Genomic DNA, 72089 nt, shown 5'->3' on the forward strand with positions numbered 1-72089 from the left:
TTTATTTAAATGCAAAATATTGGAGGGGGAAGTTAAATGGTGAGGGGTGATGGCGGAGGAGTGTCCATGGCAGAGTCCATTCTATTAGTCTCACAGGTGCATTGCCCATATGGGCATAGGAAGTGGAGCTGGGGCAGTTTAATTATGGACAGGGTGACAAAGTGGGACAGTGGGATGACAATCAGGATGGTCTCATTTCTTGGCGGGGGTCTTGGCATCGTGCTCTGTCTTGTTCTTGGATCTCAGGGACCGTTTGCGGGGTGGTTCTCCCTCTGCAGGGGGTGTGGTGCTGGTGTGGTGGTCCTGTGGCAGGGCGTCCTGTCCACAAGCGCCGGCGGAGGTGGTGGGCAGTTCATCGTCCATGCTAGTGTCAGGGGCCCTTTGGAGTGCCACAGTGTCCCTCCTGGTGTTAAGTAGTTCCTTCAGCACCCCTACGATGGTGCCCAGGGTGGAGCTGATGGTTCTGAGTTCCTCCCTGAAGCCCATATACTGTTCCTCCTGCAGGTGCTGGGTCTCCTGAAACTTGGCCAGTACCGTTGCCATTGTCTCCTGGGAGTGGTGGTATGCTCCCCTGATGGAGGAGAGGGTCTCGTGGAGAGTGGGTTCCCTTGGCCTGTCCGCCCCCGTCGCACAGCAGCCCTCCCAGTTACCCTGTGTTCCTGTGACTCCGTCCCCTGGACCGTGTGCCCACTGCCACTGCCCCCAGGTCCCTGTTGTTGTTGGGGTGGTGGGTTATCCTGGGTTCCCTGTAGTGGTGGATACACAGCTGATTGACGTGTCCTGGGGATGGAGGTATGGGCCCGCTGGGTGGGTGCTGTGCTGGTGTTACCAGAGGGGTGAAGGTCTGTGGTGGGCTGTGTCTGTGTGAGGGGAACCGACTGTCCCGAGGCCCCCGATGGTCCGGGCTGGTCATCTAGATCCAGTTGGACAGAGGTACTGTCATCACTGTGGGCCTCTTCTGTGGGTGGAGTGGACATGTCTGGACCCTCCTATCTGGTGACGTTGGGTAGTGGTCCTGCAGGGGTGGAAAGGCATGATTATTGCATCTGTGTGTGGCATGGTGTGCAATGGGTGGGTGACCGTGTACCCCAGTGCTGGCATTCCTGTGTGGGAGCTTGTGTGATGATGGTTTAGGGGGGTGTATGGGTATGTGCAGTGGGCATGATTTAGTGATGGGTGTCCATGCTTTGTTGTTGCATGCAGGGCTTTGTGTTGGGATGTGTGGTTTGTGATATTGGTACATTTGTGAGGAGTTGGAGTGATAGGGGTGAGGGCGAGGGTGGGGGTATGTGATAGCATGCAGGTAGGGTGGAGGATGTAATAGTTAAGATTTGACTTACCAGAGTCCATTCCTCCACCAACTCCTGCGAGGCCCTCAGGATGCAGAATCGCCAAGACCTGCTCCTCCCATGTTGTTAGTTGTGGGTGAGGACGTGGTGGTCCGCCGCCAGTCCGCTGAACCGCCTGGTGGTGTCTTGAGACCACGGAACGCACCTTCCCCCGTAGGTCATTCCACCTTTTCCTGATGTCCTCCCGATTTCTTCGGTGTTGACCCACTGCGTTGACCCTGTCCACTATTCTTCGCCATAGCTCCATCTTCCTTGCAATTGAGGTGTGCTGCATCTGTGATCCAAATAGCTGTGGCTCTACCCGGACGATTTCCTCCGCCATGACCCTGAGCTCCTCCTCCGAGAACCTGGGCTGTCCTTGCCGTGCCATGGGGTGGTGTAGGTGATGTGTGGGGTGGTGTGTTTGGTGATAAGTGTGGTGATATGTAGTGGTGTGTTGTGTGAGGTGCGTGGAAGTTGTGTGGGTGATGGTGTTATGTGCCTGGGGGTGAGTGTGTGAGTGTGTAGAGAGGTTGTGTGAGTGCGGGTATGCATGCAGTGGGTGTATTGTGTGTATGGGAAATGTGACAAATGTCTGTGTGCATGTCTGTGTGCATGTATGTGTGCATGTATCTGTGCGTGTATGTGTATGAGTGGTGTGAGCGTGCCTGTAGGGGGTGTGGGGGTGTGTATCTGTAGGGGTGTGGGGTGGTAGGGAAGTCATGGGTGTTGGGGGAGGGCTTTGGGGAGGAAGAGGGGGAGAGACCCCAATCAGTAACAGGGAACGTGTTCCCTGGAACTGATAGTGCCTACCGCCATGGATTTTTGTGGTGGTACAAAACCCCACGAAATCCATGGCGGTATGCGGGGTCCTGGTATAGTGATGGCTGCTGGGCTGGAGACCGAAGTCTCCAGCCCAGCGGTCGTTACCACCCTGGAGGTCGGAGTGTAGAAGTGGCGGTTTGCCATGGCGGTAACTGCCATGGCCATAATTCTATTTTTTATTCTGCCGGCCTGTTGGCGGAATTACCGCCACTTTTACTTCGACCGCCAGGGTTGTAATGAAGGCCATAGTCTGTATTGAAAGTAAACACACAATAGTGGGGAAAATAGAACTATGACTTACTGAACTGCGTATACAGCTCAGTGTTGTTTGCCCCCACGGCCAGATGGGCTAGCTCCCCGTCCTGATGCAGCCTGCGTTCTACTGTGTCTCACAGCACTGGCATCAAAGGCAGAGAAACTGCTGATGTTTGATCTGTCTTCTCTGTCAGCCCCTTCTCGGCGTATGAGCTCTGTAATGTGGTCCATCTGTTGCAGCCCCTTGTGGCATCTCCACTAAAGTGGCCCATCTCCACCTTTACATTCACAGTACTTCCACACAGGGTCACAGTGGCATGTGTCAGTCATCTGGTTGACCTGCTGAGGGTATCAATACAGGCTGCACTATGTCTATCCCTCCATGTTTGTCCTGAGTCATTGCTGGCAAGTTTTAGACACAGCTTTTCATTGGCAGCTGCCATGCTGTCCATTTTCTGGTCCAAGTAGCTTTGGTTGTCTGCCATTTATGTGCCAAGGTTTTGGAAACCCACTGCCATACATTCATGCATGTTGTGCAACTCTCGGTTCATCTGCTTCATCTCTTTATGTTGCAGATGTTGAATTCAAAACATTGATTTGCAAGCCTGTATATATACATGTGTGTCATGGGATTACTGTTCAAGTAGCATAAGTGGTGTTGGCAGAGGTCATGCTCTGTGTTGCTGTCGACCATGTCCTGTGACAAGTGGCTGGCATGATCTCATAATGGGAGTCAAACTCAGACTTGTCTGTGGATCTCTCTCAACATCCTCTTGTAAAGCAGGCTGGTGTGAAGTGACAGCACTGGTGGAGATGCTGTGTGATGTGGATGTGCCCCATTCTAGTTGATGGATATCATTATCCTCCTCCATGTGACATGCCACATCTGCCTCTGAGTCGCCCCCTTCTGTGTGTTGTCCTGATACACCTGTGTTGCAGAGAAAAATTTAGTTAACTGGTGTTTGATTTGTTTGTGTGCCTACTACTCACATAGTTGTGTTTGTTTACAATAAACTTTGAGTTCAATGTGTGTCTGTTAGTACATATCCCATGATGTATCAGTATGGCAGCAGATAGTGTTACCTTAATATGTCTTAATGTATGACTCATTTGCATTATCAATACTATGGACATGCAGCACTTACTTGGGTTTGGTCGGGTTTTGAGGTGTCCAGCTCTCCAGATCCAGAAACTGCCTCAGCTTTTATGGTGCCTTCCACCATTGTCTCCATAGTTGTAGAAGGGGGGTTTGTGGAGGGTCAACACTCTATAGCTCAGCTCTCTGCAAGGCATCTGGCAACCTTCTCCTTTGCCCTGGACCTGAGGTCATACAACCGCTTCCGTATTGCCTCCACAGAGCACTGAGTAATCCCCGCAGCATTAATTTTGGTTTGCATGTCTGTCCAGATCTTCTTGTTTTTTTGGGGCCCCAGGGGCGGTCATGCAGGCCTTGCTAAACAAAAAGTCATGGTGGGTGCAGCATTCTTCTGTCAGGATTTCAATCTCCTTCTTGCTGAATTTGTATTTGCGTTTTCTGACCCCTGTCTCCATCTCTCCTTCCTGACTTGCCCTTGTTTTCAATTTTGGGGTATAAGATTCACAGGAACACTGTCGTGATCACTCAGAGCAGGCTGCCACACCCTTCCCTTCTTTCTCACACTCTCTGGCAGACACTAATAAACATTTCCTGCTCCAGGTGTTTGGGCCTTGGGTGTGGCCCATATAGAAGGAAATGTTTTTTAAGATTTATTAATATAGTCGCTATTTGTGAACCCATTTGCAATTTGTCAATGCCCTCGCGAAAAAGCGAATTGCAAATTTCAGTTCCTTAAACTGCGACCCACATTCTTTGTGAGTCACAATTTCGATGTGCCACTACTAGGTACATCCCTATTTGCGATATCCTATTTGTGAGTCGCAAATTTTTGCAAATAGGGAATTGCAAAATCAAAGCTTTGTACATGTGTCCCTTAAATTGATCAGACCTAGAAATTGAACAAGGAACTGGAGTGCAATATTCACTAACAAATTAAATTACATGATCAACTAACTTAATTGGTTGTTAAGACACTCTGGGCCTCATTATGACCCTGGCGGGCGGTGGAGGCCGCCCGCCAGGATCCCGCCCTCCAAATTACCGCGCCGCGGTCAAAAGACCGCGGCGGGTATTACGAGTTTTCCCCTGGGCTGGCGGGCGGTTCCAGTTAAACCGCCCGCCAGCCCAGGGGAAAACGACCTTCCCACGAGGATGCCGGCTCGTAATCGAGCCGGCGGAGTGGGAAGGTGCGACGGGTGCTACTGCACCCGTCGCGTATTTCACTGTCTGCAAGGCAGACAGTGAAATACATTTTGGGGCCCTCTTACGGGGGCCCCTGCCGTGCCCATGCCACCGGCATGGGCACGGCAGGGGCCCCCAGGGGCCCCGCGACCCCCCCTACCGCCATCCTGTTCAGGGCGGCTTTCCCGCCATGAACTGGATGGCGGTAGGGGTGGTCAGAATCCTCATGGCTGCGGAGCGCGCTCCGCGGCCATGGAGGATTCCAATGAGCAGCGGAAAGTCAGCGGGAGACCGCTGACTTTCCGCTTCTGACCGCGGCTGAACCGCCGCGGTCAGAATGCTCATTGGAGCACCGCCAGCCTGTCGGCGGTGCTCCCGTGGTCGGTGGCCCTGGCGGCCACCGGCCGCCAGGGTCAGAATGACCCTCTCTGTTCCCTTCAAAGGGAAATTTAAGTTTGACCGCCCTGTTCATATGCTTGGGCTAGTGGTATTTCCAAGCAATTCTGAGTAGTTTTAAAATTTCATTTTTGTTTTCACTAACTTGGCAACCCAGATCCAACATGAGAAGTGTGTGCCCAAATATTTGCGTGAACCCACTGCTGACCATACAAAGGATATTATGTTGGGTAACAGCACAACCGGATGTAGGAGCCCTGGACAAGAAAGAGAAACGGAGACACTGGTTATCGATATTTTGCCTGTTGAGCTCAATCTGCACTGCAGAAGCATTGACGTCTTGTTAGTGTGTCAACAGGACACCATGATGCTTTGGTAGATTATTGTGAGTAGGTACGTAAAACTCGAGTCCGTTGTCTTTATGATTTATGAGATTATGCAATTTTCATTTTTCTGTTTCTTCAGTGAGATCGAACTCAGACGAGCTTCTTCTCAGTTTGGACGTGTGCTTTAAAGGTATTTTTTACATGGTTTTCTGCATCTAGGCCCTCATTACAACCCTGGCAGTAAATCCTGCTGACCGCCGTGCTGACGTACCATGACCACGGCAGTATGCCGTTACGGGTATTATGACCCACACAGAGAAATCTGCCACTATACAGACACTCACACAAATCTGCCAGCCCAAAGGTCAGTGATAAACTGGCTGTAGAAAAACCCACACCGTTACGCCAACAGAAATACACCCACAGCATCGTGACCCACAAATCACCGCTGCAGTCATTCAATTGCGGTAAACCATTGGCGGTACACACCGACGTGCTCAAAATACACACACACTAACAAAACTATACCACATTGGACAATTCAAAGTATACACACCTGACACACATACACACCACACTCAAACACCTAGTCCAATATAAAACACACACCCACAATACCCACAACCCCTTACAAAAACAAATAATTGCCTACTGAGAGAGAGACAATCCAGAAGCACCCACTGAATCTGAGCCACATAACACCATCACCCGTACACCATCCATGCACTTCACAGCACACACCCCAACACATCACCCAACACACCCTCTCACATACCACTCACACTACACCCATGGCACCACACAGACACCCCAGGTTCTCAGAGGAGGAGCTAAGGGTCGTGGTGGAGGAAATCATCTGGGTAGAGCCACAGCTATTCGGGTCACAGGTGAAGCAGACGTCCATTGCAAGAAAGATGGAGCTATGGCGGAGAGTCGTGGACAGGGTCAACGCCGTGGGACAACACCCCAGAACAAGGGATGACATCAGGAAGAGGCGGAACGACCTACGGGGGAAGGTGTGTTCCATTGTAGCGAGACATCAGGTAGCCGTACAGAGGACTGGCGGTGGGCCACCACCGCCTCCCCTACAACTAAGAACATGGGAGGAACAAGTCTTGGCGATCATGCATCCTGAGGGCCCCGCAGGAGTAGCAGGAACCTGGACTCTGGTGAGTCAAATCTTTACTAGTCTATCCCCCATCCTACCTGCATGTCATCACAAACTCCTACCCCTACCCTCACCCCCAACACTCCACCACCTAACATATACCCCATTATCACAACCCACCCATCCCAATACCAAGCCCTGCATGCAACACCAATGCATGGACACCCATCACAGACCTGCATGGACACCTATCACCACAGCACGCACATTGGTGACAATCGCTTAGCCAAACCAATAACATCTCACACAACCCAAACGTGCCTTGCTAATAACAACCATAGAGGGATACATATCCATGCACAAGATGGCACACGCAGATACAATAACTCTGCATTTACATCCCCACAGGACCCCCACTCAACATCACCGGAGAGGAGGTGCCACCAACATCCAGTCCCCCCACAGAAGAGGCCCACAGTGATGACAGCAGCTCTGCACGCCTGGATCACGCTGACCAGCCTGGCCCATCAGTGACCTCTGGACAGTCGGTTACCCTGCCACAGTCCCAACCCACCACAGAGTCTCCCCGCTCAGGAAACACCAGCACAGCACTCAACCAGCAGGCCCATCCCTCTTTCTCCAGGACATGTCAATCAGCAGTGTGTCCACCACTACAGGGACCCCAGGCAACCCCACAAACCCAAGACAGTCAGAGACCTGGGGTCAATGGCAGTGGGCACACAGTTCAGGGGACAGAGGCACAGGACAACATGGAAGCTGGAACGACTGCTGTGCAACGGGGGAGGACAGGCCCAGGGAACCCACTTTCCACAAGGCACTTGCAGGGATGCTGGGAGTATACCACCATTCCCAGGAGACCTTGGACCAGATACTGTACAAGTTACAGGAGACCCAGCGGCTGCAGGAGCAACAGTACCTAGGGATCAGGGAGGACCTCAAACACATCCACACCATCCTGGTCACCCTTGCAGGGGTGCTGGATGACATGGCCAACACCATGAGGGAGGCAGTGGCACACCAACGGGCCCCTGACACTAGCCACACCGAAGAACAGCCCTCCACCTTCGCCATCGGTAGTGGACAAGAGGCCCTCCACAGGACCAACAGGCCACCAGCACCCCACCCCCTGCAGAAGGAGAACCACCCCACAACCGGTCCCTGCGATCCAGGCAGAAGCCAGAGAACACTGCCAAGACTCCCACCAGGAAATAAGACTCTCCTGAATGTCACCCTTGTGTCCACTTTGTCACCCTGTCCACCTTGTACTGCCATTGCTCCCCTTCGTATGATCCCTTGGACAATGCACCTGTGATACAAATAGACTGGACTCTATCCTGGACATTCCTCCACCATCACCCCAGCCCATTGCACACCCACCTCTACTTATTAGTACTTAAATGAACACCCTTGGAACAAATATAAGTATGGAGTCTGTCAAATGATTGAAATATGTATTAGCTTAACAAGCTGTAAACATTGCAATTCAAATGTACAGTTATATGTACATAGGTATGACATGTAGTGGGCAGCAGTAAACACACCAGGAGCCAGAGTGGGGCACAGATATCTGAAAATAGAAATGCCAAAGGGTACAGTAAGTGGCCACAGACATAGGGAAATCAGGCTGCCATGTCCAATGTCTAACACAAAACTACAATGGAAAGTGAAGTTACAGTGTCTTACCTGTGTGTCACTGGAAGTACCGTTGAATGAGTGAACTTCTGTTGTCCACATCTTCTTCTTCTGCCTCCTCTTCCTCACTGTCCACAGGCTCCACCGCTGCCACAAGACCATCTCCAGGTTCATCCTCCTGCAGAAAAGGCACCTGGCATCTCAAGGCCAGGTTGTGCAACATGCAACATGCAACGATGATCTGGCACACCTTCTTAGGTGAGTAGTACAGGGATCCAACTGTCAGATGGAGGCACCGGAATCTGGCCTTCAGGAGGCCAAAGGTTCTCTCAATTATCCTCCTTGTTAGCCCATGTGCCTCATTGTAACGTTCCTCTGCCCTTGTCCTGGCATTCCTCATTGGGGTCAGTAGCCATGAGAGGTTGGGGTAACCAAAGTCTACTGCAAATATCGAGGGATACCTGTTAGACACACACTCACCCTTAGGGAAAAACCCACACCCATATACCTACATTAACTGGGTCGGGACCATGGACTCACCTATTAGCCACACCCGGTGCCTCTGGAGTTGAGACATCACATACGGAATGCTGCTATTCCTCAAGATAAAGGCATAATGCACAGAGCCAGGATACTTGGCATTCACATGGGAGATGTACTGGTCCGCCAAACAGACCATCTGCACATTCAGAGAGTGAAAGCTTTTTCTATTCCTGAACATTTGTTAATTTTTCCGGGAGGGACAAATGCTATATGTGTACCATCAATGGCACCAATGATGTTGGAGATATGTCCCAGGGCATAAAAGTCAGCTTTCACTGTGGCCAAATCCTCCACCTGGGAGAATACGATGTAGCTGCGCATGTGTTTCAGCAGGGCAGACAACACTCTGGTCAACACGTTGGAGAACATTGGCTGAGACATCCCTGATGCCATGGCCACTGTTGCTTGGAAGGAACCACTTGCCAGGAAATGGAGCACTGACAGGACCTGCACTAGAGGGGGGATACCTGTGGGCTGGCGGATAGCTGAAATCAGGTCTGGCTCCAATTGGGCACGCAGTTCTTGGATTGTGGCCCTATCAAGTCTGTAGGTCAGCATAATGTGTTTGTCCTCCATTGTCACCAGGTCCACCAGTGGTCTGTACACAGGGAGATGTTTCCATTTCCTATTCATCCTCAGCGGCTGAACTCTAGGGTGGAAAACGGTGAGCAGAGGGTCATATTCACACATATGTGAAATTAAAAATGCATTTTTCCCTTTACAGAAACAGCATGTGAATACGAAAGTCAGTTGATGTGCCAATGTCTGCTGTGACGCAGTTAGGTGCCATAACCTGTGCCCCCCTGCAATGGCGGCTGCCCGACCCGTGAGGAGAGACAAGTGAAAATGAGGTAATTCCGCTGGTGTTGTGCGCCGTTGAGGTCGGCGGTTGACGACCGCTTCACAACTTTGCATTGGTTATCATTGGGTCCCAATGGGTTCCAGGAGCCAATGGCGATGTACGCCTGCGCTGACGGTACGCACCGCCGCAGACGGGACCATTTTCTGCTACCTGACCTTCAACAGGAGAGGACCTACACTGCAAGTGCTGCTGTGACCTGTGTCTGGAAGCGACAATGGCTCGAGTGTCTGGAGAAAGGGCGCCCACCTTCACTTTGGAGGAGTTGGAGAGACTGGTGGATGGGGTCCTACTCCAGTACACTTTATTTTATGGTCCTCCGGACAAACAGGTGAGTACAATGTGAGCATGATGCGTGGGCCATGAATGTATGGATTGCTGTGTGTGTAAGCCTTGTTTGGTGGGGGCTGAGGGGTCCTGGACAGAGTGCTGCATGTCTGGTGGTCAATGTCTGTGCGTAAGGGGATGGGAGGGATATTATGGGCCATGAGTGTAACAGCCCGGACGGTATGACTTATACATATTCCTGCAGGTCAGAGCCCATCAGAAAAAGGGTATTTGGTGTGCCATCGCCAAGGAGGTGTGGACCCTGGTGGTCTTTGACAGGCGGAGCACCCACTGCCGCAAACGGTGGGAGGACCTGCGCCGCTGGGCAAGGAAGACGGAGGAGACCCAGCTGGAGCTGGCCTCCCAACGAGGAAGGTGTGCCCGTCGTACCCTGACCCCCCTGATGTTCTGCATCCTGGCGGTGGCCTATCCAGAGTTGGATGGGTGCTTAAAGGCATCACAGCAGCCACAAGGGGGTGAGTACAGATTCTGAATTATGACTTTGCACGCATTAAGGTTGTACCTGGGTGGGGGATGTGGGCTGTGGGTGCCCATAGGCCAGGGCGGACTGGCAGGGTAGGTCCCTTGTTGGGCAGGCTCCGAAGCACTCCAATCCCAATAGTGTTAGTGGGCATCTACTACTGGGCAGGGTTCTGTTGGTTTCAGGTGTGCAGCCAATGGCATTGGGCAATGTACCCCATGGGCTAGTGACTAGCTTTGTAACTGGTAGTGCATGGCCTAGTGCATAGGGCTGATCCCTGTGTGTTATGTACGCCAACGGTAGAGTTGTTGCTGGCATTGACCAAGTGTATCCTCTGTCTCTCCCCCCTTCTTGTTTTGTCACCCTGTCCCTGTGTGCATTAGCATCATCTGGCGGAGGAGCAGAGGCACCGGCGACGGAGGGAGCTGCATGCCACATGGGTGTGGAGGCCGAATCCACCGATATTGAGGGCACCAGTGGGATGGAGGGCGAGGGGAGCACCAAGACGGAGACAGGAAGGGACACTACAGACAGCGACTCCTCCTCCGATGGAAGCTTCCTGGCAGTGGAGGACACCTCTGTGCCCACCCCAACAACAGGTACAGCCGCCACCCCCGTACCAGCACCGCCCTCTCAGCAGCCCCTCAGCGTGTTTCCCATGCCCGTTCACCCAGGAAGGTGGGCATCTCCTTCGCCCCAGGCACCTCAGGCCCTGCCGCAGTCAGCCCTGCTGCCCTCAGTGAGGAGGCTATTGACCTCTTGAGATCCCTCACTGTTGGGCAGTCAACCATACTGAATGCCATCCAGGGTGTCGAAAGGCATTTGCAACAAGCATACTTGGAGGGCATTCACTCTGACATGGCGGCCCAACAGAAAGCATTTCAGGCTCTGGCCTCCGCACTGATGGCAGCCATTGTTCCTGTCTCCAGCCTCCGCCCTCCAACTTCCTCTACCCAGTCCCCATCCCCTCAACCCCAACCTACCCAAGTACACCTTCAGACCAGCATTCACCCAAATCAACACACAGAAGTGGCTGAGGAAGCACAAGCACCAGACTTCATCTCACAGGCACTGATACAAGCACCATCCCCATGCAGGCACACCAACATCCACTGCCTCCACTGTGTCCCCCTCCCCCTCGTCATCCACCTCCCTCCCAGTAGTGTCTCCACTCACACCTGCATGCACTACATCCTCATCCACTACCTCCATCACTATCACGCCTATCACTACACGCCCCTCACTGGCAGTCACCACCACCACATCCATGCACACATCCCCTGTGTCCTCTCCTACTGTGTCTGTGACCCCTCCTCCAAAAGTACACAAACGCAAGCACACACACACTCAACAGACACCCACCTCACAACAGCATCCAGCTCATGCACCTGCACCCAAACACTGCAGACTGACACCTCCTACAAGCACTCCCTCTTCCTCCAATCCCAAACCTTCACCCTCTTCCTTCCCCAATGTGCCTAAGAAGCTTTTCCTAGCCAACATTGACCTTTGTTGTGCGTCAAAAAATGTAACGCCGGCTAACGCCATTCCAAAGCGCCATGCGGGCGCCTTATTTATGGAATGACGTTAGCCGGCGGAGCTGCCTGGTGTGCGTAAAAAAAAATGACTTACACCAGGAGGCGCCGGCGTAGGGGAAAATGGAGCTTGGGCGCCAAAAAATGGGGCAAGTCAGGCTGAGGCAAAATTTTCGCCTCAACCCGATTAGCGCCATTTTTTAAGACTCCCAACCCCCATTGAAATGACTCCTGTCTTAGCAAAGACAGGAGTCATGCCCCCTTGCCCAATGGCCATGCCCAGGGGACTTATGGGCATAGTGGCATGTAGGGGGGCACAAATCAGGCCCCCCATGCCACCCTAAAAAATAACAAAATAGTTACCTGAACTTACCTTAAGTTCCCGGGGATGGGTCCCTCCATCCTTGGGTGTCCTCCTGGGGTGGGCAAGGGTGGCAGGGGGTGTCTCTGGGGGCATGGGAGGGCACCTCTGGGCTCCTTCCGAGCCCACAGGTCCCTTAACGCCTGCCCTGACCAGGCGTTAAAAAATGACGCTAAAGCGGCTGGACGGCATTTTTTTTGACCCGCCCACTCCCGGGCGTCATTTTTGCCTGGGAGTGTAAATACGGCGCACATGCCTCGGAGTCATTTTTTAGACGGGAACGCCTACCTTGCATATCATTAACGCAAGGAAGGTGTCCACGCTAAAAAATGACGCAAACTCCAAGATCTTTGGCGCTAGACGGGTCTAACGCCAAAGTATAAATATGGAGTTAGTTTTGCGTTTTGGGTAAAAAAAAACGACGCAAATCCGGCGCAAACAGAGTATAAATATGCCCCTAAGTTCTTTGCATTGTCTATTTTTACATTGCATTAAGGGCCTGCAATTGTCAGATACCTGTGGGTGTTCCGTTTCTACTCAGATTGTTGTTTGTTTAATGCCTGTGTCTGTGCTTGAGTTTGATACTTACTGATGTTGAATCCAAAGGAAATGTGTTCCCGTTGTGTTTTGAATGCTCGGGGGTTTTAAATTAAAGGATACTTACAGCAAAGTCTGCCAGTATAACATGGCTGTTGTTATACATATGGTCTGTACAAATACAAGTCTGGGTAAATAAATGACGGTCAATGGTATTAATGCGATTATAATATTTAGATAGTAGCACTTTTGATCATGAAATCTGACGATAGCAGAAGCTATTTATCTACAGGGAACTCTTTTACATACATAGAACTCTCTCTGCTGCATGGGGCAAATGAGGATAACATTCAATATCACAAAAAGGAGGTAAACTTGGATGAGGGGTAACGGGGTATTGAGTATCCCAGCGAGAGAATGAGCTTTTTTCATATCTAAATATGTTTCTCTCTAGGTTACCTACTTGAAACAGTGGATTGAGCTGTTAGTTTAAGGAACAAGAGTAGTTTTTGTTTACAGTTTAATGGTGAGTGTTTAGGTTTATCTAGAAATATGTAAACAGATTGGGAACTTGTCTATCATGGTTAAAATGTAAAGGTTTTGAATGATAAAAATGATACAGGTTACTTTTATTCATAGTGTTTGCATGTTTTAGAATCAGATAGGCTTGTTTATAAAATGGACTATCATTTGTTATATAAACTACTGTGAACTTATATTCATATTTTACACGTACATATGTGGTTGCTCTGTTCTCATGCTCATTGTTTGTATGGATTACGAAGGAGAGGATTCTGTTTATGTATGTTGGGTGCTAAATTGTTCCTGAATTGGGGCATAAGACATGTTGAGCTTGTGCCCTTAACTGGTTTTGAAACGAAATGATGCAAATATAATGTTTTTAACTGTGCAGTATTTTTATTGATTGCATTTTTAATAAATGCTTATTTTGATTTATTTATTGACAGCTTGGAGAACTCCAGTTGCTTATGGGAAGAAACACATTGCCTATTTTTCATATTTGATGTCACAAGAATGTAGTAAGGGTATACTTTTTCCCACAAATTGTTCCCGAAACTGTTGGATTGAACATATTATTGGACATACTTGAACTTGTGATTTTGGAACTTGAATTGTAGTCTATCAGCATCTTGAATTTATGAAGGGATCAGTACTTTGTCTGGTGTGCCTTTCTCATAGTGCATAGAATTTGTCTAATTACTTGGGGTGATGGAAGTGTTAACCCAGAAAGGAGGGCACCTGGAAATTGGAACAACATTGAGTGCATACCACATCTGTTTTAGTGTGTGTGTTTCTTGAGAAGTGCTGACATTTTTGTGACAATCTGTGTATTTCCAACATCCTATAGCTGGATGGAAATCTGCGACTTCAGTATTTGATAAGTACAGTGTGTGATCTCTATGATTCTCAGTGCTGCAAGCTTGTAGGCATGATGCCATACATAATTAAAAAGAAAGAGAAACATATTGTACTAAATTAGAGTCCTTTTCATTCCTCTACCATATTAAAAAGTGCACAGTTAGACCTCATAATCCTTGCAAGGATGATTGCAAACATTGTGTGTGACCCTCAATGTCTAAATCCTTGGTCCCAAACATTGTCTTAGAATACTCCTGTGTATCCAGAAAGTATGTGTTAAGTCCAGGTGATGATTCTTTGAGTTCCAGTCTCTGGCATCAAGGATCTGGCTGCAATAGCTACGTGTGTTAACAAGAAACACTCTGAATCTTGAGGAATTTATAATCTATAAATCCAAAGTAGCTGCCGAAATTGCATGTCTTGTTATAGACTGTTAGCTTTCAGGAACAAGTGGCCAGTCTTAAGATCACTTGGGTGTTTTCAATACTGTGAGCTTCACAGGCACAGAGTCTCACACCAAGTGGAACAAACATTTGCATTGTGTGGCTCCTGAATATAGAGTCCAGGACATCATGGACATTATCGGGACACAATATTGAGGGCCAAAATATCAAAAGAAAAGTATCTATAGATTTTCTAACCCTACTCACATATATGCACCTTGATGATACATATATCTTTAAAGTACATAGAAGTGGAGTTAAGAATATGAAATCTATACTTCACTCTTGTACTTACCTTTTGATATTTTGTCCACCATATTAGTGTGCCACAATATTCTTGAACTCAATGTTCAAGATTTCAATCTGCACACACTACTGACCTCTTCTGGAATTGAAGACCTGAGTGCCCATGAGCTTTGAAGGAGCGCTTCTCCATTCTTGTCTGGCATATTCAGGTAAGCATAGGCCACAGATCAAGACAGTGCAGTCAGTGCCCCTACCCAAGGGTTGACGTCTTGATGGTGGAAATCCAGTGTATCAGGATGATTTCTGTAAAACTCTTGTAGCAAGTGTGGATCAAGATCACTCCTCAGTACTCCATCTATTACATTTTGCAATTGTCTTCTAATTATTTGTGCACAAACTTTATGAACTGCATTCCCATTTTCAGAATTTATCTGGAATGGAACAGCAATTGGAGTAGTATGTGTTTTTGCAGAAAATGTTGTTAACAAGAATGCATGAAACAGAACAAATTTTCATATGCAGTGGCAATTCCAATTGCAGTTACAGGATTCACATGTTGTTCAAAGGCAAACAGACCAACAAACGTGTTTTGCAAGTTGAAAGCTTTTTCAATTGTAAATTCTTTGTGAGTATCCAGATTTTACACCGATAGTGTACTTCGGTGCTGGAATTCTTTTTCTATCAGCACATGACTAGTAGTTAGCTTTGGCAATTGGTAAAGGTTCTTGCGGCAGAATCGTAAGTGTTATTGTAGGTTAATTCTGCTAGCTGAAATGTTTTACTCCAATTCTCAGATATTGTTCAACACATTGAAGATAACTAGTAGACACACAAAGTTCCATACCTAACTATTATGCAGATTAGAATTAAGAGCCTCTGACTATTATCAAAACTTGCGGCACACCATGTAATTGAATGATAGTTCATGAAAAAATGTGCTTACTCTTTTGAAGAGGCCTTCTAGAATGACAGTACAATTTTCATGTCTGAGGTAACACTTTGATAAAGTTGGTGAACAGTAGACCTGCATAAAGTGTAATGGAACAAGAGAATGAAAGGGAGACACTATGGGCCTCATTCCAACCCTGGCGGGGACGGAGGAAGCACCGCCAACAGGCTGGCGGTGCTTCTGGGGCAATTCTGACCGCGGCTTTAAAGGGGAACCAGCGGTTTCCCGCCGGTTTTCCCCTGCCCCATGGAATCCTCCACGGCGGAGCTGCAAGCAGCGCCGCCATGGGGATTCCGACCCCCTTCCCGCCAGCCTGTTCCTGGCGGTTTACACCGCCAGGAAGAGGCTGGCGGGAACGGGTGTCGTGGGGCCCCTTAACAGGGCCCCATTCAGATTTTCAGTGTCTGCAAAGCAGACACTGAAAATCGCGACGGGTGCCACTGCACCCGTCGCACACCAGCAACTCCGCCGGCTCCATTCGGAGCCGGCTTCATCGTTGCTGGGGCTTTCCTGCTGGGCGGGCGGGCGGCCTTTTGCCGGTCGCCCACCCGTCCAGCGGGAAAGTCAGAATGACCGCCGCGGTCATTTGACCGCGGTGCGGTCTTCTGGCGGTCTCCGCCCGGCGGGCGGCGCCCGCCGCTCGCCGGGGTCGGAATGACCCCCTATATATAATTTATCTGTCTGTCTTTACAATTGGGCTCAATCTACATCGCAGAAGCATTGATATCTTGTGACAGTTTCTTAATTTCTGACTCCCTATCGCTGGATGAAGCTCTGTGACTCATGTTCAGTATACTGTCAGTGATCATGTGATTGGCAGCGGGTGCGCAGTTGAGAAAGGGCTGCACCTCAAGACAGATGTAATAAGCTGTTTTAACTGTTTGTGCTGTGAATCTGTTTTTCAATGACACTTTTTAACAAGTCTTTTTTTGTTGCATTTAGAACAGAGGGCATGGAATTACTTAATGTGGCAATATCACCGATTAAGTCATCCCCATTAGCACCAAATTGCAAATAATAGTTATTATGGAACATATGCTCTTTCATAAAGCCAGTAGACAATAACGGTTTAGACAATAGTGCAGAAAAGAAGGACCTTACATTTATTTATTACTATCAAATAATCAGTTACCAACACATAACTCCCAAAGAATTTACAATGCAATAGAGATACAATTCAGGGTGAGGGCACTTTTCTTGCTCCTTGCTTTGTGAAAGCAGAACCACAGTTGTAAAACGATAGAGCTAGCTATAGAGAAATTTTGGCCAGGTACAAAACTTTTGCAAGTTGCAAAATGGTCGCAAAGAGGTTTGCGACCACTAAAATGGCTAAGGCAATGTACAGAACCCATTCACAAACATTAAACAGTGATGCAACTACTTTGCAAGTCACAAACATTTGCAAATGAAATTGCACTTTACCACTCGAAAATAGGAAATCCCTATTTGTGAGTCACAAATGGTATGTTCAATCCATCTGCAAATAGTAAACGCCTGCGAAAAAGAGATTTTGCACATGCAATTTAGCACAAATGTGGTGCATGTGGGAAGTGGGTGGAGAGTACATAAGCTGGCCCAGACTGCATCAGGAATCACCACAATGGTTGCTCTTTACCTTATTGCATTGAGGATGCAAATACTAGTTTTTCAGAGGAGGTGGATGCAGAGACAAGTGCGAATATACAGTCAGAATTACCCTCGTTCAGCAAACTGAGGAAGAGATATAGGTATAGGCTAAGTAGCACTCTCATATTGGAAATGGTTGCACTCCTACACCCACATCCTGAAACATGACTCTACAGAGTAATGCAATCCCTACTCATGTACAGGTGTTGTGGCCATTGCACCTATTAGTTATCAGGGTGTGATCGCTGTAGCAAGACAGCTGTCACAAAGTGCGCTTTGACGGTTTGTCTGTCCATTCCTAGATGCCATGCTGATCTACATTCACCAACACATATACCTACCTAGGGACACCCAGGAACTGCATAATACCAAATTAGCGTTTTACAGGATTGCTAATTTTCCTCATGTCTTCAGGTGTATGGATGGAATGCATGTGCCCATATGTCCCCTATTCCATCTGGAGTAAATTTTCAGAAACAACAAGAGTACACATTCCCTCAACATCCAGGTGTTATGTAATGTCCCCAGTATCATAATTGATATTGTTTCAAAATATCCTGGAAGCACCCATGACTCATACATGTTCAGGCACAGTGGAATTCACAGACAGCTGGAAAGAGGTGCATTTGATGACAAGTATCTATTAGGTAAGGGGTACAAAGTAGATGTGAGATATAGGCATGCAGTAAGCTATTCATCATGTCATGTAGGCTCACAACTATGTCTGTCTTGCAAGTGACAGTGGTATGCTATACGTCCCTGGATCTTAACATCATACCTCACTTCCAAGTGAGTGCCAATATAACAATGCACATCATAGCACCAGGAGTGCCAAAAAAGCGTACCTTTGGCCTACTGAAATCAGAATTCAGGTGCCTGCACAACATTGGGGTGCCTTACAATATGGACCAGAAATATCTTGCAAAGTGGTGGCAACGTATGACATCCTACACACCTTTGCCACCAGGACTGGCATCCACATAGAGGTGTCTGAGTTAGAGTCAGAGGATGACGATCCTGCACCACCAGTACAGGAGAGAGATGAGAGCAGAGCAGTGGATAGGAGAAGGTGCAGGGACCAAATTGACACACAGTATTTTAGGAGGTTTGTTGTCAATGTGAATGCATTGTGTCTGTGAAAGAAACAGAAGACACTGTTGATGCATATTTGCCTATAACCCTTTAATATCTAGTACATAGTCTGTACTAAAAGTAAACACACAATAGTGGGCAACAATAGAACTATGACTTACTAAACTGCATATACAGCTCAGTGTTTTTTGCCCCACGGACAGATGGGCTAACTCCCTGTCCTAATGCAGCCTGTGTTCTGTGTCTCACAGCACTGCCATCAAAGGCAGAGACACTGCTGATGCTTGATCTGTCTTCACTGTCAGCCCCTTTTTGGCCTGTGAGCTCTGTAATGCGGTCCGTCTGCATTGCCTCAACAGCAGGTGTTATCTGTTGCATCCCCCTTTTGGCATCCTCACTAAAGTGGCCCATCTCCACCTTTACATTCACAGTACTTCTGCACAGAGTCACAGTGGCATGTGTCAGTCATCTGATTGACCTGCTGAGGGTGTCCATCCTGGCTGCACTATGTTTGCCCTGAGTCATTGCTGGAGAGTTCTAGACACAGATTTTCATTGGCAGATGTCATGCTGTCCATTTTCTGGTCCAAGTAACTTTGGTTGTCTACCATTTGTGTGGCAAGGTTTTGGAAACCCACTGCCATACATTCATGCATGTTGTGCAACTCTGTTAATCTGCTTCATGTCCTTATGTTGCCGGTGTTGAATTCACAACATTGATTTTGAAGCCTGCTATATACATGTGTGTCATGGGATTACTATTTGAGTAGCATAAGTGGTGTTTGCAGAGGTCATGCCCTGTGTTGCTGTCGACCATGCCTGTGTCAAGTGGCTGGCATGGTCTCATAATGGGAGTTAAAGACAGACTTGTCTGTGGATATCTCTCTCAACATCCTCTTGTGAAACAGGCTGGTGTGAAGTGACATCACTGGTGGGGATGCTGTAGGTTGTGGATGTGCCAATTGTAGTTGATGGGTATCATTATCCTCCTCTATGTGACATGCCTCACCTGCCTTAGAATCACCCCCTTCCATGTGTTGTCTCGATACACCTGTGTTGCAGAAGAAAAATGTAGTTAACTAGTGTTTGATTTGTTTGTGTGTCTACTACTTATATATTTGTGTTTGGTTACAATAAACTTTGAGTTCAATGTCTGTCTGGTACTACATATCCAATGATGTATTGGTGTGGCAGCAGATAGTGTTACCTTAACATGTCTCAGTGTATGACCCATTTGCATTAACAATACAATGGACATGCAACACTTACTTGGGTTTGGGTCAGGCTTTGAGGTGTCCAGGTCTCCAGATCTAGAAACTTCCTCAGCTTCTATGGCGCCTTCCACCATTGTCTCCATAGTTGTAGGAGGGGGTATTGTGGAGGGTCAACACCCTATAGCTCAGCTATCTGCAAGGCATCTGGCAACCTTTTCCTTTGCCCTGGACCTGAGGTCATACCATCTCTTCCGTATTTCCTCCACAGAGCATTGAGTAATCCCCATAGCATTAATTTTGGTTTGCACAGCTCTCCAGATCTTCTTGATTTTTTGGGGCCTCTGAGACGGTCATGCAGGCCTTGCCAAACAACAAGTCACAGCGAGTGAAGCAACTTTTCTGTCAGGATTTCAATCTCCTTTTCGCTAAGTTTGTATTTGTGTTTTCTGACCCCTGTCTCCTTCTCTCCTTCCTGACTTGCCCTAGTTTTCAAAGTTGGGGTATTAAATTCACAGGAACACTGTTGTGAGCACTCAGAGCAAGCTGCCACACCCTTTACCTCTCTCTCACACTCTCTGGAAGACGGTTATATGTCGAAACCACGGGTGCCTAAACCACCCGTGGCTCAACAACGAGGTAGGAACAACGACCTCGTTCTAAACACTAATGCCTTTACCACGAATGCGTTTACAACTATTTTACCGTTGTAAAAACATTCCTGGTAAAGGCATTATCAATCAGCATGCCGACCCAGCATGCTTCCACCCCAGCCCCCCGCCCCAACCCACCCCGCCCCTAAAACCTAAACCCTACCCCCAAACCCTAATCACCCTCACCCCCCACCCCCAAAACAGCCCCAGTCCCAGCCCAACTTACCTCCTCCTTCACCGCATCCACTCCGACTCCCTTCTGTACCTTAACCACGCATGTACGTTGTTCAGACATGCATGGTTAAGGTACCCGAAACCAGGGAGTAGTGGAAAACGAAAGCATTGTTTCGCTTTTGTTTTCCACAATCTTGTGATTCCAGATTTCGTTCTTGCGGGAGTTTCCCCTGGCAGACACTGATTAGCATTTCCTGCTCCAGGTGTTTGGGCCTTGGGTGTGGCCCATGTAGAAGGAAATGTTTTGTAAGATTTATTAATGTATTCACTATTTGTGAATGCATTCGCTATTTGCGAATGTACTTGCGAAATACGGAATTGCAAATTTCAATTCCTTAAACTGACACCCACATTCTTTGTGAGTCACAATTTTGATGTGCCACTACTAGGTACATCCCTATTTGCGAGTCGCTAATTTTTGCAGATAAGGAATCGCAAAAATAGGAGCTTTGTACATGTGTCCCTTAAATTGATCAGACCTACAAATTTAACAAGGAACTGAAGTGCAATTGAAATTAACAAATTAAATCACATGATCCACTAACTCAATTAGTTGTTAAGACACTCTGGCCCTCATTACAACACTGGCGGTCGGCGGAGAAGCGGCGGTCTTACCGCCAACAGGCTGGTGGTAAAAAACCGCCATGGTCATCCGCCACTTCTCCGATCCGACCGCCAGGGTGGAGACGACCGCTGGGCTGGAGACCAGGGTCTCCAGCCCGGCGGTCGTCACAATACCGCCGCCGGTATCATGACCCAGCTGACCGCCATGGATTTCATGGGGTTTGGAACCGCCATGAAATCCATGGCGGTAAGCACTATCAGTGCCAGGGAATTCCTTCCCTGGCACTGATAGGGGTCTCCCCCACACCCCACCCTGAGTCCTTCCCCTACACCCCGCACCACCCCTGCCACCCCCCAAAGGTGGCAGGACTCCCCACCCCTACCCCCAACATTACATTACACATGCACACACGCAGGCACCATCAACACACATACCCGCACACACACCAACATACATGCCAACTTCCACACACACAGTCATACATGCACACCCTCATTCAGACATACACGCACACATCCATACAGACATACATACAGACAGACATGCACTCATTTCCAAACATACAACACCCCGCATGCATACACGCACTCACACACCCCCTCTACACACGCACACCCCCATGCACGCACACAACACACAACACCCCCATCCCCCTCCCCTAACGGACGATCAACTTACCTGGTCTGTTGATCCTCCGGGAGGGGACGGGATCCATGGGGGCTGCTCCGCCCCCACCACACCGTCAACAGAACACCGCCACGCCGAATCACAGAACGTGATTCGGTGGGCAGTGTTCTGTTGGCGTGGCGGTGGAGCAACCTCCACTTCCCCGCCGACCGCCAGTATGGCTTCTGGCGGCTCTCTGTCCGGAAAAGGATGGAGGGCTGCCAGCAGTCATAATACGCAGAACGGAAAACCGCCACCACTGGCGGTCTTCAGCACGAGGGTCTATCGGCAGTCTTGTGAAAAGACCGCCGAGGTCAAAATGACCCCCTCTGTTCCCTTCAATGGTACATTTAGTTTGACTGCCCTGCTCATATCCTTGGGCTAGTGGTATTTGCACGCAATTCTGGGCAGACAGGATTTTTACCAGTAGTTTTAGAGCTTCATTTTTGTTTCACTTACTTGGCAACCCAGATCCAACATGAGACGTGTGAGTCCAAACACTTTGCGTGAACCCACTTGGAACCCTACAAAGAATATTGGCCCTCATTACAACCCTGGCCTTCGGTGATAAAGTGGCGGTAATACCGTCAACAAACTGGCGGTAATTAGCGCCAAATTATGACCACGGCACAAACAGCTGAGACAAACAGCCACTTTAACACACCGACTGCCAGGGCGGAAACAACAGGCACCACAGCGGTAACCGCCTACAGCCTGGCGGAAGACAATGTTCCGCCCACTGTATTAAGACATGCCAATCTGCCACCTTTTCTGGAGCGGTACCAACGACATCAAAAGCCTGGTGGAAACAGACCTCAGAAGGGAAACGACTCACCTCTGGAGGGTCAGGGAAGAACCACGGGGCCATGGAGCCCGAGTTGCATGGCTTCCCCATGCTCTTCTACCTGCTGCTCCACTGCGAACACCAACGACGGCGAAGACGACCACAGTGAATACAGCCGCCTAGCACACAGGAGAGCAGGGAGGAAAAAGAGAGTGACACACACACGCAACACACAATACCCCCAACACCATACACACAATCAGATGCAGTAATAAAACATTTTACACCGTACCCCTTAGGAATAATGCAAGGACCACTGGAATACATGAAAGTGTGTGTAATAAGATAAATATTGTAGGAATACGTGCATCCCAATAAAAAAGTATATACATATGTACAAATGAAGGGACACTGCCCAGTCCTCAATGTTCGTGGGCCACGGTACCACATCACAAAGTCCAAGGCCCCACCTCACTTCTTCAACAACACGGAGAGAACACTGCAGGGGCATCAGGTCGAAAATAGCCAGGCACCTCAGGGGGATGGGTAACGGGGGGCACCTCAGCCGGAAGATGGTACTACGCCACTGGTCCTGGGGGGGCAACATGTCCATTGCTCTGTCCTGGGCAGTGCAAGGCCACAGTCTCTCAAGTGGATGACTTCTTCTCTGGCTTCCGAGGGGGCAACATGCCCATTGCCCCGTCCTGGGGAGTGCAAGGCCACAGTCTCTCGAGTGGATGACTTCTCCACTGGTTCTGGAGGGGACATCGTGCCCAGTGAGCTTCATCCTGGGGAGGATGGGGTTAGTGGATGGTTTCTCCACTGGTTCTGGAGGGGGCATCGTACCCAGTGAGCTTCATCCTGGGGAGGATGGGGTTAGTGGATGGTTTCTCCACTGGTTCTGGAGGGGGCCTCGTGCCCAGTGATGCAGCTCTTGTGGAGTGCAAGGTCACAGTCTCTCAGCTGGGTGTCATCCCCACAGGATGTGCAGTGGCCAGGCCTCACAATAGCCCATGGATGCAGGACTACACACTGTCCGCCGGCAGAGACTGCTGTTCAGTGGTGGAAGTGGTGGTGCTGCTGCTGGCGGTGGTGGGGGGAGGCTCCAGCCCATCCTCTGCAGCCTTGGACGGCTGCCCACTGGGGCTGCTGCTGCTGATGGTAGTGGCGGCGCTGCTGGTGGTGGTGGGGGGAGGCTCCAGCCCATCCCCTGCAGCCTCAGACCACTGCCTACTGGGGCTGCTGCTGGTGGTGGCAGTGTTGCTGGTGGTGGTGGGGGGGGGCTCCAGCCCATCTCCTGCAGCCTCGGACGGCTGCCCACTGGGGCTGCTGCTGGTGGTGGTGGTGGTGCTGCTGCTGCTGCTGGTAGTGGTGGGGGGAGGCTCCAGCCCTTCTCGTGCAGACTCATACGGCTGCCCACTGGGGCTGCTGCTGGTGGTGGTGCTGGTGGTGGTGGTGGGGGAGGCTCCAGCCCATCACCTGCAGCCTTGGACGGCTGCAACACCATGGTTGGTGGTGGGGGCTCCGACTGAGTCCCAGCACCAGGCCCCTTGTCTTTACTGCCTGCTGGTGCAGGCCCCTTGCCCTTCCTTACAGGAGCTGGGGATGGCTCCTTGCTCCCTTTAGCAGCAGCGGGGGCTGGCTCCTTGCCCTTCCTTCCTGCAGCTGGGGCTGCCTCCTTGCCCTTCCTTCCTGCAGCTGGGGCTGGCTCATTGCCCTTCCTTCCTGCAGCTGGGGCTGGCTCCTTGCCCTTCCTTGAAGCACTTGGGGCAGGCACCCTTTCTGTCTTGCTGGCTGGTGGCCAGAATCCTTTACTACCTGGAGTTGCTAGGGACACTACTGTGCCCGTGGACAGGGTGGTTGAGGTGCTTGCCTGGGTTTTTACCACTCTGGCCTGATGTGAGGGACGGGGGGGCGGGGTAGGGAGGAGGTCGATGATGGAGAGGAAAAGCTTCTTAGGGACATTGGAGCGGGAAGAGGGAGAAGGTTTGGGAGTGGAGGAAGAGGGAGTGGTTGTAGGAGGTGCCAGTCTGCTGTGCTTGGGTGCAGGTGCATGGGCTGGATGCTGTTGTGAGGTGTATGGCTGTTGGGTGTCTGAGTGCTTGCGTTTGTGTACTTTGGGAAGAGGGGGCACACACACAGTGGGAGAGGACACCGGGGACGTGTGCATGGATGTGGAGGTGGTGACTGCCAGTGAGGGGCGTGTAGTGATAGGTGTGATGGTGATGGAGGCAGTGGGTGTGGATGTAGTCCATGCAGGTGTGAGTGGAGACGCTACTGGGAGGGAGGTGGACGAGGAGGAGAAGGGGGCACCTGCATCTGGATGGTGCTTGTGTGAGTGCCTGTGGGATGAAGTGTGGTGCTTGTGTTTGCCATGTCCACTCTGATGTGTTGTCCTGTGTGCATGCTTGTCTGCCTGTGTGCTTAGGATAGGCTGGGGTTGAAGGAAAGAGACTGGGTGGAGGATGTTGAAGGGGGGAGGGTGGAAACAGGAACAATGGCTGCCATCAGAGAGGAGGCCAGAGCCTGGATTGATCTCAGTTGGGCAGCCAAGCCATTGTGAATGCCCTCCAGAAATGCATTGGTCTGTTGCATTTGGGCGCCAGTCCCTGGATGACATTCACTTGGTTGACTGCCCAACAGAGATGGATCGCAGGAGGTCAATAGCCTCCTCACTCAGGGCAGCAGGGTTGACTGGGGCAGGGCCTGAGGAGCCTGGGGTGAAGGAGATGCCCACCCTCCTGGGTGAACGGGCATGGAAAAGTTGCTGAGGGGCTGCTGGGAGGGCGGTGCTGGTGTGGGGGTGGCGGCTGTACCTGTAGCTGGGGAGGGCACAGAGGTGTCCACCACCACCAGGGAGCTTCCATCTGAGGAGGTATCTGTGTCTGAACTGTCCGCTCCATTCTCCGCTGTGATGCTCCCCTCGCCCTCTGTCACACTGGTGCCCTCACCATCGGTGGATTAATCTCCGTCCATTGCAGGTGCCTCTGCTCCTCTGCCAGATGATGCTAATGCGCATGAGGACAGGGTGACAAAACAAAAAGGGTGGGGAAGAGACAAAGGATACACTTGGTCAATGGCGGCACCAACATCACCGTTGGATTACACAGCACTCAGGGAACAGCCCTACGCACTGGACAATGCACTACCAGTCACAATGCTAGTCACCGGCCCATGGATAGGGACACCTAACGCCAATTGCAGCATACCTGAGACCCACAAACCCCTGCCCAGTAGTGGATGCCTACAAGCTTGGTAGGAGTACTTTCACATCAGAACCCTGCCCAACATGGGACCTACCCTGCAGTGCCAGGCCTGGGCTAGGGGCACCCACAGGGCCTACACCCCCCCACCTGGGTACCACCCCACCAGGTGCAATTTGTATATTAGGGCACTGTACTCACCCCTTTGTGGCTGCTGTGATGCCCCAAAGCGCCCATCTAGCTCCGGATAGGCCACTGCCAATATGCGGGCCATCAGAGGGGTCAGTGTTCGAAGGGCACCCCTTCCTCGTTGGGAGGCCATCCCCAGCTGGGCCTCCGCGGTCTTCCGTGCCCAGCATCTCAGGTCCTCCCACCATTTCCAACAGTGGGTGCTCTGCCTGCCGTAGACCCCTAGGGTCCGCACGTCCTTGGCAATGGCACCCCATATACCCTTCTTTTGATGGGTGCTGACCTGCAGGGAAATACACACAGGGAAAGGTATTAGTCCGACCGTCCTGCCTATTACGCTTATGGCCCACCATGCTCCTTCCCATCCCTATTAGCACAGACATGGCCCAGCATACATGTGCATGCTGCTCAGGGCCCATCCACCAACCCCTCCCCACACGAGGCCTTCGCACACAGCACTCCATGGATTCATGGCCCATGATTCGTACTCACTGTGTACTCACCTGTTGGTCTGGAGGTCCATGCAGCAAGCGTTACTGGGGTAGGACCCTATCCACCAGTCTCTCCAACTCCGCCGAGGTGAAGGCAGGGGCCCTTTCTCCAGTCACACGAGCCATGGTTGGTTCCAGACACAGGTCATAGCAGCACATGCAGTGTAGGTCCTCTCCTGTTGAAGGTCAGGTAGCAAGTGAGTGAACTGATAGAAAATGGCAGTCACGTCCGCGGCGGTGCGTGTCGTACATCACCATTGGCCACTGTACCCCATAGGGCCCAATGACAACCAAGGAGGAGTTGCACTGTGGTTCTCGACCGCCTCCACGTCAGCGGAATTACCTCACTTCCACCTGTCCCTCCATACTGGACAGGCAGACGCCATTTAAGGGGGGGGTGCAGGCCATGGATCCTAACTGTGTCAAATTACAAAAATTCCCATTTTGGATCCAACAGACCTAAATAATGTAACAATTACAATATGCATAGAACTTTAATGGTTGCTATGTACAGATAATGACCTGGTGCTCACTCTTTTGCCACATAGATTGCAACCGCTGCGGATGAATAGGAGATGGAGACATCCCCCGTGTACAGACCACTGGTGGACTTGGCAACAATGGAGGACAGGCACATTATCCTCACCTATAGACTTGACAGGGCCACAATCACGGAGCTGTGTGGCCAATTAGAGCCTGACCTCATATCTGCTATTCGTCACCCCACCGGGATCCCCCCTCTTGGGCAAGTGCTATCTGTGCTCCGTTTCCTGGCATCTGGCTCTTTCCAAGTGACAGTGGGCTTGGCACCAGGAATGTCACAGCCAATGTTCTCAATAGTGCTGACCAGAGTGTTGTCTGCCGTGATTAAACACATGTGCAGCTACATTGTTTTCCCCCAGGTGGAGGATTTGGCCACAGTGAAAGCTGACTTCTATGCAATGGGACATATCCCCAACATCATTGGGGCAATTGATGGAACACATATTGCATTTGTCCCTCCCCCGGCAGAATGAACAGGTCTTCAGAAATCGAAAGAGTTTTCATTCCATGAATGTCGAGATGGTGTGCCTGGTGGACCAGTACATCTCCCACGTCAGTGCTAAGTATCCTGGGTCTGTGCATGATGCCTTTATCCTGAGGAATAGCAGCATCCCAACTGTGATGGCCCACCTCCAGAGGCACAGGGTGTGGCTAATAGGTGAGCCCTGGTTCCCACCCACTGAATGTTGGTGTATGTGTATGTTGTGGGCCCTAAGGGTGAGTGTGTGGCTAACAGTTGTCCCTTGATATTTGCAGGTGACTCTGGTTACCCCAACGTCTCATGGCTACTGACCCCTGTGATGAATCCCAGGGCAGTGCAGAGGAACATTACAATGAGGCACATGGGCGAACAAGAAGGATAATAGAAAGGACATTCGGCCTCCTGAAGGGCAGGTTTCGTTGCCTTCATCTAACTGGTGGATTCCTGTGCTACTCACCCAAGAAGGTCTGCCAGATCATCGTGGTATGCTGTATGTTACACAACCTTGCCTTGCGCCACAATGTACCTTTTCTGCAGGAGGAGGAGGCTTGAGATGGCAATGTGGCAGCAGTGGACCCTGTGGACAGTGAAGATGAGGAGGCAGAGGATGAGGACAACAGAAGTGCAGTCATTCATCAATATTTCCAATGACACACACGTAAGACAGTGTTATTTCACATTTCATTTACAGTTTGATGTGTAACATTGTCACTGGCAGGCTGTGAATTCCTACTTCTATGCCCACTCACTGTACCCTTTGGCATCTCTGTTTGCAGATGTTGGTGCCCCACTATTGCTCCTGGTGTGTTCAGTGCAGCCAACTATAGGTCTTTCCTATGTAAACATTAATGTACAGTTGAATTTCAATGATTGAACCTTGTTAAACAAATACTTTTTAAAATCATTTGACATACACCATACGTATTTTTTCACAGTGTGTTTATTGTAGTGCTCTGAAGAAGAGAACGTAGTGCAATGGGCTGGGTTAATGATGGAGCAACGTCCAGGGTAGAGTCCAGTCTATTTGTATCACAGGTGCAGTGTCCAAGGAGGCATAGGAAGGGGAGCAATGGCAGTTCAAGGTGGACAATCAGGAGAGTCTTATTTCCTGGCGGGGGTCTTTGCAATAGTCTTTGGCTTCTGCCTGGATCGCAGGGAAGATTTGCAGGGTGGTTCACCTTCTGCAGGGGGAGGGGTGCTGGTGGCCTGTTGGTCATGTGGCGGGACCTCCTGTCCACTAGCGACAGCGGAGGTGGAGGGCTGTTCAGTAGTCAGGCTAGTGTCAGTGGCCCGGTGGTGTGCCACTGCCTCCCTCATACTGTTGGCCATGTCTGCCAGCACCCCTCAATGGAGACCAGGGTGGTGTTAATGGCCTTCAAGTCCTCCCGGATCCCCGGGTACTGTCCCTCCTGCAGCCGCATGTTCTCCTGCATCTTGTCCAGAATCTGGCCTAGCTTATCCTGGGGATGTTGATAGGCTCCCAGGATAGCGGTGAGTGCCTCCTGGAGGGTTGGTTCCCTGGTCCTGTCCTCCCCCTGTTGCACAGCAGTCCTCCCAGCTTCCCTGTTGTCCTTTGTCTCTATTCCCTGAACCGTGTACCCACTGCCACTGACCCCAGGTCCCTGATTGTCCCTGTAGTGGTCCACACACTGCTGATCGATGTGTCCTGGGGACAGAGGTATGGGTCCACTGGGTGGGTGCTGTGGTTGTGTTTCCTGAGGGGGGAGGCTCTGTGGTGGTGTGAGACTGTGTAACTAACTGTCCGGAGGTCCCTGATGGGCCAGGTTGGCCATCCAGATCCAGGTGAGCAGAGCTGCTGTCCTCACTATGGGCCTCTTCTGTGGGGGGACTGGATGTTACTGGCACCTCTTCTCCGGTGACGTTGGCTGGGGTACCTGTGGGGATGTAAATGCAGTGTTGTTGTTTCTGTGTTTGACATCTTGTGCATGGGTGGGTTGCTCTCTATGGTTGTTATTGCCCTGGAAGTTTTGCCTTGTGTGAGTTGTTATTTGGTGGGCTAGCTGATTGTCTCTAGTGTGCATGCTTTAGTGATGAGTGTCCATGCAGGGCTGTGAGCGGCGTCCATGCATTGGTAGAGCATGCAGGGCTTGGCATTGGGATGAGTGAGATGTGATAGTGGGGTGCGTGGGACGTGGTGATTGGAGTGAGGGTGAGGGTGGGAGTATGTGATGGCATGCAGGTAGGAGGGTAGTAGTAGTATAGAGTTGACTTACCAGAGGCCAGTCCTCCTGCTACTCCTGCCAGGCCCTCAGGATGCATGATTGCCAAGACTTGCTCCTCCCATGTTGTTAATTGTGGGGGAGGAGGTGGGGGTCCACCGCTAGTCCTCTGTACATCGAGTTGGTGTCTTGCTGCAATGGAATGTACCTTCCCCTGTAGGTCATTCCACTTCTTTCTGATATCGTCCCTGGTGTGGGGTGCTGTCCCACAGCGTTGACCCTGTCCACGATTCTCCGCCATAGCTCCATCTTCCTAGCAATGGATAACTGCTGCACCCGTGATCCAAATAGCTGTGGCTCTACCCGGATGATTTCTTCCACCATGACCCTCATCTCCTCCTCAGAGAATCTGGGCTGTTGTTGTGGTGCCATGCGTGTAGTGTGAGTGGTGTGTGTGGGGATGTGTAGGGTGATGTCTTGGGGTGTGTGTTGTAAGGTGCGTGTGTGGTGTTTAGGTGATGGTGGTGTGTGGGTCTGGTCTTGTCAGTAGTCATGATGTCAGTCTGTTGGCAATGGTTTGTAGTTGTAAAGGGTTGTGGGTATTGTGGGTCTGTGTTTTATAATGGTGTGTGTGTGTGGTGTGTGTATGGGTGTCAGGTGTGTGTAATTTGAATTGTCCAATGTGGTGCTGTTTTGTTAGTGTGTGTGTATTTTGAGTGCAGTGGTATGTACCACCAATAGTTTACCGCCATTGAACGTCTGCCGTGGTGATTCTTGGATCATAATGTGATGGGCGTTGTTCTGTTGGCATAACGGTGTGGGTTTTGCTACCGCCTCTTTATCACTGACCTTTGGGCTGGCGGATTTGTGTGTGTGTCTGAATAGTGACGAATTGGTGTTTGTGTGTCATAATATGGTTAGTGGTTATCCGTCGCAGTGGCAGTATGTTGGTGGCAGTCGGCATAGCGGTAAGTGGAATTTACCGCCAATGTCATAATGAGGGCCATTATGTTGGGTAACAGCACAACCGGGTAAAGGAGACCCAGACAAGAAAGAGAAACTGAGAAACTGGTTATCGTTATTTTGCCTGTTGAGCTTAATTTGCACTGCAGAAGCATTGACGTCTTGTTAGTGTGTCAACATGACACCATGATGCTTTGCTAGATTATTGTGAGGAGGCACTTAAAACTCGAATCCGATTTCTTTATGATTTATGAGATTATGCAATTTTCATTGTTCTGTTTCTTCAGTGAGAACGAACTCAGACGAGCTTCTTCTCAGTTTGAAAGTGTGCTTTTAAAGGTATTTTTTACATGGGTTTCTGTCTCTAATTTCTTGAGATAGTTATACTTTTGTTATATGTATAATTTTTTTAAGCAATTGGGCATACTATAATGTGGTATCTGAAATTAGGTGTTCAATCAATCAATCAATCAATCACGTAATTTATAAAGCGCGCTACTCACCCGTCAGGGTCTCTATCCGCGGGGGGAAGCTACTGGTCGAATAGCTATGTCTTGAGGCATTTCCTGAAAGTCAGGAGGTCCTGGGTCTGGCATAGGTGGAGCGGTAGGGAGTTCCAGGTCTTGGTAGTGAGGTGAGAGAAGGATCTTCCTCTGGCGGTGGTGCAGCGAATGCGGGGGACGTAGGCGAGGGTGAGGCTGGCAGAGCGGAGCTGGCGGACAGGAGTGTGGAAGGTGAGTCTGTCATTAAGGTAGGCCGTCCTGTGTTATGGAGGGCTTTGTGTGCGTGGGTGAGTAGTTTGAAGGTAATCCACTTCGATACGGGTAGGCAGTGTAGGTCTCTGAGGTGGGCAGAGATGTGGTCGCGGCGTGGGACGTCGAGGATGAGTTGGGCAGAGGCGTTTTGCACACGTTGCATTTTCGTTTGTAGTTTGGTCATGGTTCCTGCATAAAGTGCGTTGCCGTAGTCCAGTCGGCTGCTGACCAGGGCGTGGGTGACTGTCTTTCTGGTTTCAATGGGAATCCACTTGAAAATCTTGCCGAGCATGCGAAGGGTGTTGTAGCAGGAAGAGGAGACTGCGTTGAACTGCTGAGTCATGCTGAGTGCTGAGTCCAAGATGATTCTCAGGTTTCGTACTTGAGTGGTGGGTGTGGGTGCAGCTCCTAGGGAGGTAGGCCACCAGGAGTTGTTCCAAGTGGAGTGGTTGCTGCTGAAGATGAGGATCTCTGTATTGTCTGTGTTTAACTTGAGGCGGCTTGATTCCATCCAGTTGGCGATGGCGTGAAGTCCATTGTGGAGGTTGTTTCTCACGGTTGTAGGGTCTTTCGTGAGGGAGATGATCAGCTGGGTGTCGTCTGCGTAGGATACTATGTTGATGTGGTGGGATCATGCGATGTTGGCAAGAGGAGCCATGTAAATGTTGAAAAGTGTTGGGCAGAGGGAGGATCCCTGGGGGATGCCGCAGATGGTTTTGAGGATTCGGACAGGTAAGTCGGAAGGCGGACTGTCTGGGTTCTGCCGGAGAGGAATGAAGAGATCCATTCGAGGGCCTTGCCGTGGATCCCGGCGTTGTGGAGGCGTGTCCAAAGGGTGTGGTGACAAACGGTGTCGAAGGCTGCAGAGAGGTCCAGGAGGATGAGCGCTGCGGTATCGCCTTCATCGAGCATGGTCCTGATGTCATCTGTGGCAGCAATGAGTGCGGTCTCAGTGCTGTGGTTCTTGCGAAATCCGGATTGGGAGGTATCGATCGTTTTGCTGTCTTCCAGGAAGCAGGATAGTTGGCTGTTCACGATTTTCTCAATACCCTCGCTGGGAAGGGGAGGAGGGAGATGGGCTGGTAGTTTTTGGGGTCATCTGGGTCCGCCTTTGGTTTGTTCAACAGGGCGTTGACATCGGCGTGTTGGAAACAGTACGCTGTTAACTTGGTAGTGTGTAGCAATGCTATGGAGGATCTAGGAGCTTGAAAATCTGCCGCTCGTTCTAGTGTCTGCCCTAAAAACATTTTTGCCTAATCACTTCGCCATATGTATTGAACAGTATGTCTATCTGCTGTTAGTTTCTGCTAAAATAATTTTATGATTTCTATTTGTCTAAATTATATTACGCTATCTAGCAAGTAAGTTCTTTGCATTGTCTATTTTTGTATTACATTAAGAGTCTGCAATGGACAGATACCTGTGGGTGTTCCGTTTCTACTCAGATTGTTGTTTGTTTAATGTCTGTGACTGTGCTTGAGTTTGATACTTACTGATGTTGAATCCAAAGGAAATGTGTTCGCTTTGTGTTTTGAATGCTCAGGGGTTTTAATTTGAAGGATACTTACAGCAAAGGCTGCCAGTATAACATGGCTGTTATACATATGGTCTGTACAAATACAAGTCTGGGTAAATAAATGAGAGTCAATGTTATAAATGCGATTATAATATTTAGATAATAGCACTCTTTAGAATGAAATCTGACGTTAGCGGAAGTTATTTATCTACAGGGAACTCTTTTACATACATAGGACTGGTGCATGAGGAAAATGAGGATAACATTCGATATCGCATATAGGAGGTAAACTTGGATGAGCGGTAACTGGGTATTGAGTATCGCAGGGAGAGAATGAGTTTTTTCGTATCTAAGTATGTTTCTCTCTAGGTTAGGTACTTGAAACAGTGGATTGAGCTGTTAGTTTAAGGAGCAAGACTAGTTTTGTTTAGAGCTTAATGGTGAGTGTTTAGATTTATCTATAAATATGTAAACAGATTGGGAACTTGTCCATCATGGTTAAAATGTAAAGGTTTTGAATGAAAAAACCGATACAGGTTACTTTTATTCACAGTGTTGCATGTTTCAGTATCAGAGAGGCTTACTTATAAAATGGACTATAATTTGTTGTATAAACTACTATGAACTTATATTAATTAATATTTTACACATACTCTGTTCTCAGTGTCATTGTTCGTATGGATTATGAAGGAGAGGCTTCTGTTTATGTATGTTGGGTGCTCAATTGTTCCTGAATAGGGGCATAGGACATGTTGAGCTTGTGCCCTTAACTGGTTTTGATATGAAATGATGCAAATATAATGTTTTTAACTGTGTAGTATTTTTATTGATTACATTTTCAATCAATGCTTATTTTGATTTATTTATTGACAGTTTGGAGAACTCCTGTTGCCCATGGGAAGAAACATGTTGGGTGTTTTTCATAATTGATGTCACAAGAATGTAGTAAGGGTTTTCTTTTTCCCATAAATTGTTCCCGTAACTTTTGGATTTTTTAAACATATTATTGGATATATTTTGTCTTGTGATTTTGGAACTTGAAGTGTAAAGTCTAGTAGCATCATGAATTTATGAAGAGATCAGTACTTTGTAATGTGTGTCTTTCTCATAGTGTATAGAATGTGTCTAATTACCTGGAGTGCTGGAACTATTAACGCAGAAAGGAGAGCACCTGGAAATTGGAACAACATTGAGTGCATACCACAACTGTTCTAGTGAGTGTGTTTCTTGAGAAGTGCTGACATTTTGTAACAGTCTCTGTATTTCCAACATCCTTTAGCGGGATAGAACTCTGCGACTTCAGTATTTGATTAGTACAGTGTGTGATCTCTGTGATTCTCAGTGCTGCAAGTTTGTAAGCGTGATGCAATACATAATTAAAAAGAAAGAGAAACAACTTATACAAAATGAGAGTCCTTTTCATTCCTCTTCAGTATTAACAAGTGTAAAGTTAGAGCTCATAATCCTTGCAATGATGATTGCAGAAATAGTGTGTTATCATCAATGTCTAAATCCTTGGTCCCAAACATTGGTGGTCATTACAACCCTGGCAGTCGGTGTTAAAGCGGCGGTAATACCGCCAACAGGCCGGCGGTAAAATATTTGCAATTACGACCGTGGCGGAAACCGCCAACAAAGACAGCCACTTTAACACTCCGACCGCCACGGCAGTACAAACAAACAGCGCGGCGGTCACCGCCAACAGACAGGCGGGAGACAATGTACCGTCCACACTATTATGACAGGCCAATCCGCCACCTTTTCCGGGGCGAATTCACCGCGGATAAAAACACAGCGGAAACAGGAATCCCGAAGGAAAAACGCTCACCTCTACACACCCCACGAGGACGCCATGGATCCGGAACTCCAAATTCTACCTGCAATAGTCTTCCTGCTCCTCTACCAGGAGCACGAACGCCGGCGGCGAAGACCACGGTGAGTACTGCACCTACGACACAGGGGAGGGGGGAGGGAAAAAACAGGGACACACACACGCAACACCCCCACCCCCACCCTCACCCACACTAATGCATATCAATACATCACAGTTACACCCCCCAAACCCTCTGAAAGAATGCAAAGAAAATAGAAAATGAGTGTAACCATTGTAATATTTTAAAAGCAAACAGGCAGAAATATATATATACACCATGTGCATAATATATACCAAGCATAGTAGTCCAGGTAGTGCACTAAGAAAGTCCGTGGAACACTGGGACCACACGGTATGGGCAAGGCCCACACAAGATCCCAGACCATGACGGAGAGAACACTGCAGGGGCATCAGAGAGCAACTAAACAGGCACCTCAGGGGGAGGGAAAGGGGGGGCACCTCAGCCGCTTGAGTGCACAACGCCAAATCCACAAGGGGGGGCACATGCCCACTGTTCCATCCTGGGGAGTGCTAAGCCACAGTCTGTCAAGTCTCTACAGTGGGTGGTTTGCCCACTGTTCAATCCTGGGGAGTGCAAAGCCACAGTCTCTCAAGTCTCTACAGTGGGTGGCTTGCCCACTGTTCAATCCTGGGGAGTGCAAGGCCACAGTATCTCAAGTCTCTACAGTGGGTGGCTTGCCCACTGTTCAATCCTGGGGAGTGCAAGGCCACAGTCTCTCAAGTCTCTACAGTGGGTGGGTTGCCCACTGTTCAATCCTGGGGAGTGCAAGGCCACAGTCTCTTAAGTCTCTGCAGTGGGTGGCTTGCCCACTGTTCAATCCTGGGGAGTGCAAAGCCACAGTCTCACAAGTGGATGACAGTCTCCACTGGTTCTGGAGGAGGCATGGTGCCCAGAGTGCTTCATCCTGCTAAGGACAGAGGTAGTGGATGGATCTCTCCACTGGTTCTGGAGGGGGCATGGTGCCCAGAGTGCTTCATCCTGCTAAGGACAGAGGTAGTGGATGACAGTCTCCACTGGTTCTGGAGGGGGCATGGTGCCCAGAGTGCTTCATCCTGCTAAGGGCAGAGGTAGTGGATGGATCTCTCTACTGGTTCTGGAGGTGGCATGGTGCCCAGAGTGCTTCATCCTGCTAAGGACAGAGGTAGTGGATGGCAGTCTCCATTGGTTCTGGAGGGGGCATGGTGCCCAGAGTGCTTCATCCTGCTAAGGACAGAGGTAGTGGATGACAGTCTCCACTGGTTCTGGGGGGGGCATGGTGCCCAGAGTGCTTCATCCTGCTAAGGACAGAGGTAGTGGATGGATCTCTCCACTGATTCTGGAGGGGGCATGGTGCCCAGAGTGCATCATTCACCCTGTGACGGACTCAGTTGCGTCAGTGCCCCTGCCGCTCATGGGCTAGCGGTGCTTGAGACGGCGGTGCCCTGTTCAGCGGTGCTTGAGATGGCGGTGCCCTGTTCAGCGGTGCTTGAGATGGCGGTGCCCTGTTCAGCGGTGCCCTGTTCAGCGGTGCTTGAGACGGCGGTGCCCTGTTCAGCGGTGTTTGAGATGGCGGTGCTCTGTTCAGCTGTGCTTGAGACGGCGGTGCCCTGTTCAGCGGTGCTTGAGATGGCGGTGCCCTGTTCAGCGGTGCTTGAGACGGTGGTGCCCTGTTCAGCGGTGCTTGAGATGGCGGTCTCCATTGCAGGGTCTCAGCTCCTGGCGGTCCTTCATGGCCCAGCGGGGCTTTTGCTGGCGGTCCTTCATGGCCCAGCGGGGCTTTTGCTGGTGGTCCTTCATGGCCCAGCGGGGCTTTTGCTTGCGGTCCTTCATGGCCCAGTGGGGCTTTTGCTGGCGGTCCTTCATGACCCAGCGGGGCTTTTGCTGGCGTTCCTTCATGGCCCAGCGGGGTTGGTGCTGGCGGTGGCCTCCTGGGCAGCTGGGCTGGTGCTGGCGGTGGCCTTCTGGGCAGCTGGGCTGGTGCTGGCAGTGGCCTCCTGGGCAGCTGGGCTGGTGCTGGCGGTGGCCTCCTGGGCAGCGGGGATGATGGCGGTCTTCTCCGCCGTGCTGCTCTTCCCAGACTTGCCGGGTTTCTTCTGGCCCTTCCCCACCTTGGAAGGTGTCACAGCTGAGTCCACACTCCCACCTGTACCCCTGGGAGCAGCTTTGGTGGCTGGAGTCTTCCCCCTCTCCCGCCCGGCACTGGCCAACTTCTGATGCTTCACAGGTGGGGGACTCTCTGTGCTGTGGCTCCGTGCCACACTGGCTGCCCTGGTGGCTGGTGCACTCCAGATTCCGGTGACTACAGGCACCACTGGTCCCGGAGATGTTGTGGCTGAGGTGCTAGTTCGGGACCTATGAGACGGACGGGGTGGGGGAGGTGTGGGAAAGAGGTCAAGGTTGGACAGGAAAAGTTTTTGGGACACACTGGGACGGGTAGCTGGAGGGGGTTTGGGAGTGGAGGAAGAGGTGGTGGTTGTAGGCGGTGTACATTTGGTGACTTTGGGTGAAGGTTCATGCGCTGGAGACTGTCGTGAGGTGGATGACTGTTGGGTGGGTGGGTGCCTGCGTTTGTGTATCTTGGGAGGGGGCGTCACAGACACACTGGGAGAGGACACAGGGGACGTGTGAATGGTAGTGGGGGTGGTGACTGCACGTGAGCGGGGTGTGGTGGTGGGTGTGCTGGAGAGGGACGTAGTGGCTGTAGAGGTAGTGCATGCAGGTGTGAGTGTAGACGAGACTGGGAGGGAGGAGGAAGACGAGGAGGAGGGGGACACAGTGGAGGCAGTGGATGTTGGTGTGTCTGCATGTGTGTGATGCTTGTGTGAGTGCCTGTGGGATGTGTGGTGCTTATGTTTGCCTGGGCTTCCCTTGGGTGTTGAGGTGTGTGCATGTTGGTCTGTAGGTGTGCTTGGAATAGGCTGAGGTACAGGGGATTGGGGCGGGTGGAGGAAGTTGGAGGGGGGAGGCTAGAGACGGAGACAATGGCTGCCATCAGTGCTGAGGCCAGAGTCTGAAAAGCTCGCTGAAGGGCCGCCTGACCAGAATGAATGCCCTCCAGGAATGCATTGGTTTGTTGCAACTGCCTCTCTACAGCCTAGATGGCTTTCAAAATGGTAGACTGCCCAACAGTGAGGGACCTGAGGAGGTCAATGGCCTCCTCACTGAGGGCAGCAGGGGTGACTGGGGCAGGGCCTGAGGTGCCTGGGGCGAAGGTGATGCCCACCCTCCTGGGTGAGCGGGCATGGGGCAAAGGCTGAGGGGCTGCTGGGAGGGCGGTGCTGGTAGGGGGGTGGCGGCTGTACCTGTAGATGCGGGGGGCACAGATGTTGCCGCCACCACAAGGGAGCTCCCACCAGAGGACGAGTCCGTGTCGCTGGTGTCAGCTCCTGTCCCCGCCGTGGAGCTCCCCTCGCCCTCCGTCCCACTGGTGAATTCAGACTCCGTAGTGTCGCCCTCCAGGGCAATGTGGGATGCAGCTCCCTTGTGCTCCGGTGCCAGTGCTCCTCTGCCTGATGATGCTAATGCACACAAGAACAGGGAGACCACAAGAAGAGGGGGGAAGACAGAAGAAAGACATGTTGAGTGTATGCATTACCGCTACCGTTGGGGGACACGACAAACACAGAAGCCCCCTGCAGTACGCCGCGCTCTTGGGCTCCACTGTTCCATTCCTGGGAAATGGCCTACAAGGCTATGGATGACATCTGCACACATAGATGACACAGGGGCATGACTAGGTGTACTTGGCACTCTACAGAGGTGGGCTGGGGTGCCACATGGCCTGCCTTACGGAGGGGCCTTGCCTACGGAACTCGCCCTGGCCTAGGGAAACCCACAGCCCACCTCCCCAACCCAGACCCCTCCACTGCGCGCAAAGTCAGCAGAATGAGAGTGTACTCACCCCCTTGTGGCTGCTGTGATGACCTCAAACGCCCCTCCAACTCCGGGTAGGCCACTGCCAGGATCCTGAACATCAGGGGGGTCATGGTGCGATGGGCACCCCTTCCACGTTGGGAGGCCATCCCCAGCTGAGCCTCTGCCGTCTTCTTGCTCCAGAGGCTAATGTCCTCCCATCTTTTCTGGCAGTGGGTGCTCCGTCTGTGGTAGACCCCCAGGGTCCGGACGTCCTTGGCGATGGCACGCCAAATATCTTTTTTCTGGTGGATGCTGACCTACATGAAATGTACAGGTGAAAAAGTTATTACCAACTGCACCGTCAAAGTGATTGGCCCCCATCCCTACCCTTGCCATGTGGCACATGCACTCACCGTCGTTTCATGCACGCCGCACTCTCCCCCCTTCCTTCTTACATCCAGCCCTCTCCACACAGGCATAGCCAATACAACATGCTCCCTCTGTACTTACCTGTTTGTCTGGAGGACTGTAAAGTAGCGTGTACTTGGGGAGGACCCTATCCACGAGCTTCTCCAACTCCTCTGATGTGAAGGCAGGGGCCCTTTCCCCAGACAGTCGAGCCATTGTCTCTTCCAGACCGAGGTCACAGCAGCACTTGCAGTGTAGGTCCTCTCCTGTCAAAGATCAGGTATTGAGTGATTGAACAGATAGTAAATGGCGGTCACGTCCGTGGCAGTGCGTACCGTCACCTCCGGCGTACATCGTCATTGGCTCCTGGGACCCATAGGGTCCAATGTTAACCAATGCAGCATTGTGCTGCGGTCTTCGACCGCCTACCGCGACGGTGTACAACGCCAGCGCAGTTACCTCACATCCCATTGTCCCACTTTACAGGTCAGGCAGCCGCCATTTCAGGGCCCCACATGGCTTCATTTCCAACTGCGTTACACATACCGTGGCCTAGTCTCAACACACATACAGGCCACCTTTTGTGTATGATTGGTGTTCTGGGTAAACTGTGGGTACGTACCTCTGAGTTGTTAGACTCTGTGCTCGCTGTTGTCCTTCATAGGCACCGTCCGCTGGGACATGTGAGGAGATGGCGGCATCCTCCGGTGTACCGACCGTTGGTGGACCTGTCGACAATGGAGGAGCGACATTTGATAATCACATACAGGCTTGACCGTGCCACAATCCAGGAACTGTGTACCCAGTTGGAGCCAGACCTGATGTCAGCAATCCGCCATCCCACAGGAATCCCCCCTCAAGTGCAGGTGCTGTCAGTGCTCCATTTCCTTGCAAGTGGGTCTTTTCAAACAACAGTGGCCATAGCATCAGGGATGTCCCAGCCTATGTTTTCCAACATATTGTCCAGAGTGTTGTCTGCCCTTCTGAAACACATGCGGTGCTACATCGTTTTCCCTCAGGTGGAGGATTTGCCTACAGTGAAAGGTGATTTCTATGCCCTGGTACACATCCCCAACATCATAGGTGCCATTGATGGGACCCATGTGGCTTTGGTCCCCCCCCACAGGAGTGAACAGGTGTACAAAGAACCGGAACAGTTATCATTCCATGGATGTACAGATGGTATGTTTGGCAGACCAGTACATCTCCTATGTGAATGCCAAGTTCCCTGGCTCAGTGCATGACGCCTACATCCTGCGGAATAGCAGCATCCCTTATGTGATGGGTCAACTCCAGAGGCACCGTGTGTGGCTATTAAGTGAGCCCCTGGAGGCAAGTCAGTCGGAATGGTTGTCTGGGTCTGGGGATATCCCTCCAGGTTAGTGCGTGTCTAACAGTTGTCCCTCACCATTTGCAGGTGACTCTGATTACTCCAACCTGTCATGGCTACTGACCCCAGTGAGGAATCCCAGGACAAGGGCAGAGGAACGCTACAATGAGGCCCATGGGTGAACTAGGAGGGTGATCGAGCGGACGTTCGGCCTCCTGAAGGCCAGGTTCAGGTGCCTCCATATGACAGGTGGATCCCTATTCTACTCACCAAAGAAGGTGTGGCAGATCATCGTGGCCTGCTGTATGCTTCATAACTTGGCTTTGCGACGACAGGTGCCTTTTCTGCAGGAGGAGGGTCCAGATGGCGGTGTTGTTGCAGCTGTGGAGCCTGTGGACAGTGAAGACGAGGAAGCAGAGGAAGAAGACATGAACAACAGGGACTCAGTGATCCAGCAATATTTCCTGTGAGACACAGGTAAGAGTACAGACCTGCCTACTACATGTACTTTAACACTACTACCTCTCTACTGTGTGTCGTTTTCACCCAGTGTATGGTCACTGAGTTGTCACTTTCCCTTACGATTTCACAGATGTGGGTCCCACTGTGTGACATCTGCTTAGATTCCGCATGGAATAGAGCTGTGTGACATAGGTATGTTGACATTACAATTGAAAGAGCATTTTGTCACTGTAATTGCTAATACACTATTTCTAAATCACAGACAGACTCCAGATTGTTTTGTGCTTTAAGTGTGTTTATTTAAGTGCTCAGTATTGGAGGGGGTAGTGAAATGGTGAGGGGTGATGGCGGAGGAATGTCCATGGCAGAGTCCAGTCTATTAGTCTCACAGGTGCATTGCCCAAATGGGCAGAGGAAGTGGAGCTGGGGCAGTTAAAGTATGGACAGCGTGACAAAGTGGGACAGTAGGATGACAATCAGGGTGGTCTCATTTCTTGGCGGGGGTCTTGGCATCGTGCTCTGTCTTTGTCCTGGATCTCAGGGACCGTTTGCGGGGTGGTTCTCCCTCTGGGGTGCTGGTGTGGTGGTCCTGTGGCAGGGCGTCCTGTCCACTAGCGCCGGCGGAGGTGGTGGTCAGTTCATCGTCCATGCTAGTGTCAGGGGCCCCTTGTAGTGCCACAGTGTCCCTCCAGGTGTTGAGTACTTCCTTCAGCACCCCTACGATGGTGCCCAGGGTGGAGCTGATGGTTCTGAGTTCCTCCCTGAAACCCATATACTGTTCCTCCTGCAGGCGCTGGGTCTCCTGAAACTTGGCCAGTACCGTTGCCATCGTCTCCTGAGAGTGGTGGTATGCTCCCATGATGGAGGAGAGGGCCTCGTGGAGAGTGGGTTCCCTTGGCCTGTCCGCCCCCTGTCGCACAGCAGCCCTCCCAGTTCCCTTGTGTTCCTGGGCCTCCATCCCCTGGATTGTGTGCCCACTACCTCTGCCCCCAGGTCCCTGTTGTTGTTGGGATGGTGGGTTGTCCTGGGTTCCCTGTAGTGGTGGACACACTGCTGATTGACGTGTCCTGGGGACGGAGGTATGGGCCCGCTGGGTGGGTGCTGTGCTGGTGTTTCCAGGGGGGGGAAGGTCTGTGGTGGCCTGTGACTGGGTGAGGGGAACCGACTGTCCCGAGCTCCCCGATGGGCCGGGCTGGTCATCTAGATCCAGTTGGACAGAGCTGCTGTCATCACTGTGGGCCTCTTCTGTTGGTGGTGTGGATATGTGTGGACCCTCCTGTCCGGTGACGTTGGGTAGGGGTCCTGCAGGGGTATAAAAGGATGGTTATTACATCTGTGTGTGTCATGGTGTGCAATGGGTGGGTGACCGTGTACCCCAGTGCTTGCATTCCTGTGTGGGACCTTGTGTGAGGATGGTTTAGGGGGTTGTATGGGTATGTGAAGTGACCATGCTTTAGTGATGGGTGTCCATGCTTTGTTGTTGCATGCAGGACTTGGTGTTGGGATGGGTGGTTTGTGATGTTGGGACATATGTGAGGAGTTGGGGTGCTGGGGGTGAGGGTGAGGGTGGGGTTATGTGATGGCATGCAGGTAGGGTGGGGGATGTAATAATTAAGATTTGCCTTACCTCCACCTACTCCTGCGAGGCCCTCAGGATGCAGAATCGGCAAGACCTGCTCCTCCCATGTTGTTAGTTGTGGGTGAGGAGGTGGGGGTCTGCCGCCAGTCTGCTGAACCGCCTGGTGGTGTCTTGAGACCACAGAACGCACCTTCCCCCGTAGGTCGTTCCACCTCTTCCTGATGTCCTCCCAATTTCTTGGGTGCTTTCCCACTGTGTTGACCCTGTCCACTATTCTTCGCCATAGCTCCATCTTCATTGCTATTGAGGTGTGCTGCACCTGTGCTCCGAATAGCTGTGGCTCTACCTGGACGATTTCCTCCACCATGACCCTGAGCTCCTCCTCCGAGAACCTGAGGTGTCTTTGCCGTGCCATCATGGGGTGGTGTAGGTGATGAGTGGGGTGGAGTGTGTGGTGTTAAGTGTGCTGATATGTAGTGGTGTGTTGTGTGAGGTGCATGGAAGTTCTGTGGGTGATGGTGTTGTGTGCCTGTGGATGCTGTTACTCTTGCTGGTGCTATCTCTCTCAGGCCTTCTTTCGGAATTTTTTGTCATGGGGGTTTGTGGGTGATGTGGGTGTGTGTTTTATATTGTAATTGTAATGGGTGTGTGGGAGTGGTGTGTGTATGTGTATCAGGTGTGTGTATTTCGAATTGTCAAATGTGGCTGTGTTTTGTAAGAGTGTGTGTATTTTGAGCTCGGCGGTGTGTACCGCCAATGGAATACCGCGGTTGAAAGACCGCCGCGTGGATTTGTGTGTCGTGATAGTGTGGGCGTATTTCTGTTGGCGTAACATTGGAGGGTTTTGTTTTCGCCAGTTTATCACTAACCTTTGGTGTGGTGGACTTGTGTGGGTGTCTGAATTTTGGCGGATTCCGAAATGTGGGTCATAATAGCTGAGGCGGAATTCCGCGGGCGCGGCGGTGTGTTGGCAGCTTCTGCACGGCGGTAAGCGGCTTTTACCGCCAATGTTGTAATGACCGCCATTGTCTTAGAATACTCCTGTGTATCCAGAAAGTCTTTGTTAAGTCCAGGTGATGATTCTTTGAGTTCCAGTTTCTGGCATCAAGGATCTGGCTTCAGTAGCTAAGTGTATGGTCACTCTAACAAGAAACACTCTGAGTCTAGAGGGACTTATACTCTATAAATCCAAAATAGATGCCGAGATTGCATGTCTTGTTATAGAGCATTAACATTCTGGAACATGTGGTCAGTCTTAAGACCACTCGTGTGTTTTCAATACTTTGAGCTTCACAGGCTCAGAGTGTCACGGCAAGTGGAACAAACACGCTGCATGCATTGTGTGGCTCCTGAATATAGAGTCCAGGACATCATGTGAGATTATCGGGGACACAATATTGAGGGGCCAAAATATAAAAAGAAAAGTATCTATAGATTTTCTAACTCTAACTCACAAATATGTACCTTGTTGATATATATAGCTTTAAAGTACATAGAAGTGGAGTTAAGAATATGAAATCTATACCTCACACTTGTACTTTCCTTTTGATATTTTGTCCACCATATTAGTGTGCCACGATATTCTTTTACTCAATATTCAAGATTACAATCTGTGCACACTACTGACCTCTTCTTCAATTGAAGACCTGGACAGTGCCCCTACCCAAGGGTTGACGTCTTGATGGTGGAAATCCAGGTCTATCAGAAAGATTTCTGTAGAACTCTTGTAGCAAATGTGGATCATGACAATTAGAACCAAGTTCCCAAGATCACTCCTCAGTACTCCATCTATTAAATTTTGCATTTGTCTTCTAATTATTTGTGCACAAATTTCAGGAACTACATTATCATTTTCAGAATTTTCAGCAATTGGAGTAGCATGTGTTTTTGCAGAAACAGATTTTAACAAGAATGCATGAAACAGAACAATTTTTCATATGCATTGGCAATTCTAATTGCAATTACAGGATTCACAGTTTGTTCAAAGGCAAACAGACCAACAAACTTGTTTTTGCAAGTTGAAAGCCTTTTTCATTTGTAAATTCTTTGTGAGTATCTCGATTTTACACCGATAGTCCACTTCGGTGCTGGAATTCTTTTTATATCAGCATATAACTAGTAGTTAGGTTTGGCATTTGGTAAAGGTTCCTGTAGAAGAATGGCAAGTGTTATTGTAGGTTAATTCTGCTAACTGTAATGTTTTACTCCGATTCTCAGATATTGTTCAACACATTGAAGATAACTAGTAGACACACAAATTCCATACCTAACTATGATGCAGATTAGAATTAAGAGCCATTGACTATTATCAAAACTTGTGTCACACCATGTAATTGAATGATAGTACGTGAAAACATGTGCTTACATTTAGAACAGGGCTTCTAGAATGACAGCACAATTTTCAAGTCTTGGGTAACACTTCAATAAAGTTGGTGAACAGTAAACCTGCATAAAGTGTAATGGAACAAGAGAATGAAAGGAAGACACTATGGGCCTCATTATGCAGCCGCCAATGCGGCCGCACTCCCGCGGTGTCCATTTGGACATCCCCGCTGGGCCGGCGGGCGGAAACCAAGTTTCCGCCCGCCGGCCCAGCGGGGATGTGGGCCGCAACATGGGACCCGGCTCCAAATGGAGCTGGCGGTGTTGCGGCCGTGTGAAGGGTGCAGTTGCACCCGTCGTGCTTTTCACTGTCTGCACAGCAGACATTGAAAAGCAGCATGGGGCCCTGTCAGGGGGCCCCTGCACTGCCCATGCCAGTGGCATGGGCAGTGCAGGGGCCCCCAGGGGCCTCACGACTCCCCGTACCGCCAGCCTTTTCCTGGCAGTTCAGACCGCCAGAAAAAGGCTGGCGGTCGGGGAGTCGTAATCCCCTGGGCAGCGCTGCAAGCAGCGCTGCCCTGGCGGATTACATCCGCCGGGGCCATTGTGGCGGTAAACCGCCGGCCTCGGCGGTGCGACCGCGGCACTACCGCCACGGTCATAATACGCCGGGAGGCACTGCCAGCCTGTTGGCGGTGCTCCCGTCGTTTTGGCCCTGCGGTTCTAATACCGCCAGGGTCATAATGACCACCTATATATCTTCTATCTATCTGACTTTACAAGTGGGCACAACCTACTTTGCGGAAGCATTGATATCTTGTGACAGTTTCTTTATTTCTGACTCCCTATAGCTGGATGAAGCTCTGTGATATCCTAGAGGTTCAGTATACAGTCAGTGATCATGTGATTGGCAGCGGGCACACAGCTGAGAAAGGGCTGCACTGCAAGACAGATGTAATAAGCTGTTTTAACTGTTTATGTTGTGTACCTGTTTTTTTATGACAGTTTTTAACATTTTGGGAAATATTTTGGGGGATTTTGTTGGTATTTATCTCAATTAACGATTGTTTGGGAGCAATTTTGCGCTCTAGTGGTTGAGCTCTGACATCATAAAATAATGGCATAGCAGCAGATGTGCCGAAGGTCATGCACGAACAGGGCCAGGAACTCTGCCCCTCACCACCCCGATATAGGGGTATACTCTAGGCAGCAACTGCTTGAACTAAGAGGGGCTTATCACAATGTGTCTCCGCTCAACGTGATTGAGGGCAACCTTAAATACAAGCACTGTTCCTACACTCCTCTACCTGCCTCTTTGTCCAAGAACTTCCTCCCATAAGGCAGATTGGAAAATGCTTATACTAAACTGCCGATGCCATATTCTGAAAATCTTCTTTTTTTTGGAAGATGCAAAGCCTGATGTGGTCTTCTTCGTGTAAATCTGGCTCCATGAGGAGTCTAGATCAGACATTGCCCAGGCCCTAACCCTGACTACTACATTGTATGCATGTGAGAAGATAATTCTGACCATCTGGTCCGCCCTGATTATTCGCTATTGGATCACCTGTTTTTTTAATCTTTTTCTGAGAGGGGGCCTGATAGTTTGGGACTCACCCAGAGTTTATTCATGGTAAAAAGGACTGCACATGTTTACTGCCGGTGCCGCCTTGCTAAGGAAAGGCTGCTGTGATGCAGCAAGAGTAGGACCTCTGGGAGGACTGCATGTGGAGGATTCCTGGCGTGCGCAGCCCAAGAACTGTGCTTAGGTAGCCTGGCACAGAAGGGACTATGCAGAGTCAGTGGTCACCTGGGGTAGGCCTTATGAGATGGGTGTTCACGTGGGAGGGATAGATAGTCAGTGTGCTTACTGTCTTTTCATTGTAGGGACACTCCATTGAATGTCAATGTGAATAGATGGCTTAGGATGAAACTCCAGTTCCCTAGGGTCCATAGAGACAAGAGTCACACCAATGTACACTGTAACCTGTATGAAAATAATAATGCAGTAGGTTACAAAAGCATAGTTGTACAACTTATGAGTCATCTAGGAATGTCATTTTTCTCTGACTCAGCTCAAGATAAGGGCCCAGTATTTCTCTGCCTTACTGCGAGCTGCCGCGCCACTTCACTGACTCCACTTGCAGGCATAGTCTCCCAGCCTGCCCTGTGGCCAATCCTAATGCTGCTCTCATGCTGCTGGCAGCATAAAAGCAGTGTTAGGATTGGCTGCAGCCCCCTGGCTTGGCGCTCTAAGGCTGAATGGGAGCCTCTGCCTGCTGTCTCCAACCCGGAAACACAGTGCTTGGTTGAAGAGAGCTCAGTGCACATGTGTGATTGGCAGGCCCGAGACGGCCAGCCAAACACATGCACACTGAAAGAGTGCTGTGCACTCCCCCTCCGTTCCTGTTGCGCCCCATGGCCCCGCCCGTTTAACAATAAAATGATAATAAACCCAGTTTATTATCATTTTATTCTTAAAGGTTTACAGCTGCTGATGCTGGCGGGGGTGGGGACAACATGCGGAGGAGCCACCACTGGAATCAATATGGCAGTTAACTCCCTTACGGAGATGTTTAAAATTACTAAAACATTGCTAGAACTCATTTTCAATGGACCACCCTTGAAACCCTCTAACAATAGGTGTAATAGTCTTACTACCTACTTTGAAACCAAAATATCGAATGTCTACCTCTCCTTTCAAGAGGTGGAGGAAAGTCTCAATTTTAACCCCTTTCAGAATAGTAAGGAGATTAGCCCCGCCATCCTCTCGGAATTTCCCTCTCTCATTATGGAAAACTTTGTTGCTCTCTTCAGCAAAATTAAATCTGGATCCCCACTTGACCCCCCTCCTCAAGAATCCTTACCCTTGGAGCAGAAATAATTTTCCCTACTCTGGTCAAGATGGTCAATCTCTCCCTGGAGGAGAGATTGGTATCGCAGCCATGGAAGCATACCATGGTTAAAGCCATCTTTAAAAAGTCCAATCTTGATTACTCATGCCTAGGGAATTTCTCACTAATAATTTCCTTCCTTCAAGGCTTAAGTAAAGTGGCACAAAAAACAAGTCAATAGACATCTATCAGAATTTATTTAGGCCAGCTCCTTCCTTTACCACCCCCAAACTGGTTTTCAGCCAAAACACAGTACCAAAACGCTCTCTTAGCAGTAGTGGAGGATGCTAAAAAGAGATTAGATCAAGGTTGTATGGTTGCTATTATACTCCTTGATCTCAGTGCGGCCTTTGACACTGTTGACCACCTTGCACTCCTACATAGGATCCACAAGTCTGGTGTCACAGGGTAAGCCCTGAACTGGCTTAGCTTCTTTCTGAAGGATAAATCCTTTCAGGTATTCAGTAAGGCCTGCTCCTCTGACATTCTCTATGTTACCTGTGGAGTGCTGCAGGGTTCATCTCTTAGTCCCACATTGTTTAATTTTTATCTGCAACCCCTGGAAGATATCAAAACTTCCTTCGGGCTTTCCATAGCCTCCTACATGGATGACACCCAGCTGGTTTTCTCACTCACCCCTGACTCAGGTCCCTCCGTATCCACTCTGAAACCTTGTCTGGAGCTAGTACCAGGCTTGATGAGCAAATCCGGCCTCAAGCTTAACAGAGATAAAACTGAACTCATGATCCTCGGGAGTACTCTTTCTCCTCAACAGGCCTTGGGTTGACTGGAATATCTTGACCCCCCCCCTCCTTCCCCCAAAACAGTTACAAAAAGTTTTGACATCTCTATGGAAACCTAGGGCACCAACATATCAGCCATTTGCTTTGGAACCCTTTGTATGTTATGCAAGATTATACCTTTGCTCCACTAGTCCTCGAGAAGGTGGGTAGTCAAGGCATCAATCCTCTCCCACCAGCTCTACCTGGATGCGGCCAATGCAGTTGTTAAAAAATTACTAATTGTGCAGACTGCTGCTGTCTGCACTTGGTTAGGGATGGCAAGGTATGAGTCAGCCAGACAAAGTTTGGTGGATTCTCATTGGCTTCCAGTTCCCCAAAAAATTATATTCAAAGCCCTGTGCACTGCACATGGAGCCCTTCAGGCACAGGGGCCTCCCATCTTATGCCAGCTTGTCATCCTCTACACCCCCAAAAGGCTATGAAGATCTACAACGCAGACCTGGCCACCATCTCCATTAATAGAAGAGCTAAAACTGGATGATGGTCCATTGGCCTTCAAGTGGTCAAACTCTGAAATTCTCTCTCCCTGGCCATCCGATCCATGGACAATGAGCTGTGCTTTTGAAAACTCCTCAAGACCTGGCTTTTTAAGAACTGACCCTCCAGGTGGTACCTCTCACTTTAGTGAACAGTTCTAGCGCTGGGGTGCCTGCGGGTCACCATGTGCTCTATAAATTCCAAAGCATAGCCTAGCATAACATTGTCAGTGTAACAGGTTTGTAAGCTTAATACCATGTATGATTCAAATGAAATAAAAACAATGTGCACAAGAGAAGGGTCCTTTCATTCCATCTCCTAGGTTGAAAAGTACATAGTTGGTGTTCATAATCCATGGAAGCATGACTACAAAAATAGTGTGCAACTATTACATTTTAAATCCTCGATCTCGAGTATCATCCAAGAATACTTCTCTTTAACCAGAAATTCTTTGTTAATTTCAGATGATAATTCTTTGAGTTTCAGTCTCTGGCAACAAAGGGCTGGCTGTAGCAATCAATCAATCAATCATTGGATTTTTAAAGCACTGCTTATCACCCCAGAGGATATTCAGACGATCTGGGATGCCGCTGTGCATCAGTAGCTTCGCCTCAAAGAGCCATGTCTTGAGCTTTCTTCTGAAGTAGAGGGTGTCCTAGGTGCAAAGGTGGGGAGAGGTTTTTCCAGGACTTGGCGGTGAGTTAGGAGGAGCATCCTCCCCTGCAGCTGTGTTGGACTCTTGTGACAAGCTTGAGGGCTAAAGTTGTTGAACAAAGCTCTGTGGTTGGCTGGTGGAAGGAGAGTCTACGGTTGATTAGCTTGGTCCGATGTTGTGGAGGGCTTTGTAAGTGATGGTGAGAGCCTTGAATTTGCATCTCTTTTGCACCAGCAGCCAATTTAGACCTCTGAGATGGGGGCTAGTGTGAGTCCTTCTGGAGGGGTCTAGGACGAGTCTCGCTGCTGCGTTCGGGACGGTCTGGAGACGGTAGAGGAGCTGGGTGGGGAGTCCGATGTAGAGGGCGCTTCCATAGTCTAGTCTGCTGATGATGATGGCTTGGATGACCGTCTTTCTGGTGGTTTCGATGGGGATCCATTTGAAAATCTTCTGTAGCATGCGGAGGTTGTGGAAGCTAGAGGAGGCCACTGTGTTTATCTGCTGTTTGAAGGTGAGTTTGCTGTTGATGATAATCCCGAGGATGCAGGCATGGTACTTTCGGGGATTGCCCAAGTGTGAAGGGCCACAAGGAGTTGTCCCGAGGAGTTGTCCCAAGGGGGGGGGGGTTCCTTCCAAAAATGGAAAGTTCTGATTTGTCCATTTTCAGTTTCAGGCACTTGGATTTCATCCATTCGGCGACGTGTGTCATGGCGTTGCTGAAGTTGTCTCTGGGGGTGGCGTAGTCTTGGGAAAGGGAGAGTATTAGTTGAGTGTCATCGGCTTAAGAGATGATGTTGAGTCCATGGGAATGAACAATCTCGGCCAAGGGCATCACGTAGACGCTGAAGAGGTTGGGGCTGAGAGAGGATCCCTGGGAGACACCGCAAATGTTGCTCTTAGGTTCTGAGGTGAAAGGTGGGAGACGGACCCTCTGAGTGCAGTGTGGGATGAAGGCCTGGATCCATTTGAGGGAGTTGCTTCGGATTCCAATGTTATGTAGTCTGGAGGTGAGGGTGAAGTGGGAGATGGTGTTGAACGCAGCAGAGATGTCTAAGCGGATCAGGGCATCTTTCTCCCTGTGGTCAAGAATGGACTGATGTCATCCACTGCGGCAACAAGGGCGGTCTCAGTGCTATGGTTGGAGTGTTGATGGATTTTCCAGGACCTTGGCTTGGAAGGGGAGCATGGGGCAGTGATATTTGAGTTTGCTGGGATTGGCAGAAGATTTCTTCAGGAACAGTTTGACCTCTGCTTGCTTCCATGCTACAGGGATGGTGGCAGTACTGATGGAGGTCTTGAAGATGGGAGAGAGGATGCTGCTGATTTCCTTCTGTCCCAGGTTTAAGATGTAATGTGGGCAAGGGTCATTGAGTGAGCCAGAGTCGGTTAAGGTTATAAGGACGGATGTTACCTGAATGGACATTGGCTTTCAGTTCATGATGAGGTTGCTGAGGAAATCCTCAGATGGGGTCAGTAGGTGTTTGATGCTGGTGGGTTGGAGGTGAAAGGTTCTGCAGATGGCTGTGATTTTGTCATGGAAGTAGTCGGTTAGTGAGTCGCAGAGGGTCTGAGTGGATTGGATTGTGTTTTCAATAGCTGTTGGGCAGGAGAATTCTTTGATGATCTTGAAGAGTTCCTTTGGGTGGTTGGTGCTCTCCTCAATGAGGCTGAGTAGGGCAACCTTTTTTGCTTCTCTGAGATGGAGATGATATTTGTTTAGCGCTTCTTTGAAGGTGGAGCAGTCTGAGAGGTCCCTGATGTGACGCCACTGTCTTTCAAGCCTTTTGCATTCTCTCTTGTGTGTGCGTAGTTCAGGGGTAAACCATCTAGTAGGCTTGCTGGATCTTCTGGAGGCAGAGCTCCTTGCGGGGGTGACTTTGTTGGCACAGTTGAGGATTCATTCAGAAAGGTTGCCGGCATCTTGTTCAAGGTTGCCAGAGAGGATGCATTTACCGGACTGGAGGGCAGTTCATTGGGCCTCTGTGACTTGTCCTCATCTATGCAGAGTGGGGTGTGGTGGACGGCTCTGGTCTACTGGTTATGGTGAAGTGCACCAGGTAGTGTTCGGTCCATGTGAGCTCCGTTGTGTGGGTGAGCTTGATTTTTATGCTGGCTGTGAAGATGGGATCCATGGTGTGGCCAGCAGTGTGTGTGTGGCAAATGATTAGTTGGTTGCTGAAGTTGTGTAGGAGATTGGTAGTGTTGTGGTCTATGGGGTCGTCTAGATGGAAATTTAGCTCTCCTAGGAATATGTAGTCTGTCAAGTCAATGGCTAGAGGGGTGATGATGTCAGCGATGGCCTTGCAGAAAGCATGGTGGGGTCCTGGGGGTCTGTATGTGAGAGTTCCTCTGATAGTCGTTCTGGTGTCTGTTTGGATTAGGAAGTTTAGGTGTTCCATGAGGTGGGACGCCTCTTGTTTGAAAGTGGTGCACAAGAGGTTGTTCTTTTGCATTATGTCAATGCCTCCTCTGTACTTGTGGCAGTCTTTGTGGATCAGCTTGTATCCTTGAGGGGTGGTGCAGGCAATGTCGGGGGCTGAAGCGGATATGAGACAGGTCTCGTGATGAATATCAGGTCTGGTCAGAGCATGGATACGGTGTCCCAGATTTCCGAGGCATGTTTGCAAAGGGATCATGCATTGATCAGCAGGCATTGGAGTTGTTTCTCTGGCTTGGAAGGTGGTTGTGCGGGTCTCGGTGTTGCATGTGAAGTGGCATTGGAGGCAGGAGAAGAGTCCGACTGTGATCCAGGGGGAGGAGATGCAGCAGTTGTTGTCCCAGTTCCTGGGGGCAAGGGCCCAGAGTTCGGGGACGGAGTATCAGCAGATGGTGCGAGAGCCAGGGTTCCTGGTGATGGGTGTGGTCCGGGTGCGGACGGGCGCAGACAGGCTTACCCCTTCGCATGCTAATGGCTCAGTTGCGCAGCGACCACCATTAAGAAGGTCCTGGCGTGGGAGGGGTGTGGGGTGGGAGGCAAAGAGTGAGAAGACCATCAAGGAAGGAGGCCGGACCTCAAAGAACCCAGGGCAGCAAAAGGAATGGCGAGATGGCAGTGGCCTGAAAAAGCCAAGGGCAGCACAAGCAAGGAGCAGCAGGAGCAGCAGGAGCAGCAGGAGCAGCAGGCCAGTAAACCATGGCAGGCTAGGCAAGCACAGCAAGCCAGGTAAGGAGCAAGCGCTGGCAAGCACAAACTGACAGAGCTGGTCAGGACCTGCTCAGTGGGGTTGCGCAGCAACTGCCAATAAGTAGGTCCTGAGATGGGAGGGGTGTGATGAGGGAAGGGCAGGCAACAGATAAAGAGTGAGAAAAATGGTGGGGAGAGCAGCGGGCCTGAAAGAAGCCCGGGCAGCAAAAGGAGTTGTGGTGGTGGTGGTGGAGGCCTCAAAGAGGCAGGGACAGGCCAAGAGGGGAGCAGAAGGAGCAGCAGGCAAGCACAGCAAGCCAGGCAATGAGCAAGCACAGAGTGGGGGTCCTGATCAGTGGAGTCATGCAGCAGCCGCCATTAAATAGGTCCTGGGATGGGAGGGGTGCGGTGGGGGGAGGGTGGGTGGTAAACAAAGAGCAGGAAAAATGGCAGGGAGAGTAGCGGCGGCCTAAAAAAAGGCGGCCAATGAAAGGAGTAGGGAGGCGGCAGGGTCATGAAAGAGGCAGGGGCAGCACAAGCGAAGAGCAGCAGATGCAGCAGGCCAGGGAACTACAGCAGGCCAGGCAAGGAACAAGTGCTGGGAAGCGCAGAATGGGGGAGCTGGTCAGAGCCTGCTAAGTACCTTGACTGCCTTGCAAGGAATTCTGTGGAACACAAGGAACTTATTCCTAATGAATCCATAATGCCCCCTTCCATTGCAACTCTGCCGAGACCTGTAATCTGTCATGACTCCACTATGTTTGTTTGTATAGCGCAAGCATCAGACTGGAAGCCTCACACCAAGCGGCACCCACACTCTGAGTGCATCACTTACTGAAGTTCACAGCAGTGCGTCTACGTGTCTGTTCGGCATATACGGGTAAGCACAGGTCACAGAAAATGTCAATGTTCTATTCTTAAGAACGTTTCCATTTTAATCAAAAGCCAATAGTATCCTTTCTCCTGCTGTGAGCGAGGTTTTGTTTGTTGTTGAGAAATCCTGCCCATCTTTAAGTCCCCTTTCTTCTTCATACTTGTGGCCCGATTTCATTTTGAACAGCATCTGTTGTTCGTTTGCAGTTGACTAGAGGGCCAAAGCAGCAGGCCTTGTGCAAACATTGTGCATGCTGCCGCTAACAGTAGCAGTTGCCGTGGCCTTTCACTCACGGACTGGCTCAAACTCTCAAACCCCTTGGGCATGATGGGGATACAGCATTTTTACTGCTGTTTGATGTTTGCAGAGGAATCGGTTCAACAATAGAAAAAATAACGAACTTGATTATTGGCATCATCATTGGGGGCTATTAATAAATAACTCTTTCAGTCATGTAATTTGGGACCTATTACATTGAAAAAAAAAAATCTGTCAAAATGCTTCATATATAAAAATGCCAGCTCTAAAAGAGTTTGTTGCGAAAGACAGAAACGTATTGATCTTAATAACCTAATCCAGAAAGGTATATTTTATAAATGTCGGTGTCCTTGTCTGTGGCGGGTATTTTTACTTCACTTTAAATGGATACTTGGGAAAATATAGACAACAACTCATTCCCATCTATTAAACTGAATCCACTTCTGTGTGAGCCTTGGCCTCTCGAGAATGTTGCAAATGAATACATTATTACACTTTGCAAACCATCGTTTTGCGAGCGTGACACAAATCTGCTTTTCACTCTCTAGTTCACCCTTATAAAACATTTTCTTGTCGTACACGTAAAACAAGGCCCGTCATATATTCATTGCCATGGTAACAATCCTAGCGCCAGGCTCATGAAGGTATCTGTGAGTCATAAAGCGGCGCTGACACTAATGATATAATTAACCGTACTAAAAGTCATGCCTGTTAGCATCACTTTGTTTCCAGGGAGACAAAAAGTAATCATAATGTCCAGTGCTGTTTCCATAGAACTTTTGTTAGTGATAAAAGCATGCTCCAAGGCAATTTTTTGTACACTTCATCTATTTTTGATATTTCAAATGTTGAACTTAATAAATATTTGAAATACATATTCCAATAAATAGTATATTATCAAGTCACATTTTGAAGTGGGAATAAAAACACAGATTGCAAAATGCTAGCAGCGGTTGGTTTGATTATAGAAGTCAGGTTACAACTGTTTACTTATTCCCTCCATCATTACCTGGTAGAGCAACACATGGTTCGTCAGAATAATTAAGCTGTATAGCTGAAAGGAAGGAAACTACAAGGTAGGTATTGACTAGAAGAGGACTTAGAGGTGCAACTGAGGGCCCTTGTTTTCCCCTGCTCAGTGCATATTAGAAGTCCCTTTCTACCCACTTAACTCCAGAATATATTGCTAATGCATTCCACTACCAAGTCAGGAATGAGCCATTTTTACAAAAGCTGATGGAACAGGCGAAGATTGCAGTTCACCACATCATTCAACTATTAATTGCACGAGCATTTTCGAGTAAGAGTCACCTTTGGCTTCCCTTTCCCCTCCTCTCCTGGTTTTGTTCAATTTCAGTGCAGAAATATGGACTAGCTCACTAGCTGTTAGTTAGTAAATATGGCTTTGGTGGGAAGCTGTGCGTGTCTCGCCTGTGGAGGGGTGCTTCATTTCTGTCACAGAAAACTTAGTGAAACAGAATGGTGAAAGTCAGAGAGTGTCATGCTTACAGATGGGTACCATCTTCATGTCTGACCTAAGTCAGGTCTTTACCGCTGTCCAGAATTTGAGGTGGTACATCCTTGTTATAGGAGGGATCGAATTCAAGAGGCTGGCCATTTGGACAGGAAATGAAGGGCCTACTACACTGCTCCACTCTATGCCACTACACTGTACTCCACTCTATGACACTTTCACACACTCTACAACAGGGCATACTACTCCACTATACGAAATGTGACTCTGCTCTACAACTCTTTACTACACTGTATGCTATGCCACTACAGTGTACTACACTCCACAGCACTGCATTATACAAGACATCCCTCCACTATATGACACTTTAGTCCACTTTACGCCACGCCACACATTCAACTTTACTAAATGACAGTTCAGCCCACAGCACACCAGTGTATGACACTCCAATATATGCCACTCCCCTCTACAACAATCTACTGCACTCTATAAAACTGCACTACACAATACTCTACTACACTCTATGCCAGTGTACAACACTATACTACACTGTATGCTCCCACACTGCACTGTACAACACTCTGCTCCACACTATGCACTCAATGGCACTCCACTCCGTGACACTCCACTCCACGACAATACAGTTGATGATACTCCACTGTACGACACTCAATAGTACTGTACAAAAAAGCTACTACAATGTACAACACACCACTACAATCTACAACACTTTATATCACTGTACAAGACCCCATGCCACTCCACTAAATAACACTATACTCCTTTTTACGCAACTCCACTCCACTGTATTCCATTCCACAACACTCGACTCAGTGACACTACTTTTATAAAATTGCCCTTTATTATACTCTACCATGCTGCACTTAACATCACTCAGTTAAATGACACTCAACCCTATGATTTCAAACACATTTTCATAAAAAATAATAATAACCATTTACATTTAATGAAAACACAAAGGTTAAAGCTAAGTTATAGTTAGAAAAACTTTATTTATTCTTTGTATAGAAACCCAACTTAAAGTATATAAACAGGAAACATTATAAAGTTATAGTTACAACTTACATTTCTAAATTACACACCGCTAGATAGAACTTACATTTATCATTTATGCACCATCTTCAATCTAATTTATGCTGCACACCTCTATAAACAATAACTTGCCACTCTACCATGCACTCTGTTCTGAGAAATGATGTCATTTTAGATGTCATAAGTCTTATTATGGCTGCTATGACTTCACGTAATCATTTATATAGCATGCACAGATATAACAGTGCATGGAGAAACAAAAGATTTTTAGTGAATGTAGTGTGGCAAATGATTGAAGAAGAATGCATATGGTGGTACACTGCATATAGTAAATTGAAAGTAGTGCGTAAATTATAAATGTAAGTTCAAGGTATTGTTGTGAAATTTGGAAATGTAAGTGATAACTATAACTTTGTATTTTTTCCTGTTTCTCCTGTTTGTATAATTTAGGTTGTTTTTCTATGTAAAGAATAAATAAAGTTTGCCTAACTATTCCTTAGTTTTAACCTTTGTTTAATAAATATGTATATTATTAGTAGTTATAGTTAGGACCACATTTCCATAGGAAAAGCATTTTTTTATTTGCCTATAACTTTGGTACCATTTGCCAAATCTTCATGGGAGTTTCCAAAAAACAGTCTCCTCCACCTCAGCTACTTCCTGAAAGGTTTTGCAGATAAGATCTGACTAACTGTCACCTCATCAACAAATGCGATGATAGCCATTTTTGGACTCAGGGACTAAGTCCCCAGGTCTGAAAAAATGTTTTAAAAAGATATAAGAGGGTGGGGTAGGGATATCCTGCCCCCTACTCCTGGTGGTGGTGGTGGTGGTAGGGGAGAGGGGGGTTCTGGAGACAAAAAACACATTTTTTTTAATCAGTGGCACTAATCCACTGAGGATTTTTAGATCCCAGGTGCTGTTTAAGAAATATATGATTTTTGTGGAGGGGGTCATATGCCCAATTCCTCGAGCTTTCATGAGGCCTGGAGATCTCATCCCTTGGGGTGATATTTTTAAAATATGCATATAATTACACCCACATTCTGAGGACTATGACAAACTGACACCAAAATTAATAACAATGTAGAAAGGGTTAATTTCCTTGTAATTCCCCCGAGGCAAGTCTTGATTTGATAAGCAAATACCATTCTATACCACATACATCCCCCTGGACAACTAGTTCACCAGATCTTAGTACTCCCACTTAATGTGAATGGTTTACACATTTCATTAAGTGACAAAAAGATACTCACATTTTTGGGATCGAAACACCCAAATGTGTAATTCAGCAAAAACCCACCTGATCAGTGAAGTAATTAATGATATCATTTGAGATGTCATCAGTGATGTCATAGAACTAGTCAGAGTAATGTAATATGTGAGGTTATAAGCAGTGCATGGCTGTAGTGCACATTATATTTAGCTCTGCAAGACTGTCCTTTCTTGTCATTGCTATTGGTTACTGAATTACATGCCATAGCTGTCTGTAAAGATATCAACACACAACACAAATTGACAACCATGAGAGAACAGAAGGCACCATATAATGTAGATGGCATCTTGGTTACCCTCTCAAAACCGGCTACCTCTATAACGGCATTCAGGGAGATGATTGTTGCCTTCTACGAATTTTCTAACTATTAAGTTAATTGGTCTAAGTGTGAGGATTTACCTATGACACTATGTGACACAATAGCCTCTAGACAATGCACCATTCAATTGGATGCAGATTTGTCTTAAATATCTTGGAATAAACAGAGGATTAGGGAATGTTATAAATATTAACTTTACCTCACCACTAGACAATATGATCAGAGAACTCGAGAATTGGTCCACCTTGCAATTGCCATTTATGGGCAAAGTTCATATTGTAAAAATGAACATAATGCCTCAGTTCATTATCTCTTTGGTATGCTTACTTTACAATTATAGACGTACATCTTGGGGGTCATTACAACATTGGCGGTAAAAGCCGCTTACCGCCGTGCAGAAGACCGCCAACACACCGCCGCGGTAAACCGCCACAGTCATTATGACCCACAACTTGGAAACCGCCAAAATACAGACACCCACAGAAGTCCGCCACACCAAAGGCCAGCGATAAACTGGCAATAACCAAACCGACACCGTCACACCAACAGAAATACGACCACACTATCACGACCCACGAATCCACGCGGCGGTCTTTCAACCGCGGTATCCCATTGGCGGTACACACCGCCGCGCTCAAAATACACACACTCCCACAAAACACAGCCACATTGGACAAATCCAAATACACACACCTGATACACATACAAACACCACTCCCACACACCCAATACAATATAAAACACACACCCACATCACCCACAAACCCCCACCACAAAAAAATCGGGACGACGCACAGAGAGAGAGACCATATAGAAGAATCGAGCACCCAGACGCACATATTACCATCACCCACACAAATACAACGCACTTCACACAACACACCAATACACATCACCACACTTATCACCACACATTCCACCCCACACATCACCAACACCACCCCATGGCACCGCAAAGACACCCCAGGTTTTCGGAGGAGGAACTCAGGGTCATGGTGGAGGAAATCATTTGGGTAGAGCCACAGCTATTCGGAGCACAGGTGCAGCAGACGTCCATTGCAAGGAAGATGGAGCTATGGAGCAGAATAGTCGACAGGGTCAACGCAGTGGGACATCACCCAAGAAATCGGGATGACATCAGGAAGAGGTGGAACGACCTACGGAGGAAGGTGCGTTCCGTGGTATCCAGACACCGGATTGCAATGCTGAAGACTGGCGGCGGACCCCCACCTCCTCCCGCAGAATTTACGACATGGGAGGAGCAGGTCTTTGCGATCTTGCATCCTGAGGGCCTCGGCGGAGTATCTGGAGGAATGGACTCTGGTAAGTGACATCTTCACTACTTCATCCCCCCCACCCCACCTGCATGCCAACACATACCCCCACCCTCAGCCTCACCCCCATCACTCCTACTCCTTGCAAATGTCCCACCATCACAACGCACCCATCCCAACACCAAGCCCTTCATGCAACCACAAAGCATGGACACCCATCACCAAAGCATGCCCACTGCACATACCCATACCCCCCCAAACCACCGACACAAAAGCCCCAAACCAGGAATGCAAGCACTGGGGGACACGGGCACCCACCCATTGCACACCATTCCACACACAGATGCAATAATCATGCTTTTATACCCCTGCAGGACCCCTACGCAACGTCACTGCACAGGAGGGTCCACACATGTCCACCCCCCCCCAGAAGAGGCCCACAGTGATGACTGCAGCTCTGTCGACCTGGATCTAGATGACCAGCCCGGCCAATCGGGGACCTCAGGACAGTCGGTTCCCCTCACACAGCCACAGGCCACTGCAGACCTACCCTCCTCTGGAAACACCAGCACAGCACCCACCCAGCGGGCCCACACCTCTGTCTCCAGGACACGTCAAGCAGCAGTGTGTTCACCACCCAGGTTAACCCACCACCCCAACAACAACAGGGACCTGGGGGCAGTGGCAGTGGGCACACGGTCCAGGGGACAGAGTCCCAGGGAAACAGGGGAACTGGGAGGGCTGCTGTGTGACAGGGTGGGGACAGGCCCAGGGAACCCACTCTCCACGAGGCCCTCTCCTCCATCATGGGAGCATACCACCACTCCCAGGAGACGATGGCAATGGCACTGGCCAAGTTTCAGGAGACCCAGCGCATGCAGGAGGAACAGTATTTGGGCTTCAGGGAGGAACTCAGAACCATCAGCTCCGCCCTGGGCACCATCGTAGGGGTGCTGAATCTGGCAGTGACCACTTTGAGGGACACTGTGGCACCACAAAGGGCCCCTGACACTAGCATGGACCAAGAACTGCACACCACCTCCGCCGGCGCTAGTGGACAGGAGGCACCGACACAGGACCAACAGGCCACCAGCACCCCACCCCCTGAAGAAGGAGAACCACCCCGCAAGCGGTCCCAGAGATCCAGGAAGAGGACAGAGTAAGATGCCAAGACCCCCGCCAAGAAAGGATACCACCCTGATAGTCATCCCACTGTCCCACTTTGTCACCCTGTCCATCCTTAAACTGCCCCAGCTCCACTTCCCAGACCCATTTGGACAATACACCTGTGAGACTAATAGACTGGACTCTGCCATGGACATTCCTCCACCATCACCCCTCACCAATTTATAACCCCTCTCCAATAATTTGCACCTTAATAAACACGTTATTGCACAAAACAATCAGGAGTCTGCCTGTGAATGTGAATATATTTATCTGTAATTACAGTGCCAAAATGCTTATTTACATTGTGATGCCAACATACCAATGTCACACAGCTGTAGTCCATGGGGAAACAAAGCAGATGTCACACTGTGGGACCCAGATCTCTGAAATCGTAAGGGAAAGTGACAACTCAGTTACCATACACTGGGTGAAAAGGACAGACAGTACAGAGGTAGTAGTGTTTAAGTACATGTAGTAGGCCGGTTTGTATTCTTACCTCTGTTCATTGGAAATATTGCAGTATCACCGTGTTCCTGTTGTCTATGTCGTCTTCTTCGTCTTCCTCCTCTTCACTCTCCACAGGCTCCACAGCTGCTATAACACCACCATCTGGACCATCCTCCTGCAGAAAAGGCACCTGGTGATGCAAAGCCAGGTTGTGAAGCATACAGCAGACCACGATGATCTGGCACACCTTCTTTGGTGAGTAGAATAGGGATCCACCTGTCATATGAAGGCACCTGAACCTGGCCTTCAGGAGGCCGAAGGTCTGCTCAATCACCCTCCTAGTTCACCCATGGGCCTCATTGTACCGTTCCTCTGCCCTAGTCCTGGGATTCCTCACTGGGGTCAGTAGCCATGACAGGTTGGGGTAACCAGAGTCACCAATTAGCCACACACGGTGCCTCTGGAGCTGACCCATCACATAAGGGATGCTACTATTCCGCAGGATGTAGGCGTCATGCACTGAGCCAGGGAACATGGCATTCACATGGCAGATGTACTGGTCTGCCAAACATACCATCTGGACATTCATGGAATTATAATTCTTCCGGTTTCTTTACACATGTTCACTCCTGTGGAGGGGGACCAAAGCCACCTCGGTCCCATCAATGGCATCTATGATGTTGGGGATATGTCCAAGGGCATAGAAGTCACCTTTCACTGTAACCAAATCCTCCACCTCAGGGAAAACGATGTAGCTCTGCATGTGTTTCAGCAGGGCAGACAACACTCTGGACAACACGTTGGAAAACATAGGCTGGGACATCCCTGATGCTATGGCCACTGTTGTTTGAAATGACCCACTTGCACTTGAGGGGGGATTCCTGTGGGATGGCGGATAGGTGACATCAGGTCTGGCTCCAGCTGGGCACACAGTTCCAGAATAGTGGCACGGTCAAGCCTGTATGTCAGGATGAGATGTCTCTCCTCCATTGTCGACAGATCCACCAGCGGTCTGTACACCGGAGGATGCCGCCATCTCCTCACATGTCCCAGCAGACGGTGCCTATGAAGGACAACAGCGAGCACAGAGTCAAACATCCCAGAGGTACGTAACCCCAGCTTTAAAAAAACACGGATCTTAACCCATCGAATGGCTTGTATGAGTGTGGATGCAAGGCCTAGATATGTGTGATGCAGTACAAAAAGTAAGGCATGTGGGCCCCTGAAATGGATGCTGCCTGACCTGTAAAGTGTGACAATGGGATGTGAGGTAACTGCGCTGGCGTTGCACACCGTGGCGGTAGGTGGTCGAAGACCGCGGCGGAAATGCTGCATTGGTTAACATTGGACCCTATGGGTCTCAGGAGCCAATGACGATGTGCACCGGCGGTCGCGGTACGCACCGGCGCGGACGTGACTGCCATTTTCTCTCTGTTAATTCACTCGATACCTGATCTTCGACAGGAGAGGACCTGCACTGCAAGTGCAGCTGTGACCTCGGTCTGGAAGGGACAATGGCTCATGCGACTGGGGAAAGGGCCCCTGCCTTCACATCGGAGGAGATGGAGAAGCTTGTGGATGGGGTCCTCCCCCAGTACGCGCTACTCTACGGTCCTCCAGACAAACAGGTAAATACACTGGGAGCATGCTGTATGGGCTATGCTTGTGTTGAGTGGGGTGGATGAAAGATGGGGCGGGGGAGAGATTGAGGCATGCTTGAAACGACGGTGAGTGCATGTGCCACATGGCAAGGGTAGGGATGGGGGGCCACTCACATTGATGGTGCAGAAGGTAATTACTTTTCTTCTCCCCCTGTACATTTCATATAGGTCAGCGCCCACCAGAAGACGGATATATGGCGTGCCATCGCCAAGGACGTCCGGACGCTGGGGGTCCACCACAGACGGGGCACCCACTGCCGGAAGAGATGGGAGGACATTCGCCGCTGGAGCAGGAAGACGGCGGAGGCTCAGCTGGGGATGACCTCCCAACGTGGGAGGGGTGCCTGTCGGACCTTGACCCCCCTTATGTTCCGGATCCTGGCGGTGGCCTACCCCGAGTTGGATGGGCGCATGAGGGCATCACAGCAGACACAAGGGGGTGAGTACACTCACATTCTGCTAACTTTGCGCTCTGTGGAGGTGTCTGGGTGGGGGAGGAGGGCTGTGGGTATCCCTAGGCCAGGGTGAGTTCCGTAGGCTAGGCCCCTCCGTAAGGCACGGCCCTGTGCCCCCGCTCCCCACCTCTGTAGGGTGCCAAGTACAGCTATTCATGGCCATGTGTCACCTATGTGTGCAGATGTCGTCCATAGCCTTGTAGGCCATGTCCCAGGGAGTGCAAAGTGGACCCCAAGTGCGCGGCGTAGTGCAGGGGGCTTCTGTGTCTGTGCTGTCTGCCAACGGTAGTGGGAATGCATGCACTCAACATGTCTTTCTTCTGTTCCCCCCCCTTTTTGTGGTATTCCTGTTCATTTGTGCATAAGCATCATCAGGCGGAGGAGCAGTGGCACCGGAGTACGAGGGAGCTGCATCCCACATGGCCATGGAGGGCCACACTACCGACTCTGAATTCGGCAGTGGGACGGAGGGCGAGGGGAGCTCCACGGCGGGGACACGAGCAGACATTAGTGGATCGGACTCGTCCTCTGATGGGAGCTCCCTTGTGATGGCGGCAACATCTCTGCCCCCCGCAACAACAGGTACAGCCGCCACCCCCCGCACGAGCACCGCCCTCCCAGCAGCCCCTCAGCGTTTGTCCCGTGCCCGCTCACCCAGGAAGGTGGGCATCTCCTTCGCCCCAGGCACTTCAGGCCCTGCCCCCTGTCACACCTGCTGCCCTCAGTGAGGAGATCATTGACCTCCTCAGGTCGCTCACTGTTGGGCAGTCTACCATTTTGAGTGCCATCCAGGATGTAGAAAGGGAAGTGCACCAAAGTAATGCATACCTGGAGGGTATTCATTCTGGTCAGGCTGCCCTTCATCGAACCCTGCAATCTCTGGCATCAGCACTGATGGCAGCCATTGTCCCTGTGTCTAGACTCCCCCCTCCAACTTCCTACACCCAGACCCGATCCCCTGTACCTCTGCCTATCCCAAGCACATCATCAGACCAGCCTGCACACACCTCAACACCCAGGGGCAGCTCACGCAGACATAAGCACCACACATCCCACAGGCAGTCACACAAGCAACATCCACATACAGACATACCAACATCCACTGCCTCCACTGTGTCCCCCTCCTCCACGTCTCCCTTCTCCCTGCCAGTCTTGTCTCCACTCACACCTGCATGCACAGCATCTTCAGCCACTACGTCCCTCAGCAGCACACACACCAAAACACCCCGCACACGTGCACTCACCACCCCCACTGCCATTTACACGTCCCCTGTGTCCTCTCCCAGTGTGTCTGTGCCGCCCCCTCCCAAGATACACAAACGCAGGCAGCCACCCACCCAACAGCCATCCACCTCACGTCAGCCTACAGCCCAGGCACCTGCACCCAAAGCCACCCCACTTACACCTCCTACAACCACAACCTCTTCCTCCACTCCCATACCCACTACACCTACCCGTCCCACTGCTCCCAAAAATCTTTTCCTCTCCAAACTTAACCTCTTTCCCTCAACTCCCCCACCCCGTCCATGTCATAGGCCCAGAGCTAGCACCTCAGCCACTACATCACCGGGCCCGGTGGTGCATGTCGTACATGGTCACTGGAGTGCACCGCCCACCAGGGCAGCCAGTCTGGTACGGCGCCACAGCACAGCCAGCCCCCCCCCTCAGAAACATCCAAAAATTGACAGTGCACGGCGGCAGAGGGTCAAGACACCAGGGACAAAAACCCCTTCCAGGGCTCCCGGCGGGAGTGTCGAGGCAGCTGGGACACCGGCCAAGGTGGGGAAGGGCCACAGGAGAGCAGGAAAGGCTGGGAAGGACAGCACGCCCGACAACACCACCATCAGCCCAGCTGGCCAGGAGGGCCCGCAAGCCCCATCCCAGCTGGCCAGGAGGCCACCAAAATCCCCAGCACAACTGCCCAGGAGGCCACCAAAAGCCCCAGCACAGCTGCCCAGGAGGGCCCCGGCACCCACAGGACAGGTGGGCAGGAGGGCCCCGCCAGGCCCAGGCCAGATGGCACATGAGCACCCCGGCATGGCCAGCAACGCTGAACAGGGGACCGTCATCTGAAGCACTGCTGAACAGAGGACCGCCATCTAAAGCACCGCTGAACAGGGCACGGCTATCTCAAGCACCGCTGAACAGGGGACCGCCATCTGATGCACCGCTGAACAGGGCACGGCTATCCCAAGCACCGCTGAACAGGGGACCGCCATCTGAAGCACCGCTGAACAGGGCACGGCTATCTCAAGCACCGCTGAACAGGGGACCGACCATCTGAAGCACCGCTGAACAGGGGACCGCTATCCCAAGCACCGCTGAACAGGGGACCGCCATCTGAAGCACCGCTGAACAGGGCACGGCCATCCCAAGCACCGCTGAACAGGGCACGGCTATCTCAAGCACCGCTGAACAGGGGACCGCCATCTCAAGCACCGCTGAACAGGGGACCGCCACCTGAAGCACCGCTGAACAGGGCACGGCTATCCCACCCACTGTAGAGACTTGAGAGACTGTGGCTTTGCACTCCCCAGGATGGAACAGTGGGAAACCCACCCACTGTAGATACTTGTGAGACTGTGGCTTTGCACTCCCCAGGATGGAACAGTGGGAAACCCACCCACTGTAGAGACTTGAGAGACTGTGGCTTTGCACTCCCCAGGATGGAACAGTGGGCAACCCACCCACTGTAGAGACTTGAGAGACTGTGGCTTTGCACCCCCAGGATGGAACAGTGGGCATGGAGCCCCCTCGTGGATCTGGCTTCATGCACTCATCCGGCTGAGGTGCCCCCCCTTCCCTTCCCCCTGAGGTGCCTGTAGTTTTGCTATCTGATGCCCCTGCAGTGTACTCTCCATTTTGGTCAGGTATCCGGTGTGGGCTTTGCCCATGTTTTTTGGGCCCAGTGGTCCACGGACAATGCCTGGTACAATGCCTGGACTTGTAAATTTGGTGTATATAATAGTTTTTAGTCTGTATATATTTTTGATTGCTGTATTTCAATATATTTCAATGGTTACAGTCATTTCCTTTTGTCTTTGCATTCTTCCAGGGGGCCTGGGGGGTGTAACTGTGATGTATAGATATGTATTAGTGTGTGTGTTGTAGTGGGTGAGGGTGGGGGTGTTGTGTGTGTGTGTCACTGTTTTTTCCCTCCCCCCTTCCCTGTGTCGTAGGTGCAGTACTCACCTTTGTCTTCTGTGCCGGCGTACGTGCTCCTGGTAGAGGAGCAGGAAGACTATAGCTGGGAGGATTTGGAGTTCCGGGTCCATGGTGTCCTCGTTCCTCGTGGGGTGTGTAGAGGTGAGCGTTGTCCCTTCGAAATGCCTGTTTCCGCCGTGTTTTTATCAGCGGTGAATCCGCCCCGTAAAAGGTGGTGGATTGGACTGTTGTGATACTGTGGGCGGTACTTTGACTCCCACCTGTCTGTTGGCGGTGACCGCTGCGCTGTTTGTTTGTACCGCCGTGGCGGTCGGAGTGTTAAAGTGGCTGTCTTTGTTGGCGGTTTCCGCCACGGTCGTGATTCCATTTTTTTTCCCGCCGGCCTGTTGGCGGTCTTACCGCCGCTTTAGCACCGACCGCCAGGGTTGTAATGACCACCCTTGTGGGCTATTGACTACAAAGTTAGGACTTTTATGTGTAACGGAAATCGACCGAGACTCAAGATGCATAAACTCCTTGTGGTGACTAGAGGAATGGGGTTGTGTCTTTCCCATACAGAAACATTGTGGTTGGCCAACCAATTTGCACATGCAATAAACAGATTTAAGATGCAGAAAGAGACACAGAGTTGGGTGAAACTAGAACAGCATATTCTGACATGCAAAGGTGGAATCAATATTTCATACAAAAGATCAATAAACAGGCCCACATGATAATTCTATACTGCGTGCCACATAATATGCTTTGTTAGGCCCATAAATTATTGAAAATCCTAGGGGACATACACTCCAAATCCCCTAGCTGGAGAAATAGATCGATCCCAGTTGGCAGTAGAGAGATCAGTTGTTCACTATGGAAGGAGAAACGCATACATTATATTGATCACTTAATAAAAAAAAGAAAGTTGAAATCAAGTAAGAGACTCAGAGAAAGATTATAATTTACCAAACGCACAATGTCAGAGGTACCAATATCTGTACCACTGCACTACACAAGTCATGAGCAATCATCACAACAGATTGCCTACCTTACAAATCTCCAAATGGTTGTATACTTAAAGGGACCATAAAGGAACAGTAGCTGTGCTGGGTTCTATTCCACCTTAATTAACAAGCTCGTCTCCAGACAACAAATGTTGGTGTCGTGTTACTAAGAAATGTGATATTGTACGTGTTGTATGGGAATTCCAAACTTTGGCATTATATTAGTGCAATACCTTGAACTCATTACAGAGTGACTGTACCCATGACTGAGAAAATCATTCAGTTTCACAACATGTCAGATCTGCCTGCGCAGTCACAGTGCACTAAAAGGCTGCTGTCTACCGCTCCAGCAACAGCAAAGTTGGGCATACTAAGGCACTGGAACACTGCAAATATAGCTTCATATCAAACCTGTTTGAAGAATGTGCATGAAATTGCAGCTCATGAGAGGATTATTTACACAATGAATGAACGATCGCAGCAACTGGGAGAAGTGTGATGTAGCTTCTTTATTTGTGAAAGTTATAAAATAGTAATGATTATTTCATAAATTCACAATGCACAAAAAATTAACTTAGAATGCTTTGACTACAGTGTATGCAACTTAGTGAAGGTTTTGCAACTGGAGTTAGATGATATGGAGTACTTAGTAATATGTGAAATTAAAAAGTTGACTTACGGTGGAATGGATGAAACCTACGTCGAATCATCTTCGAGATGAGCATTTAAGCTTTAAGGTGAGGGTGGGCTATGCAATAGTAGGACTGGGTGGCCACATAGATAAGGAATCGTAACAATCTACAATTCTGAAGAGTTCAATCAAGACTATTAGCTGACACATGTGAACTATAGAGAACGGATAAGAAGCTGCACCCCGGTGTTGAAATCTTGAAATTGCTTATATGGCGTTTTGAAAGTGCATTACATATATGAGACTAATAAAGTCATTGGCTTGTCATTGTTGTCGGTTTATTGTATAATCAAGTGTGTGTGTAGAATTCAATTAAGAATTGAAATGAAAAGGAGAGATACTGCACGAGGTCACACTGTAACAAATATTGCATTTTGCGACTATGGCTGTAACTTCAGATAAAAGACGAACACAATCAAAGGTCGCAAGAGGTACCGACTGTAGACTAGTTTGATCAGACAATTCGTGTCCGCTGTGACACAGACAAGATTCACAGTTTCTGAAAGACATATGCTGCTGGTACCAGTCTCCCGCTGTAACATAAAAAATGTGGAACCGGGAGAGAGAAACGTATTATTATTATGAGAAATAGACAAATCCAGCAAATTTTCTGATGCAACAACATTTTTTTCCTAAGATGCAACTTATCTTTAAATTTTGAGGCATTCAAATGTGTCATAGAGTATGATCATTGTGTGTCATGTTTTTTCTTTTGTTTGTATTGCATTTCGAGTAACTGAACAATAAAGAAAAGAAGGAAAACATTGCTTGGCAGGAAAAGCAAAAGCCACTGTACAGGGAGAACATAGCAAGGCACTTATTCATATCATGTGGAGTGTATTATACAGTACCCACGTGCTCATACAATCGTTTGGTCCGCCTTTAGGTTAGGTCGTCCATTGTGGGGCTAACAGTGAAATCTATTGGGTTGCAATGTCCCTCGCCGGCGTAATGAGCTGCTAGCAGGCTGATACATAATCACAATAACCTATATCTAAGAGTTCGGGAAAGCCTTAGATGATTATGTTCATTCTGTGAATGTGATGGCGGCGAAGTCATCCATGTTGTTATCTTGTCAGCTATGTCTGATATGGGGTCCGTATATTGCGTTGTTTAGATCGTGGTAGCATCAATAAGCGATAGTTCTCTGATGCTACACCTCAAAATGAAAGGTCGTATTGCCATTCTTCTACAGTGGGCAGTGACTCCTACACCTTCTCATGGCTATGCGTCTTTTTAGTCAGGAGTGAAGCTATAATGGTGAATTTCCTGGCTTATGTAGGAACTTTCTTAAACGTAGCCCGACAAAGCAGTCAGTGGATCAAATGGCACTTTGGCTTCTGTTATTTGGCTTATTTCTGTGAAAATCACATTCCAATAGGATAGGAGAGCTAAACAGATCCAAGAGACAAGTATGAAATCGCCCTTTTCCTGACTTCCAGGACCATCTGTATTTTCCTTGAGTCCATAGTGTTTAACCTACATTAAATATAGTATCGTTGGATGTGTTTGAAAGGTATGAGTCTATGCCTATTGTTTAGTGAGATGTATTAATGGCAGAGCAGCAGTAATGCCATTGTTCATCAGTGATGGGCTGTTGTAGGTCTGTGTGCCAGCTTTTCTGATTTTTGGCACCATCATTGATATCGACCTGCTTGGCTAGCATGTCAAATCGAGCTAAATTGGGCCTATGGTTTACATTTTGAATTTTATGGCAAGACCGGAGGCTCCTATTATGCTTCCTTTTCTTGCTTTATTTTTAATAGCAGCTGCAGGCAAGAAAAAAAGCACCAATCCCAAAAGGTTTGCAGAAAAAGCCACCAATGGGAAACAAAGAGGAATACAACCAACCAGCACCCTTTGCACATAAAGATATACCAATCCTGAGTGCAAGCAGCCCTCTTTTCTTGCTGCTCGCAGTCAAGATAAGTATATCTTTTTGGTGCTCTTAGTAATTTTATTCTGCATGTCTTATTAAACCTGTTCTAAAACTATTGTTCTTTATTTAAGCATTGTTAATTGTAAGCATGTGTTCGCGCGTTCATTTGCCGCATTTGAAGTTAGCTTACTGATCTGTTTTCCCCCCACGCTGAATAGCAGCGTTTTCCTGGTATCGTGTCCAGCGAGTCAACGTTCTATTCTGAACGCCTTTTGACGCGCGTTTAGCTTCAGGCATTTCGAGCGTTTGACAGCTTTCCTTTAGGTCGCGCAGACTTTTCTTCAACCGTCTTTTCTTCGCTTACCAAGATTCTGACGTTTTATTGAGCCTCCTTCTCCTCTCAAACTCCTCGCAGTCCACAACCTCGGATCTAGCTATACTGCCACTTCCTTATTAGGCATGGCTTCACTACTTCTGTCTTTCGGTTGGCAGTTTTATCAGTGAGTCACTGCTCTTCCTCAAAGCCCTTCCCTTCAACTTTTTAACCCCTTTTTTACCAGTTTTTTTCTTGTTTCCCTTCAGGGCAATGGATTTTTCAGATTTTTCTCCACTAATGATGATTCTGAAGAGGCTTTTAGTAATAATTTGAATAATTTTATCCAGTCCTCTGTGAAAAAGGCAGTCTCTGCCTCTATGGTTAACATTTCCAAACAAATTGAAAATACTGTGTCTTCCTGTCTCTCTCAATCACATTTGGCACATTCTGCGGGGGAAAGCAGAAAGCGCAAAGCCTCGGAGGCTTCTAATTCTAACCAAACAAATGCCTCTTCTACGCTAATGAACAGTGAGTTAAACTCACACAGGATAGAGGACGAAGCTCCTCACAGGCCTCCTAATGCAGAGGGGAAAAACACTATGGGTTCAAAAAGTAAATCTAAAACCAAACATATTTCAAAAACCCATAAGATTGTGGTTGAAAATATTAAAGACACAGACGATGATATGGACCATATTGGATCCAATACGGATAATGAGGATAATAACACCTCTGATTTTTGGATTGGGCCGCCACCCAAAAAGGCAAATCAGTTTCATCTGATCACCCACATTCCCCCCTCCTCGACTCAGATGGCAATCCCATGTTCGATCCTGGCTTAATCCATCACCCCAATTCCAGTGAGTGGTTACCCTCTGATCATGTGGCTAATTACATCTTGGCCAAATTACGACTTCCCTTAGATAAACAAGTACGGTCCAGACTACGTTCTGAGTGTCCTAGACCCTCACTTCCCTTACACATAACTGCCACCCCATCTATTGACCCATCAATGGTTACTTTTTTCTCCAAGTTCGGGAAAGACCCACGCAACGGGGTAGACAGAGCTTGGTCCCTCTGTCAGGACAAAGTACTTGACATGGGTGGTCCCCTAGCTCACATTATTGATCTAGCTGAATCCGCAAGACTCAATGATGAACCCATTGATCCTGAAGAATTGTCACTTTGGATTCAGCGAGCCTTCTGCTTACTTGGCAATGCAAACTCTGCCATGACGCATGAACGTCGCAAAGGCCTTTTACTCAAATTAGATCCGAAGCTTGCGAATCTGGCAGCCATGGATCCAGGATCAAAAGCTGATGGACTTCTCTTTGGGGATTCTTTCATCAAAGAGTTGAGCAGATATGTCACCACCTTTGCCTCTCTGGACAAAGCGCAGCAGTCCCTTAGGAAGGTTTTCAACGCACAGGTTTTTGCCAGGGCCGGTAGAGGAAGAGGCCGCTTTACCGGCTGGTCCGTCAGAAACCAAGGCTTCAGAGGTTCCTATAGCTATCAACAAGAAGAATTCCGGCCGCAATTCTACCAGAGGGTTCAGAGGCAGAAATCAGCGCAATTCCAAGTCTTACAGCAACTCAGGTAAGCCAACTTTCTGGCCCTCTTTTTATAGGGGGTCGCCTAAAAAGGTTTCTCCACAAGTGGAAAGAAATTACCTCAGATCCTTGGGTTTTCAATACCGTCAAAGGTTTCTTAATAGAGTTTTACAATATACCTTGTCAAAGTTTCCACTTCCCCCGCTCAATTTTTCAGAAGAAATGTCAAATCTAATATCATCCGAAATACAAGATCTTCTTTGAAAACGTGCTATTCAGCGCACCCTTCCTCTTCCATCCAGTTTTATAAGCCCCCTTTTTCTAGTAATCAGGAAAAACAAAAAGATCAGACCAGTCATCATCCTCAAGCAATTCAATCAATTCGTCATCTATCAGCATTTCAAGATGGAAACAATTCTTCATCTCAGAGATTCACTTCTTTTGAACAACTGGATGGTCCGTCTAGACCTTCAGGATGCCTATCTA

The sequence above is a fragment of the Pleurodeles waltl genome, chromosome 2_1 (genome assembly GCF_031143425.1).
Source record: "Pleurodeles waltl isolate 20211129_DDA chromosome 2_1, aPleWal1.hap1.20221129, whole genome shotgun sequence".
NCBI lineage: Eukaryota > Metazoa > Chordata > Amphibia > Caudata > Salamandridae > Pleurodeles > Pleurodeles waltl.